This window comes from Trachinotus anak, unplaced genomic scaffold (genome assembly GCF_046630095.1).
Source record: "Trachinotus anak isolate AG129_WGS33_773 ecotype Australia unplaced genomic scaffold, CSIRO_AGI_Tana_v1 ptg000021l, whole genome shotgun sequence".
NCBI classification, from domain to species: domain Eukaryota; kingdom Metazoa; phylum Chordata; class Actinopteri; order Carangiformes; family Carangidae; genus Trachinotus; species Trachinotus anak.
In genome coordinates this window covers 20270591-20341609 of record NW_027273872.1, presented here as the reverse complement: position 1 = coordinate 20341609, position 71019 = coordinate 20270591, and the positions used below count along the sequence as shown (strand labels likewise).

General features: G+C 41.3%; 4 protein-coding genes and 1 long non-coding RNA gene across 5 annotated transcripts; 2 read left to right on the top strand and 3 right to left on the bottom strand.

Moving 5' to 3' along the window:
- The first annotated feature begins 28729 nt into the window (after nucleotides 1–28729).
- On the top strand, nucleotides 28730–31294 carry insb (preproinsulin b). The gene is made up of 3 exons (XM_071458087.1): nucleotides 28730–28839; nucleotides 30099–30301; nucleotides 31016–31294. Exons 2-3 carry the CDS (start codon nucleotides 30112–30114, stop codon nucleotides 31159–31161), a joined length of 336 nt encoding a protein of 111 aa, XP_071314188.1. The 5' UTR covers nucleotides 28730–28839; nucleotides 30099–30111; the 3' UTR covers nucleotides 31162–31294.
- A 213-nt stretch (nucleotides 31295–31507) lies between these two features.
- On the bottom strand, nucleotides 31508–39852 carry hmmr (hyaluronan-mediated motility receptor (RHAMM)). Its single transcript, XM_071458086.1, has 20 exons — nucleotides 39709–39852; nucleotides 39355–39453; nucleotides 39163–39248; nucleotides 38962–39039; nucleotides 38607–38795; nucleotides 38213–38299; nucleotides 37950–38061; nucleotides 37795–37860; nucleotides 37463–37536; nucleotides 37283–37353; nucleotides 36832–37199; nucleotides 36586–36734; nucleotides 36260–36495; nucleotides 34837–34953; nucleotides 34525–34725; nucleotides 33724–34437; nucleotides 33531–33603; nucleotides 32694–32870; nucleotides 32142–32304; nucleotides 31508–32000 (listed from the first exon to the last, which is right to left on the bottom strand). The coding sequence occupies exons 1-20, from the start codon at nucleotides 39752–39754 to the stop codon at nucleotides 31984–31986; spliced, it is 3123 nt and encodes a 1040-aa protein (XP_071314187.1). The 5' UTR covers nucleotides 39755–39852; the 3' UTR covers nucleotides 31508–31983.
- A 636-nt stretch (nucleotides 39853–40488) lies between these two features.
- cyfip2 (cytoplasmic FMR1 interacting protein 2) lies at nucleotides 40489–63037 on the bottom strand. The gene is made up of 30 exons (XM_071457475.1): nucleotides 62864–63037; nucleotides 56957–57106; nucleotides 56778–56867; nucleotides 55983–56060; nucleotides 55426–55527; nucleotides 55146–55327; nucleotides 54947–55043; nucleotides 53994–54122; nucleotides 53745–53849; nucleotides 53564–53652; nucleotides 53185–53422; nucleotides 52899–53051; nucleotides 51309–51448; nucleotides 51065–51212; nucleotides 49988–50141; nucleotides 49742–49898; nucleotides 49555–49651; nucleotides 49392–49468; nucleotides 49186–49294; nucleotides 48928–49047; nucleotides 48633–48832; nucleotides 48442–48529; nucleotides 48161–48304; nucleotides 47915–48005; nucleotides 45925–46055; nucleotides 44141–44213; nucleotides 43913–44007; nucleotides 43540–43778; nucleotides 42624–42771; nucleotides 40489–42497 (listed from the first exon to the last, which is right to left on the bottom strand). Exons 2-30 carry the CDS (start codon nucleotides 57071–57073, stop codon nucleotides 42330–42332), a joined length of 3759 nt encoding a protein of 1252 aa, XP_071313576.1. The 5' UTR covers nucleotides 57074–57106; nucleotides 62864–63037; the 3' UTR covers nucleotides 40489–42329.
- On the top strand, nucleotides 42701–47301 carry LOC139605734 (uncharacterized). Its single transcript, XR_011684452.1, has 3 exons — nucleotides 42701–42822; nucleotides 42948–43029; nucleotides 47163–47301. It is a non-coding gene; the product is annotated as an uncharacterized lncRNA (long non-coding RNA).
- Nucleotides 63038–64480: 1443 nt separating the features above from the next.
- Nucleotides 64481–70789, bottom strand: itk (IL2 inducible T cell kinase). The gene is made up of 17 exons (XM_071457476.1): nucleotides 70566–70789; nucleotides 70310–70414; nucleotides 70136–70217; nucleotides 69877–70002; nucleotides 69560–69597; nucleotides 68871–69022; nucleotides 68687–68752; nucleotides 68523–68577; nucleotides 67973–68052; nucleotides 67539–67681; nucleotides 67293–67367; nucleotides 66860–67028; nucleotides 66569–66785; nucleotides 66412–66476; nucleotides 66140–66258; nucleotides 64946–65103; nucleotides 64481–64836 (listed from the first exon to the last, which is right to left on the bottom strand). Exons 1-17 carry the CDS (start codon nucleotides 70701–70703, stop codon nucleotides 64771–64773), a joined length of 1854 nt encoding a protein of 617 aa, XP_071313577.1. The 5' UTR covers nucleotides 70704–70789; the 3' UTR covers nucleotides 64481–64770.
- Nucleotides 70790–71019: the final 230 nt, after the last annotated feature.

Genomic DNA, 71019 nt, shown 5'->3' with positions numbered 1-71019 from the left:
TTGGTCCCATGGTTCAAGGTTACTCTCGCGATGTGTGTTCCCTTTAAAAAATCATAGGTACGTTGTGTCAGCAAAAAATAAAAAATAAAGGTCACAGCATTTTGGTATGGACCAACATGACTGACTCCAGTCTCTTGCCATCTGCGAGCAGCTCATCAGGTTCGGGTGCAGGTGTCTCGAGGACTTGGTGTTTGTTTCCTGCAGCATATGTCACTTTGCCAAGTTGAAAATGTAAAATCATGCAGCCGATGAGCTCATAAAATCCCGCTCCCACAGGTGTTCCATAAAGTTGTTGTTGCAGAGGCTGAGTGTTTTATTCTGGGAGGTAACCTTCCATCAAGACACTAACAGTCCCGCTGAGATTCACAAGGACGACGGGGTCACAAGAGGAGCCAATAAACACTGTCTTATCTGCAGGTGAATGCGCAAATAAAATCTACTTGGCTGCGTAGATTTTGTGATTTCATAAGGTCACGACCTGTGTGTTTATGCCTTTAAAAACTGGTTCATATCCCTGATTGGTTATATGGTCTTATTTTAAACTACCCAATTATCTGAGCAGATCATGAGGGGTTTTTGTAATATATCTGCCTTTCACTGTAACCTCTGGCTAGAGGATTTACTGAGTCAACTACTCAGTCACATTATGATTATCAAGCTCATTTAATGCACAGACCAGCAGGAGGTGTAACTAGCTGAATCTGTCTTTCCCTTCTAACACCCTCTAACCTTGCGGCTGACCTACTGTCGACATAATGAGACAAAGATGAGGTAAGAAGACAGTTTAACATCAGGAGCTGACCCTGCCATGTTTATGGTGACCACATGGTGACATCACCAGCTTCATTTAGATGAATTCACCCAAGGAGGAAAGAGTTAAATGTGACACTCACCTTAAATCCTGATTTTAATGAAGGGTGGGAGAATCAAGAGGATCAGGAAGAAAGTTTTAACATTTTAAAATTTGTGACGGTAATAGATACATTTCTGGGAATTGTAAATTACTGTAGATGAAGTTTTTGAATATATCTGCAAGCAATTCCTGCGACAAGTCAACAAATCCAATCAGAACACCAAAACCAGCAATACATAAACTGCATGCTTTCTGGATGCTTTCAGGGCCACAGTATATTGGTTTATTTTCATTTTTTCTCAGTCAGCTCCAGGTGCTATAGTGGAATGGAAGACACTGGAGCATTTAGAAGATAAACAGCTAGATAATAAAATGATTGTGAATATCATTGCTCAGTGTTTTTGCTAACATGTTAGCCATATCGACGATAAAATCACAACGTTGTCTTCACAGTTGTTATACTGCCCCCAGTGGTCACATAGTGGATTTGTTGAGTAAAACATTGCAGACCTTTCTACTCCCTTTTTGACCAGTGTCTTTGCAGTCAAGGTTTGGATTCAAATTCAAATATAAAATGTCCTTGATTCACTTTCAGAGTGCTGCCATTAAACCATTCAATTACAAATGCTAAAGTTTTTATGTTTCTCCTTCCAGTGATATGAAAATAGCCCCACCCCCACCCCCCACCTGCCATAAATGGATATATGCTTAGGCAGGAGGGATCCATCTCCTGCGGGAAAATGGCCTCATATTCTTTAATTCATCTGTCAGACTAATTGTCTACCAAGACAGCTAGAAGCACAATGCATCAAACAGTGTTGTTCTGGCACAACAATAGTTTGGCAAGTCCAACAGAGAAGGCAAAATAAAAGTCACAATTTACATTGATAGGAATATCAATTTTGTCCTTCCTACATTGTAAAGCTCATTAGCTAGAGATTGCACTTGCTGTTTTATCACTGGGTTGTTAAGATGAAAAGCGAGAAGGAAAAAACAGAATATTAGTTACCTGACAATCATCAGTTTTACAGTGAAAGCTCATTAATATCATCTGAAAACAAATGTGTCTGACCAAACTAACTATACACAATGATGAAAACTTTCCTTTTATTCTGAAACTGGCCATTATATCATGAAAACTTGCCAAAATAATATGTTTTGTTCCTCTCAGTTGATGAGTCCTCCATCCAAGGGCTACTTCAGCATCTGCATTGTCCCAACTTACACACAGCGCAGACAAACACATGCATGCACACACACAAATTGCACTCAGAAAATTACATCACTTCCCTGCCGTTGTCTGAAAATTACATCTGTCCCCCACCATTGCACCAATCACTCCCTAGGTAACCTTTTTTTTTCTCCTCTTCCCCTCTCTTTCACCTTACCTCACTATTTTAGGCTTCTCCCTCCACTTTAACTTGGCCCTAAATTGCCAGGCTTGAATTGCCCTATGAACAGCGTGGGGTGGACAGGCCGGCAGGAGGTGCGTGTGAATGCGTGAGTCTCTGTGTTATCACCATCTCTTTTCATTTTCCTCTCCAAGTGGTGCTGTCAGGAGCCAAACAAGATATCACTCTCCGCCTGCACCCCGCCTGGGAGTCACAACATAACATAGAGGAAATGGAATAAAAGAATAAAGACAAAAGGTAAACAAAATGGTTGCCTACCAAATTCCAGTCGCTATACCGGACTAATCCCATGATTCTCTTTGTTCCTTAATCTCATCAGCCACTGGGGCCCCTGCATGGCTTTCTGGGGGCAGATAATGGCGCCATGTCGTGTGTTATGATGAACTTCAGGACCTTATTAAAGAGAAGCTGCATGCATGTGTAAAGGCAGGTGTTTTCACATGAGGAAAAACTGCCACGCGATTGTAGGATGATAACTGAAAGGTTTCTAACCTTTCTCCACATGAGTCTCTAATCGGACATTTCCAATTTTGCCATTATCAACACCAAAAACTTTCCTTCTCAGACTGCTTCCCCTCCCTATCCCGGGATGTTCTGCTCAGCTCAAATAACCTGCCTGTTCTCTGAATCAAAATATGACAACCTCTGACTTTAAACAGTTGTGGTGTGGTTTTTATTGCTTAAATAAACCTGCGGTCAAGGAGAGCTGTGACCATCACGGTGCCAGCGCTGTGAATCAATGTGTTTATTCCTCCATGTCATGTTGTAATAGCAGCCTCACGCACAGCACACAGCCATACGCGTAAAAGGCACCGGTGGCTTGTGTTTTAATAACTCCATTAACTGTAAATCTAAACCCACCTACTGCGACAACATTATGCTGAGAGGTGGTTCAGATACAGCATTTCTCCAATTATAAAGCATGCCATCTTCCTCACTCTAGTGTGTCTGGGTGGGGAGCTGGGTCATAAAAGTGCATGATTTAAGCCAAGCAGCTATCAAGGTTGTGTGAATCTCAGCTTATAACAGCTTCCATTCAGCAACAGGGAAGGCTAAATGGGGGCACAATGATCCACAAGCTGATTCACACAGCAAGTCTTGTCTCACTTGGGAGCCAACACGGAGGGAGTATATTTTGAGCAAACACATGCATTGTCCAATATAAATATCTCACAAAGAATATGCCTGCATTCATTGTTTTGATTAAGAATCACATAAACTGGCAAGCTGGCTGTTTTTATGAACGCAGCCATAGACAGATACTGTTGTAAAGTATTCTCTGCTGCCCTTTTCCACAAAGTTTTAAAAGCCATAGCAAGTAAAGCATGATAGGTTTGTCAAAGAGGCAGAGATGTTGGCATGTGTATTTTAGGAATGATGGTTTTCAGGACCTCCAAGTGCCACCAGGAGGTTACAACATCAGAAGCATTCTAGTGCCACAAACAGCTTGAGTGGTGCAATTTCATGCTCAGAGTAAATAAAAACGTGCCTGAAATCAGCAACACCATCTACTAATGTTCCTGCCTTGGCATCTCGCTCACCATTTGCAGATAAGCAAACAGTCTCCATGCACCATCCCTAGAATAGTAAAAGCCATTGAGCGAGCTCTTCTGCTCTACTCTGTGTTTATAGGCGCACAAATAGTCTGGTTCTGGAGTGATCACATAAAAGTCTGGGACATGCATTCAAATATAAACCCCATTCCTCCTCCTGGGTCTCTTGCAAACTTTCAAAAAAAGACACATGCGCGTGCACGTAGACACGCACAACATGTGCTATCTTGTGCTCCTTTGCAGCCGTCCGAGGCGGCATCCATCTCTGTAACTCAGCCTGTGGAGGTTACTTTAGGGGCAAACTGCTCATTACTCCAAGTGTTGTTAGCCAAAGTACACACGCACCAATTCATCAGCACACACCAATTTGTCAGAGCCACTCACTTCTGCTTGTTAGCAGAGTACTTCAAGTCTATGAGTTTGATAACTCTAGTGTGCATGCCAGCCTGCTCCGTGTGTGTGTGTGTGTGTGTGTGTAAGCATGTGCACTTCATGTGCATGCCTGAGTATTTGAGGGGAATGAAATCAGCAATCTGTGTGTCTGTGTGGATGCATTTTACATCTGCAGCCTGATACCTGATGTGCCTTTGTCCATCTGTAATTCAGCCTGTCTCTGTCTGCCCATTTCCACAGGCCCCCGCAGCAGACAATGTGTGTGCATGCGTGCAGACTGTCTAATCTGTTGCTGCAGAGCTATTGCTGGGGGACTGCAGAGGATATCCTTTATCAGACTGATTAGAGAGGAGGAGTAGAGCGATGGACGGTAGGAGGGAGAAAAGAAGGATAGAAGGGGGATAGAGCTTTCTCAGGTAAACACACCCCAGGCACTGTTCAATCCCAACATTAAACACACGCGTGCTCAAAGCCGCAGTACAATTATTCACCACAAAATGCTGCTTTCAACAAGCGCTAACCCCATTTAAGAGGTCTCCTCACCCAAAGGATCCTTTTTAATAAACAGTAGCAAACAAGCGTTGACCAAAAGGCAGCAAACCATTGCTCTGTGCTTTCTCTTTTAACTACTTAATTAATCAAGCACTTTGGCTGTAATGACCTGAAGTTCATTCTTCAAAGTAACTATTTACAAGTGAAAGCCTAAAACAGAGGAGTAGCTTGGGAAGCTTAAAGCGAGACTGAGGGATATTGTAACAAATAAACACTACCGCTTGGTAGTCCTTTGTATAATGATGATATGGAGTATGAGGAAATGCGCTTAAGCCACCCAGGCGCTCGTGCTAATGCCGCAGCTTCAAAAATCACAATTCATGCAAGTATCTGATATGATGAAAAAACAATTCTTTCATAAACTCCTTCTTTTTCATGTGAATAAATAGCATCCATTGAGACCAGACCAGAGGGAGAGTTGCCAGCCAGCTCTCATTTACATAAACACTTACTGTTCAATACACAGAGAGTGTGCAGGCTAAAGTAGATTGACTCTCATGCACCCATCCTATTAAACATTTATTAAACACGGTTAAAGCAGAGATGGGGTCTCATTGTGGGAGAATACAGTTAAAAAGCCATACAGAGAAACTGGAATGTACATGAGGGGGGGGGGATAATAATAAAGATTGCAAGTCTATTTTCAAAAAGTGGAGGGAATTGAATTCCATCGACCTCTGCTTGCATCACACTTGCTGATATGTTGACAAGTAGTAAATAGCAGTAGTGCTTAGACCTCTCCATTTTCCTCTCTATTTTTTTCCTTTTATGCCCTTTGCTTGCCAACAGCTCTCCTGTAAACCATGAAGCCGGGGCCAGAGGCCAGTCATCATCTTGTCATTATCTGATGGGAGCACCAATAACTTCCTTACTGCTTCCTTGTTGAGGTGGGTTGTGGAGGGGGGGTCAAGATGTCGGCCTGTGTCAGAAATAGAGCTCAAGAGGTAGAGCTCGAGCTGTGGTATATTGATGGCATTGACATATGTAGCAGACTGTGATTTGAATTCGCAAATCCTCATTATAGCCTGAGACTGTCTGAAGACAGCATTATTAACATAGAGAGAGGTACACATGCCCCCATGAATACTAAAGTCCTGCTTGCCTTCAGTGGAGGATTTGCTCCCAAATCGATTAGGAAAATATGTACTCTGCATCACTATGAGTTTGAGAACTTGGCATTATTGAAGTTAAGTCAGTGTTTTTCACCTACTCAGCACATTAACAAAAATGTTAAACTCAAGGTTAACATATTCATATTTGCCATTCGTTTTGGTAGTCAATGATTTATCACCTTCATTTTTTTTTTATCAGTCTATTTTGTTGTCAGTCTTGTCAAAGTTTACAATATTTTACAGAAAGTGATGATCTGGAAGTGACTTCCAGAAATTGAGTCAACAGAGTTTTACTCATTACTGTCTAAATTAGAGAGACGTCATTATGCATGCACACATAGTCACATATTCACTCACACACACACACACTTGTGATCTCCTGCTTTAGTTTGCCCTTGGTTTTCTCACTGTTTGCAAACAGTGCTGCCCTGGAAGCCTCTGGCTGGCCTCTTCAATGCTAATCAGAGCTCCCACACAATGGCCTTTAATGCTGCCTGCCACAAACACAAGAGCTGCATCTAATATTAAACCAGACAATAACCTTTCTGAAGAGGTTTAAGGTTTAAAATGTGGTCAATAGTGCTCTTACTTTATACTGCATAGATTAGCCTTTTATCCAGGGCAAGTATGTGTGCCTAACGATTGAGTGCAGTGGTTTTTTAAGGACACACATTTCCTACCATAACACCCTCTCATTTTTAAAGTCAAGGATTCTGAAAATTACACTTACTCATTTTCTCATTGAGAGTTAGACTAAGTTTTGTAGCACTCTGTTGACTGTATTATATGCTAAATATGAATAGCTCAGGTTAGCTTTGCACAAAAACAGAAACAGGACAAAGGAGCTTGCTTTGCGCTGTCTGACAGTAATAACATCCACCTAACTATTAAATTCACTAATTAATACATTCACTTGTTTCTATCAGTTAGCTTTAGTGGTGCTGGTTGTCAGAGTGTGTTGCTGTTTTCCCTGTTTCGTCGTTATTAAACTTCTGAAAACAAATGTCACCACAGCTAGACGTCACACTAGACTACCTGCATCTCAGACCAAAACAAACACTTTTCCTCAGCCTCCGGTCAGCCTCCGGTCAGCCACAACCCCCCCCCCCCCCCCCCCCCCCACCCCCCCACTCCCCAATTTTGAGATTCTTTTTCAGCAGCAGTGACATTAGTTAACCTAAGTAAAAATATTCAAATGAAGAGAAATTAAGTTAGTTTTTGTGTCAGTGCCTCAAAACTGAGAAGAAATGTCTCTCTCTAGATTCACTATTTTGCCCAATGAAAATCATACTGGAAAAAACCCACATTGATTTCTGAATTGATTCTTGTCTATATAGCAACCAAGACTCCCATGGTTTCTCAGGCGCAAACCCTCACTGTCTTGCTGTTACACATGTATAAAACAGCTGGATGCAACAAGTCCAGGCAAGTGCTCTAGAGACTGTCAAAAGTAATTATCTGGAAATATAGGAAATTTCTAACTGAGGCAACAGACTGAGAGAAATTGGTAGAATACAAGGGTAGGTTACAATACCCCATCAAATAACTCGAAGACAGATATGTGTGCAGCAGTGTAAGACAATCCAAGGATATAATTTCCCTTTTTTGTGTGTGTGTTTCTGAGCGTGAGTGAGTCACTGTTTGCAAATGTGCAAGCTTGTAGGTCTCTGTATGATCTCTTGCCCTCTGGGCTGTAATTAATTAGAGTTGCAACAAGGCCTGATTAGGATTCCTCTGTGATTCACAACCTCAGCGACCTTTCTATCCAGCCTGCAGAACTGATCTCGACCTAATGCAATCGCTACTATTGCAATGTACTGAATGTGAGCGCTACTCATTTAGCTGCTTGTCAAACATGTGCTGCACAACCTATGGGGATGTGTATGGACCGGCGTAGGAATGCAAAATAATACACTGTATGCTATTAAAAAGAGAAGGTTGTTCAAAATAAATAAATAAATGAAAAAGTAAGCATGACTCATTCCTCATGTGAGTGTTGTTATGGTTTAATAGGTACATGGTTTATTAATGTGATTCAGCAAAAAAAAAAAAAAAAACAGTAAATCCCTCTTTGCATTCTGCTGTGAAGCTGCGACTGGGAATATCTCGAACACCACAGCCTCTTGTCCTTGGCCACTAAGGATTACTTCCACTAGCCAGCTATTGAAATTGTTTCTTTTGATCTCACATTTCCAAATTAGGATTCTAATTCACACTATGAAAAATTAATTACCATTTTCTTGGGTTTCAAAGAGAATGGGTATGATTAGATCCACACACGGTTGGTATTAAATATGTTAAACACAGGCTTTCTTTTCTTTCTCTGAGACATTTTTGTTGCTAGGTCAGGGTGCAGAGTGTTGAATTAGTGATGACCTTCATGCTGTGACTCTCTTAAAGACGCTGTCTAGAAGTCAGCGCTTAGGTTTAAGAGTGCACTCTCGACTGCTAATACAAATGGTGCTTCAGCAATTATTCAACAATCCAGTTGAAGAACCAGATTTGAACAGATTTGTGGAATATCCACATCTGCTGTTAAACTTGGAGAGGGTTTTTTTAATATATATAAAAGAAAGCATCACATGTTGTCAGGGAAGAAGGAAAACACAGTCATAGTATCTGTCATACCATTTTTTTTTCCGTAGAGGAAACTCAGCAGTCCATGTTGCTCACAGAACTGTAACATCTTCATATGACAAGGAGGGAAAGAAACACATTTATAAAACAGCTGCTAACATCGAATGAAATGACAAAACAATTATTCATGCAGCCTTTACAAGTCAACATGATTTAAACAACTTGAATGATAAGCTGATTGCCACCAACTAACACATAAACAAATGTGATGAACACAGCACACCTATCTGCGTGGTCACGTCTTCCTGCCAACTGCACGGCTGCCTGTGAAGGGGAGTGATTGTGCTATTTACCCATTGTTGATGGAGCTGTTAATTTAAGTGTTTTTGTTTGATCCTTAAAGACCAAAGTTTCATTCAGCCCAACAGCTTTGATCACTAGCATATGCCTTTACCCTTCACTGTATCCTTCAAACAACAAGTCAATTGTTCTTGCTAATTAATGATGTTTCATTCAGTGTTTCATTTATATGACTAACGAAGTGCCTTTCTATCTCGACTGATTGCCAAGTGCTTCACTTCTTTGTCTTTTTCAATAAGCGATATTTAGGTATGTAATTAATTTCTTTTGCTGGAAACACAATTGATTCATTAAAAGGAGAGGACTCTCCTTATCGTTTTCCCACAAGGTTTGCACCCACAATTTAACTGTTCTATTTCAAGCATATAAACTGTTCAGTCGAGGCCAATCCCAATCAGGACACATTTAATGATAATGGTGGACTAAGCTATTCAAAGTTAGTTGACCTTACAAAATTGAAATGAAAGGAAATTAATTTTCATTGAAATTAACAATATGCTTAACAACAAATGGCAATTTAGTAAAGCTTGAAAGGTTTTCATTACCTCTTGTGTGAATATTCAGAAGACACAATAGACTTTTTCAAACTAAAGTGTATATTCATTGATTATCATGGACAGTGAAAAAGCCTTGATTTGACTGTTTTAATACATAATAAAACTTTATTCTACATATTCAAGTGATTTCTTTTGCCCTAAAAATCCTCCATTTCTTGTTGCGTGAGAGTATAAAAATGGTGGGATGAAGGGGTGGAGGGTCTGGAATAAAGAAAAAAAGAGATTCGTATCTCTTTTCTGAAGCCATCACTGGACAATAGATATTGATTCCAGCTGCACCACACATTGGAATACTCTATGGTGATCCATTTATCTGTTAATCTGTCTGCAACGAGAGGTAGAGAGCCAAAGCGGACAAGAGCCAATACACCAAAGTCTACACAACATTTTATAAACTAATTAATAAATGTTGGGTCTTAGCAGAGGCCAAGAAACCTGCCAGAGAGCTGCAGAAGAGCAACACTGCCACCTACTGCTGCGCTAATCCAATTCACCAGAAAGTAAGAGGAGCTTTGGCACCCACAGCGGCATTAAGATGAGAAAACAGGCCCTGCCAAATGCTGTCATATTGTGTTTTCTGGTTAAAAGAGACGACCACTGATTCAGCTGTTGTGAAGCTGAGGGAGATGAGCATATGGCCACAGTAACTAATACAGAACATGCCGACAATGTTAATTATAATTCACAGATTTAATAGAGATGGAAAGTTTGGCCTGAGCAGCATTCAAGGTTAGTGTATGATTTATGCAGGATACAGGGATTAAATCCTGTTGATGCTAATACTGGAATCAATTGCGAGCAACCTTTACAACAATCTGTTAGTGGAATTAAGGATTAGGCTTATTCGTTTTCCCATGAAAAAATATAAAACCAATCTGATTCCAAACATACGGATATGTTTCAGGCTTAACATTGGAGAGTCCTCATTAGCTATGTATACAAAACAGGTCTTGTATTCTATTGGGACTGGTTACATTAATGTTTTCCTCATGTTCTATGTGGCGCCATGCTCATAGGCTAAAAATGCAACACAGAAAAAAAAGGTTGTTATGATGAAGTGTTAAATCATATTTTCCATATTTGCATATTGCATTTTATGGACACTGTGTGTAAATTTAACTCAATTAAGTTTGAAGCAAGTTGAATTCTTTTTCCCTTCCCTTTTGTGTTATTCTGGTTCAACTTTTGTAATGTTAAAAAAAAAAAGCAATCTTTTTAAAAAAAATTCTATTTTCTTCAAAATTTATTTATTTATTATGTCTTTTTTATTACAACCCACACTGTAGAAAAGTATTGAGTATTGCTACTTTAAATGTTAAAGAAGGACATAACATTAGAGTTAATCAAACTAAAGTGCACTTTTGCTAGTATGAATATACCAGTATTGCTAGTATGAGTATGCAAATACTCAGTATTCTCCTACATACATTCAGGAACTATACAGCAGGAAAACGCAATAAAGGAATCATTCAAAGAGATCCATTTTCAAAGGTAAATATGACAGACATTAAAAGGCTCTTTTGAAGTGAAATGAAACTGAATTTTAATGCAGCGCCACCCCCCCGCCACCTATTTCTGCAGCTTATTGCAGAATAAATTGATTAAAGATCAGTGGGAACTTTGTGTGTACTTTATGTACTTCTCAAGGCTTAAGGGAACTTAATGTCATGCATCTTTATCAACAATAGTGATATGATTACCTCCAAATCCTCAAAGCATTTGTTGATGTTTACAGCTGTGTGTCATCATAATGCTAACATTTAGTTTATCCTCAATCCTGGCATCCGTTCATGTATCACTATCGTAACACACAGGCCATTGGAAGGAGTTTATGTCCTACAGCATCTGTGGCAGTGACTAAATCGCAACTCACTTTCAGTTAATTAATCAAGGCCACTTCAGCTTATATACTTATAATTGGTGTATAATGTATACTAACTCATATTTGTTTATTCTGCTGGCACAACACAGTCCTTTCCCCTGCACCGCACTCTATTTTGCTCTTTCTTTTGAGCACGTACCACTCTTTCATTTTTCATCCAAGGTAATCAGCGAGCCTTAGCCATGTGACAACCTGTGGGTTTATATCTGCCCTTTGCAGGGGACAGCTTCAGATTTGGGATGGCATTACACGTTTTTAATTGACCGACGCCTATCTCCTTGGTGCATCAGGCAACAATAACTACCTCCGCTTAAGACACCTGACATCTCCAGAAAACACCTTCATCCAGCTCACAGGATTTCCATCACACACAAGGAATCAAATGGCACACAAACAATAACTGACCGTGGTGGAGAATTTCACACTAAGAGTGCCTGATATTTTCCTCATGAGATGACGGAAATGTTAATCTGTGTCTGCTGGAATTGTAAACAGGCAACTGTTTGCTGACATATTTGCAATATCAACTTGTGGTGATAATATGTCAATGTTGTGTTTATAGCTTGTGCTTGTTCTGCTACAAAGTGATCAAAAAAGCATTAAATGGAGGTGTTGCTCTGTTATGTTTCTGCGCTCTTTACAGTTTAAGACACTTATTGTCGTGTAAGCACTAAAAATTTTAATTTTCCTCCTAATTTTTTTTTTCCTACTAGGCGGGGCAAGGAGCAGAGGAAATCCAAGTCCTCATTCTACAGTGCAAAAACTGTAACATAATTAAAGATGTGTTCATTTGAGGACTACACTTGTATAATATGCCTCACACCCTGGCTTGGTGGACACGGTGGCCCCAGACTGATGATGCAGCATCAGAGTGGTGGGTGCGCCATTGCAACAGTCCCACAGCTGGTTGTACTGACTGTTCATTCATTTAAAGCTGTATGAATACTACTAACTCTTAAACATAAATATTTCTTCATGTTGTATCTGTAAATATATAAAGTCTCACCTACATTTATAAAATACATGGCAGTTGGCATTTTTATTCTATGTATTAGCTTGTGACAGTGACTTCCTTTTTATGTAGCTAATTGCTTTTGATTGGAAACTTGGAAAACCAACTTCCTGTAAACCAATTTACACATTTCTTAAGTCTTTACTACTTACAATCCTCCTCACATTATGATGTAGCAATTAAATTTATAAATCTTTAGTCTGAAACTAGCAAGTAGTTACTAAGAACGCACACAACCCTGAAAGCATAATGCCAACCAGATTTCCTGTGGCTAGTCCACCAGTCATTTTTTCTGTCACAGGGCACTGGTGTTTGAGAGGTTTGTACAGGTTTTGTCTTGTGTCTTTGCCCAACAGTCAGCTGAAGCCACAGTGTCCTGTCTCTGTCTGCTTTTCCACAAGCTGTGGCTTAGCAAATAGTATTACTCTGCTGACTTGTTTTGCATTACTTTGCTAACATCTGCGACAAGAGAAGTGTACTCTGTGTGTCTGTGTGTATGTGTGAACAGGGTTTAGGTGGTGAAAGTGTATGCTGTTCTGCTAGCTTTGCATGTGAGTGATTAGCACAAGTGAGTTTTTTTCTCATTTTACCATATATGTTATTTGTCAAGCCCAGCAGAGAGTGACATTGTGAGTAGGGAAGCAAGAAATTAACCACAGCTTTGCAGAGAATTACTGCTGTAACCGTTTGAATGTACAAAAGGTCACAGCAAACGAATATTCAGCATTCATAAAGAAGCTAATGCCACTGCCTTATGCGAATGAATTGAGGCCTTGAGGGACAGAAGAAGAGTCAGGATGTAGTTCATGTGGAACCTTTCCCACACATGCACATGCACCTGCATGCGGTTTTTAATTCTTCAACTCCAAATAGTGAGGCTGTAGTGAGGCACTATTTTTTATTAGTAGTAGACTTATCACCTCACAGTTGTGAGACTCTGCCACCCAGTCCAGTTGCAGCCAATTAGTATATGAATTCTTGAGTTATGGCCAAAAACAGCAACCTTAGACCACCGAAATCTAATCAGCTCATCCTTGGGCCCTTGTGAACATTCGTGCCAAGTTTGAAGAAAGTCCCTCAAGGCATCACTGAGATATCACATTCACGAGAGTGGGACGGATGGATGGACAACCTGAAAACATAATGCCTGTAGCCAAGGCTGTCGCCAGTGCAGAAGAAGTGTAAGGTTATGGACTCAAATGAAGAAACACTGCAGCCCAGGCTTTCCCCCAAAAACAAACAAAATTAAATATATGAGTGAACCTGTAGAGTGCACAGCAAAAACTATAAAATACAAAAAAAGAAAATTCAATGCAACTGAATGACCATAACAAATGACTTGCATTTAGGTCCAAATGTTGCTGACAATTTTATAGAATATAGTGGGATTCTAGTTGAGGTGGCAGAGCTCCAATAAACTTAGATTGAGGTAGGTGTCAGTCGTGATCATATTCTTTCTTCTTTTAGGGCTGCAGAGTGCCACTTAGCTCGGGATGGAGGGTCCGTGCTCTTACCTTTCCTGCTGCATTTTCAGGGGGTGGGTGGGACTGAACTTTTTATGTTTGTGTTCTTCCACTAGCCAGGCATTTTAACTGATTGTAATAAATTATAGTTATTTGCACCAATCTTATCCCTCCTTCGCAGATGAACTGTGCAGCTGCTCCTCAGTGGAAGGTATAAAAAAGTACCAGTAGTTCATCCTTTACTTGTACTTGTACTCTGTATGTGGAACTTTATTCTTGCGACCCAGATCAAAGAATGGGCCATGTCTAAGGATAGTCTGAAAAGCTCTCCGAGGCAAGTGTGTGGTTTGTTGACTTGGGGAGTTATATATAAAACCGACCTTGTGTCTCACCCAGTTTGAACTGGTGTAGACTTCAGCCACGTGGGCGTAGATGATGGACGGATGGATGTGAAATTGACTTGACTTTTCTGGTGTGCTCAGGTAACACAGCACCTGACAGAGTTAGTGTTCCTTATTAACTACAAGAGCACCTTTCACACCTGGGAATAGAACCTGCATGTATCTGTGTTTGAGGGGTACAGCAGGAGCCACAGGGCTGGACAGTGATCGTTCTGAGTGGGGAACCTAAAGGAGAATCACCACAATGTCCTAGAGTCAGTATTGTTAAACCTGCGACACATTTTTAAATGGCACATAGATGTAACTCATCATCCACTTGGCCACGGCCAAAAAATAGCAGCTTATGTAATTCGTCCATCATTGAAATTATGGCTGTAAAGTGATTATATACTAATTATTTTGTCGACACTCACACACCAGGCAGCAGCACTCCACTTTTCCACTTTTCTTCTTTTAAACAACTACCCACAATCGCCAAGGTCAAAATCTTTCAAATCTTACACACTGGGGCTTTGAGCAATTACACATTTGTTTATCAGTGTGAATGTATTTCGTGATGCCAGTGGGCAGAGGTTTAAAGGTGTGTCATAACAGCTATTGCTGTGTGATGGGGCTCGTGGCCGTTGACTTTGAGTTTATAACCAGGAGGAAAGGTGCATGAATGCTCTGGTTGTGTCGAAACTGTTCTCCGCTGTGTCAGCCATACTGTCCTCAGAGGGAGTTCACTAGCCGACTGTTGTTATTATGGCGGTTTACCTATGAGAGCAGCATCAGCGATCAGCTGACAGATTTTTCATCATTACTGACAACTTCAATTATGCAAATTTAAATGCTGTTTTGCCAAAATTCCCCAAACATGTCAAGTTTGCTACAAGAGGAGAAAACACAATGGACCTTGTTTACATACAAATTGTTGCTGCTAATATAAGAGTGCTCACTCTTACCCTTAAGACTGTGCTGGTGTTTGTACGTTTGGTCTATGTTGCACTGAGGTCCATGAGGACCAGCATTTCATTTTCCTGTATGTATGTCGAGCATATGTGTGGAAACGACAATAGCTAGACTCTAGAATATGTTGGGGTGTGGCAGACTGCACCACAAACCATAAAAAATATTATAATATGAAGAGCTTATTACAGAACGTACATGCATTTAATCGCTATTGCCAGCCATATATATGGATTTCATGACAAACCTAAGCATTATAAATGTGGGATCCAGGATTCATCTGGATGCTGTTACATGAGTGTGAAACAGAGGATGCAGTTCATAGGCTTATAGCCTCTTAAACCTAGACTCCTCACAACCATGCACGCCCTCTGTGAAACAGAGCAAATCTCACATTATGTAACACACTATGAGGGAGAGGCAGAGCAGGCAGGCCCTCACATAGGTTACCTTGCTAGGAGGCTCTTTCATTTTTCTGAGCATGTACTTCATCAGGGCTGTAGATCAAACAACAAGAGTTTTAACGTGTAACTAATTACTCTTGCCAGTCAGTACCAAGTACTAATACAAGGATCAAATTAACAATCTTAGGATAAGATGTTCACTTTCCACCAATAGGCTTACCAATGTTACAAACCTGCGCAGTGTAGTGTCAATGTCCACCAAACAGCACATGCTGAAGGCCTGGTAGGCAGCAGCAAAACAAAATGTTAGAAAGAGGGCCTGTTGTCAGAGAAATTAAGCTTCAGAGTTGGCAGTGTACCAGAAACGTCTGTGTGTGTTGGGTATTCTCCCCCTTCTTTGTGTGTGGCGTGGGGTGTAATGAATCGGATGCCATTTTGAGAGATGCTGTTTATGAGTGTCTGGACTGACGTTGGAGGCGACAAGGGAAAGTAGGGGAATTAAGGAAGGAGGGTGAGCTTCACTTAACAGAATGTGACAGGCGCAAAATGACAGGGTTTGGCCCAGGAATCAGGATGCATACAACGTGGCACGCACACACACACACAAACACACAGACATAGACATACTCAGGACACACATACACACTCAGCCAAGGAAAAGTGGGTGCAAGCATGAGGGGACAATTTGATGTGTTCGACCAAACACAAATCAGTGTCTATGTGGCTCTATTTTCAAGACACACACACGCATACAGTGAAGACACACAAACACACACACAATCCCAATCAGTTGGGCTTTCTCAGACGGGGACAAAACAAAGTCATCTGAGCCTGCAAGTGGCTGTCCCAGCCTGGTTGTGACAGCCAGGATAGTTGCTATTAGACAAACTAACCTGAGGGATTTTTGCCCAACCCCTACTGATGAGCAAGGACACAGCCTTTACATATTTTACTTTGAGAGTCAAAGATACATGGCTGCAATATGTGTGTATGTGGTCTGAGTTTCTTCATTAAAACCGACTCATTTACAAGTTCACGATCTTTGAATTTTGTCGACGTGCGACGTTATTAAAAAAGAACAAAGGAAACTTCAAAGTGAAGAGAAAAAGTTTTGTCAGGTGGCATGTCATATCTTAGATTTTTAATATCTTTAAACTGCACTACACCCACACACTGCAGTACACGTTCAAGCTCAAGAAAGAAAAATCTTCTGCTCTCTATCCTCTTTCTCACACGGTATCCGATCGTTGCTTCAAAGAAATGTGTAGGGATAAGGCAGCTTGACGCTCAAGCATCTACCTCACACAGTACCACTCAGCCAGTCACTGTTAATCTACTAATGCCAGAGGTCAAGGGTCAGAGGATAGATAGCTAAAGAACTTTATGCGCAGGACATCCCCACCTGGATATGCTAAATCTGCTTAACCCTCTCAACTCTGCATGTATCAGCATATACTATCACTGGTGCACTAAAACTTTAATCATGAAAATCATAACTCACCTCTATAGCTTATTTATAGTCAACACAGGCTTTGTATGTGCTGTAGATGTAGATCTCTCCACCACATTATGTCCGCCTGTAACCACTTGTCACAAACTTTAAAAAAAAAAAAAAAAAAAACAGATTTCTCTTCCACTGCAACTTGTTTCTCATATGAAGGCAAATCAGAAAACACATGTTGTATGCTTCCATCATGGAGGGAAATTCTTAATATTCAGTGTAAAGCCTCCGCCCCTGTCTGCTGCCCTCTCTGTCAAAATAAATAGCTGCAGCTGTGAGTCACTTCCCATGAGCTGAACATGCTTACTGTGAGACCTTTTCTGTAAAGCAATATATTTAAAGAACAGGAGCAAGGGTGAGTGAAGAAATCATCACAGGGGGATAAAAAACTGCGCGAAAGCATATGAACGGACAAAGGATATGGACGTACGTAGATGTGTGTAAGTACCGCAAAGAAGAAGCACACAGGAAAGAAAAGATGATGCAGAGGAGGTGAAGTAAAAGAAAAAAGAAGGGGGGGGGGGTGAAATGCAGCAGGATGACAGTGACAGATGGGAGCCGGAGCTGACAGAGCGCTCGGTGATGGCAGTTTATCAGCATCTGGTCCACAGGATCACTTCAGCGCCCGGACTCCCTTTCTCATCAGTCTCCATTTCTCTCCCTTCCATATCTTCTGACCTGACTTTCCCTCCCTCCCTCCTCTCTTTCACTCATAGGCTGACAGTTCTGACAGAGCACCAAAATGTGGAGGCAATGCTCCTCCTTTCCGTTCATGCTCTCCGATATGCACCCAGTGAGAGCAGTGTCCACAGAGACACGTCCACACACCAATTAAGACAAAGAAATATTTCTAACAGTCGTTGTCAATAACCTCAAAGAGAGATTAAGCAAAGACTTTATTGCTTTTGCATTAACATATTTAAAATGCCAGCCTCCTTGTGCGTGACCAGTGGATTTATGCTGACATCCTCCAGCTGATTAAATGTGATGTTTCAGGATAAAATACCGCCTTTGGTGCAAGGAAGAGGAAAAAGTCAGGGGAGGCCAGGCTCACACTGCATACGACACCTTAATTGCATCAATGATTATCCCTCCACATTACACTTTCCCTGCTCATATTTATAGTTGTGTCCAATTTTCATTATGCTCTTCATTATGGAGCATAAATAACCTGCGTAAATGTGCCGGCACACCACAGCACACCCCATAACATTGCCAAGTGATATCCATCTTGTCCCCCTAGTGATATGACATTACCTGGCTGAATTATGTCGATTAGCTGCACGTGGCCCCTCCCACTCCATCAGGACAGCAGTCCGCAGATGACAGCATTAACTTTTAAGGCTTTATAGCATCTTCTTTACCCAACACAAACCATTAATCAACTTAATGGCCACCATGACCCCTTTCATCGTGTTTCATAAAATAAAAATATGAATAAAGCCCATTACAGTCTCTATTGTGGAGAGTCTGTGATAAATCAGAGCGGTTCTATTAGAAGGATTGCCTCTTTGACAAGTCAGGTTGGCTGCACTAAATCATCTGCGCTGTTTGCTTTATTAAAGCTCTTTTTTGCTTGGTTTAATGCTTAAAGCTGGAATCTTTAACTTTACACACGTTCTTAGCCATATTTCAATCCCTCCCTGTCCTTTGGCCAGTTGTAAGTGTGAAGGCCAATGAACTAATATTTATCCTGGCCTCTGAGCAAGTTCTGTGTCTCTTACTTTTGGGATTCCTTGCTTGCCTCAGATAGATGTTTCTTCTTGTTTACATCTGCTGCAGCAGAATGTGTGGACTCCTGCAGCTGTTGAAACACACAGAATCCTCTTAGGTGTGTGATTTACTTACTCACTTTCTTGCTGTTGATTTCTATGTGTGTAATGCCCAGTGTGACAGTCTCAGTTTTGAACACACTTTATTAGTGTTGTCAGCCAAAAAAGTCATAACCCACAGGAATAAAACTCTTAGTCCAAACACGAGGAATGTGCCAGTGTAGCAAACACTAACATGTAGATGAAACTAGCATAAATGAACTAAAACCTTAAAGCTGCCCTACTCAGTATTTTATATTAACAGTGCATCAAATTACTACATGTAAAGTTAAACATGTCAGTCATAGAGACAAAATCACAAAGAATTATAGACTATCCCCAACTCTGCAGTTCTCCTCAGTTCTAATAAGTTTATTAGCAACTTGTTATGCCTCCTCGCTGGCATCAGCCAGAGCTGGTTGTCCATTCATCAGTCTGTTCGCCCCATTCTAGTGAATATGATATCTCAGTACTGCCTTGACGAACTTCTTCAAGTTTGGCACAAACATTCACTTTGACTTAAGGATGAACTGATTAGATTTTGGCGGTCAAAGGTCAAAGGTCAAGGTGACAGTGACCTTACAAAACATGTTTTTGGCCCTAAGTAACAAATTCATATAGTCAAACACAATTTAACTCAAATGTCTATCAGGACAAAATGAAGTGAAATGTCCAAATGGCAAAAGGTCAACTTCACTGTGACATCATAATGTTCTGTTCTGTTTTTTGCATAATAAGCTATTGTTCAGTGCTGTAACAGGACAGGGAGAGTTCATCCTTGTTCATCCTTGAGTCCAAAGTGGACATTTGTGTCAAATTTGAGGAAAATTCCTCAAGGCATTACTGAGATATCAGCTAAAACCATGTTTTGTGAGGTCACTGCGACCTTGACCTTTGACCTTTAACCACCAAAATCTAATCAGTTCATCCTTTAGTCCCAACTTGGCGGAGGTGTAAACCACAAGGTTTTTATTCTAGTTTTAACTTGTTTTAACTGACCACTCTCATTAGCATTAACAGTTATCAGCTGCAGCAGGCAGCATTTCATCTTCTTCTTTTCCAAGAAAAGGCTTTGATAAACCTGCTATACACTACCTGCTCAGCACCACAAAGTTGGCAATTAGCTTGTGAACATAGTGGAACATTTAAAAGCTAAAGAGCCAGGTATTTTTCTCAGAAGTTGATGGAGACTGTTTAGTTGGAAACTTTTGTCTCTACAAACCCAGCACTGACCTATTGTCTTAATCACCATCAAATATGATGTAGGGTTGAAAAGGAAGCCCTTTTAACCTCATCCAAAGGCATAGCTGTCAAGCTCTATTAGCCATGTCTACATTTTGTTATATTTGCAGATTAAATAAAGACCAAGATGCAGACTTTGCATTCAGGACGATTCACATCCCGAGGCAGCCATATACTGAGCCAGGGCAAAGGCCATCGCACAGTGTACAGGGTGACTGTGTGCATGCCAGTGTGTGTGTATATAGTGAAAATATTGTGTGGATGAGAAGCTCAGGTCCACATTCTGTTGAATTATGGAGCAAGGCCTAGCTGGAAAGAATTAAGTATTCTTGTGCGGTTTCAACAAAAAAAAAAAAAAAAAAGAGTCCTCTGATTTCACCTCTCTCCATTCCCACCCTGCCTTCTGTTCCTTGAAATCCTTCTTTGTGGTGACTCACAGGGAAGTCCTTTGCTTTCACTTCAAAGAATTATCGTCTCCTTTCTTTTTCTCTAACAGTGGCGAAAAAAATCTACTTCCATTAATGGGTAACAACCCTTGCGATTGAGCGTCACATATAGTTTGTTGTTTGGGCAATACAAACCAGTTTGTGCTAGGACACAGTAATGATAAATGGAATTATGCCTAACAAAAACACTATCACTGACGATGGTACAAAGGCCTTTCAGTAAATTCTCAATTTGGGGATCTAACACTGTCCTTGAATTGTTTAGGCACAACTGGGACGGGTGGAGGAATTAATTTCAGATATTACCAAACAGCGGGGTACACAGCTCCCCAGGCGCCACAGACAAAATCTTTCATCCCTGTTAAAAAAAAATTGAATGGGGATTTAAGGATAACACAGATAATTCAATCTTTATCTGCAGCAAGTCACAATGAAATGTTATGTTTCCATGGGATCCTCTTACCTCAAAGGAGGACTCTGGAATGAAAGGACAACACATCTGAAGCATCTCCATCCTGTTCCTGAGCCAACGAGTAAAACATGCGCAGACACACACACGTCCTCTCACAGACACGCACTCAAAACATAAAAGGTCCTCATCAACATATCAAAGCTGTACTACCTGCTGTTCAACATGCTATATGCGAACCCAGTAGAAGCCAACAGGGCAACATACAGCCCTCCTCTGCAACTACACGCCGCTATCACACTGACAGTTCCTGCAGATAGCAGACAGTTACAGATCGAGACATCTCTCAGGTGTCAGGTATGCATGAGCCTACACACAAACACCGACATGTTTGGCATTCTGCTCCACAACCACCAGCACCTCTCTCTCTCTCTCTCTCACTTGCATTTATGCCCGCACAATATATTAGAGAAAGTTTTAGAGGAAGAGATAGCGCAGGAAAGAGTGGGGACGGACAACCTGGGCTTAGTAACATCAAGTCAAACTCCCGCAGATACCCAGTAACGGCATATAGATACTTCTGCAAGAAAAGCTCCACTGTAGCATTAAAGTTGTCAACATGCATCTAATCCACTGGTTTGGAGAGCGTTACACTGGGTCAATATGCAATTTGAGGCAGGTAGGCAGAGAACATTGGATTGATTGATTCTGACCTTTACCCTGACAGTACCTCCTGTACACATTCTCAACAAAATAATGAAAAGTGTTGAAATCCCCCTATCTTTAGCTTTGGCCTCTTTTCTTCTCCAAAATAAGCGCCTGTTGTTAATCCCACTCATATGTCTGGCTGTGGGTCTGCTTTCTCTACTTTATCTCTAAGAGCAGGGGGAGACAGACTCAGGGGGGTGATACCAGCCATATCGATTTGTGCAAACATGCGCAGTCACACACACACACACACACACACACACACACACACACAAGCATTCGTTATAGCAGGTGGCTGTGCACAGCTTTGCTATAATCCTCAAGATTTAACTCCATCTATCCTACACCACAACTACAAGGTGATTCATGATAAAAATGAAATCTCTTTCTCATTATCAATATATAGACACACTGACATACAGTAAGATAACAGCCAATATAATATAACATATGATCCTCTTATTTAGAAAGATACTATTTCAGCCATGCTAGCAACATGGGGGATGCTTCATGGGGCAATTTTGGTGGCAGTCCCCCACTTTTGTCGAAACCGAAATATCTCAAAAACTAATCAATGGATTTCCATGAAATTTTGTAGACATTCATGGTCCTCAGAGGATGAACCCCAATGTCTTTGGTGATCCACTCACTTTTCCTCTCGGGCAACCATGAGTTTGACATTAGTTGTTTTGAGTAAAATGACACAGCATCTATGGGATGAATTGCCATGAAATTTGGTGCAGACATTCATGCTCCACACAGGATGAATTGGGACCACTTTTATGAAACCTTTAGTTTTCTTCTGGCGCCATCAGCAGGTCAGAATTTTACTTGGTCCATATTTTTTCTCTGCTGTCTAAAATCTTGTAAAGCATTCAGTCCTCTTTGTCTTGCTGTTATTACAGACATGTCTGTGTTGACCAGGATGCCTCAAGATGGTCATGGAGTCCACTCTTGTTGAGCTGGGAAATAGTGTCTGCTAAAGGCAGCTAAAAACAGAAATAATAAATAGCTCTCCGTCATGTAAGGTAAAAATAGCTCAAAATTTTACTTAAGAACAGTACTTAGAGTAAATATACTTTCCACCACTGCTAACACAATTACTTAGCCTTCAGCACAGATGGATTTTAATATTGTCCAATTACCCAGCCAGGGTAAGGGGGTGTCTCTTAAAAAGCTATCAAAAAGGTATAAGACTGACTAAACCACCACAGCCATAAAAATTACAATGAAATAATAAACTGTCAAAAAGTATCTCTCCAACAATTAATCCTCCATTGCCTCACTGCTCATGACTGAGCACCAGCGTTTGCTAAAATTATGTAATATATGACAATTTATATGGGTAATAAAACACCAAGCCAATATTGGAAATGAAAGGGCAAGCTAACAGCTATCTAACATTAGTTAGCTAAACTGTAACTAAAGGTAAAAGTTAGAAACTAGGTGACATTATTGTTTATCCATAGATACTTGACACAGTCTAGTTCAGGAAGTCTGAAGCCGAGGACATAAAGTATATTTAACAATAGTTAAATACAATAAATAGATAGTTAGATACTGCTACTTGCTTTTACCTACAGTGTCTCAATTTGCTTGTGTGATGCATGGGAGCATATACTTGAGGGCAGGAGCCACTGATGGTAGTCAAGATTAAAAATGGTATGGTCCACTTTAGGGGTGCCTGATATTATACAAGATTCTTCAAGGCATGAATATGGGAAATATATTCTAATATTTACAATTAGAGGTAAAAACGATATATAAATGTTTCAACCAAAGTGGTATCTTTACCTCTTTTAGGGCCTCTTAACTGGGTCAGACCTCCCCAAACCCCACGTAATTCGAACCCTGTTTAGATCCTCACACATCAACTGGCATGACTGTAGACTCATACTGAAGACGGATGCCACCATAAAACTGATTTCCAATGCTGTCAACATCAACAAGACAAAGACTGTGTCACATCAGTCCCAAGCTAAAGTGAATGAACACCCTCTTTCAGTGGGAAGTGTAAGAGATCAAGCACATTTTAAGCTGCTACCACTTATCATTGGTGCATTGAAGGGTTATAATGCCCAGTTGGGCGGGTCACAGTATGAAGTGACACAACATCCTGCTCCCTTCAGATGTAGTGTGAAAAAAATTCTCCCTTTAGGGAGGAAGCGAGGATCTTACATATCAATCCATCAAACTAAAGTCCTCACGCAAACTAGAAAAATGCCAATTCTAAATGAAATTGTCTTGCCTCGCTCGTCTCGTTCAGTGTGAGAGGGCCAGTCACATGAGGGTTTAAATAGGAATCTATTTTCTGGCCTGAAAATCAAACTGGCCATCATTCTGTCCTGCTTCACCTCTCTCTTGGGGACTTGTCACATTTATAACATGTAGTCATTTTCTCAGCTGTCAAACTATGCTCTTACCAAGCTGTTGCCCAACCCATCCTGTCAACCTCTAATTCCAATCTGCACAAATGTCTGCATGTGTGTGTGTGTGTGTGTGTGTGTGTGTGTGTGTGTGTGTGTGTGTGTGTGTGTGTGTGTGTGTGTGTGTGTGTGTGTGTGTGTGCGCGCATATGAGTGGGCAATAAGTCAAGTACAGTTTTTTAAAAAATGTCTTTGGAATTATAGGATCTTTTTCCTTTTATTCATTGTTAATGTGTGTGTGTGTGTGTGTGTGTGTGCATGTGTGTGTTCTGTAAGGGTCCAGACAGAAGTGGCATACCAAAGTAGGTCATGACAGAGGTTAGTACTGCATTAGCGACTGTCACTTGCAGGACAGGAGAGTGCAGACACCAGGGCAGCCCTCTCCCTCTCAATCAGTCTCCCACACACATACATACAGACCAGCGTTTCTGAAACTCCGTAGCACTCTGTCATGGATCTGAGCCAGCAGGCCGTGACACACACGGAGGGCAGTGTCTGGAACAGGCGGGCATGTCCAGTCTGTCTTCTGTGTGTATGCACACACAAGCATGAGACAATGTTTGCATATGACAGGGCCACTTGACCTGCCAGACTCCACAGTGTTTGCCCTTGCTAATAATTCAAATTCTTAAAAAAAGGAGCGCTCAACTTTTTTTGACACTTCTTTGATGCTTTCTCTTTTTAACCTGCAGTGATTTTTTTTTTTAATGGCAATTGCTCAATATTCCAAGATTTGCTCAGTCAAAGCACAGATGAATCTTTGCATCAGTATCCGGTTCTCAGAGCTGACTGGTGGAAATCTGTCTCATTACTTTTGCCTTCTTACAGTCACAACTCTCACATAAAAACATAATGATCCAAGCTGAGTCTGTTGTCTGCTGTGTCAGTCAACGTCCTTTCTTTTTTTTTTTTTAAATGTTCTAAGTCTCCTCAGTTTCCATCCTCAAAAAGTCGGGGATAATTATGGGAGTAAACGGGCTCACTATCAGAGGAGATTAACAACATCTCACCAGGCTGAACTCTTCACTCCCTTTTATCTCCTCAAACGCAGAAGAGAAAACGGGTTACGCAACACCCACCTTAGGGACCCAGCCGACTTTCCACCCAACTCCTGTCTGTCTCTGCATGTCTAGGGCGTCTGCTAGTCCTCTGCTATTTGATGTGCGTGTTTGAAGCAGCCATGCAACCGGGGTGAGAAGGATGTGCCTGTTGTTCACAGCTCCTGCCGCTTTGCTCTGTTCCCTCGAGGAGCGAGTTTCAAAGCGTGGCAAAGTTGGACCTTTCCTGGTTCTACATTTAACACCTTCTCAAATCGCAGTGCCAAGGTGCTGGATAGCTTTCTTCCCACCTTTCTCTTTTATCATTCCTCCAAAGACCAGCCTTTCATTAGCTGGGTTTTGAAAGACCTGCTCTCACTTCTCTGTCATTTAGCTAGACTGTGTCCTTTGAAGGAAATGAACATCTGCTTCAGATATTTTTTTTTTTGCAGAAGCCAAAAAAAAAAAAACACATATGGACCCTAATGTCATGTCCTTTGTCTTTAAATTAAAAGAATATTTGATTGAGTCAGCATGATCAAATATTCATTAAGTGAAATAGTGAGCCTCATATCTTACATCAAAAAATACTAGAAAGATTTTTACTCTCTACTCATTAGAATCAGCCTTTACTCCCCTCGTGGAAAATAAATGAACGAGTTGAACTTTGCGTTAATTAGTCTCTGACAGTTCTGGGTAAAATTTCCACATGAAGAATTCTGGCTCTGGATCACTGACTTGTTTCTGTCTCAAGTGACCACATATAGTGTATACTGTGAACCCACTAACTGAAGTAGTGGTTGGGAGAAACCAAAACTGAATCCTAATCCATCAGAATGAAAATGTAGGGGCGGCCCGGTAGTCGAGTGGTTAGGGCGCGTACCATGTGTGAGCGCGAGATGCTCTTAGCAGGCAGTCACCGGTTCAACTCTTTCCTGCATGTCATTCCCCTCTCTCTACCCCCTTTCCTGTCAGTCTCCACTGATCTATCATAAAGGCACAAAAAGCCCAAAAAAATTAAAAAAAGAATGAAAAAAGGCATTTATATCACAATAGTTCAAATATGTGCCATACCTCTGCTCAACAGAATATCAGTCAATAAGTTAGCATTTATGACAGCATTCATGTTTTTATCATTTCCATAAGGAGGCTTAGCTCCCTCTGAATCTGAAACTGAATAAAATCAGATTTGGACAGACAACTGACATTATCATATATACAATTACCGATGGGAGCTTTCTTTGCTGGGATGTAACATTTAAGATGCTTTCTTAGGTGTTGTTTGATATTTCAAAGCTACTCATATTGTATATTTATATCTGTACTGTTAAGATTGGATTACATATTAATCTCAGCGAGGGGTCAGAATGCCAATTTATTGCATTTTCCTCCTTCAAACGGTTTATATACATGCCACTGAACCAAACACACCAGAAATTAGATTTTTAAACACTTTTCTCAGAAAAGCATGTATACTCTCGCTGGCATTTCTTTCAAAGAGCATTTTTAGGGATAGTAGCATTTTTCATTAGTAAAGCATTTTTGTTGTTGGGTGACAGTTACTTATGAATAATATATAGAAAAGACAAAAAGAAGCAACACAAGGCAGACTGAGCTACCTATGAAGCCCAAATAAAGCATTCTTTTTTTAAGTGCTATACATATACACTTGCACAGCACTTGCAGTAAAATAAGAGGAAAGACACAGCAGGACACAAATACAAATCCACATACATCAAGAGCTTCATGAGATGATAATAGGACTATTAGAACTGACAGCTCTTTACACTTTTTAGTGTCAAAAGTTCTTCAACTTATAGCAAAATTCCAGAGATCTGTATTTAAGAAATATATATTCTTGCATTTATTGTCCACACGATCACTATAAAGGAGAGAATGCAGCTGATGGACATATTCAAAGGTTATATATGAGATTTTAAACAAACAGCTATTCTCTGTTTATGGTTTTGGTAGCCAGTGAGTTAGTTAGTGCGTGTGAGTCCCTCCCTGTCAAACCATGGGTCTTCCCCAACGTTTATAAAGACAAAGTGACCACCCATACATGAGATGGCACAGTGCAGTACGTAGTATGCAGGTGAAAGCGACCTTCCAGTATTTCCTACACTTACGAAACCATGTTTTTTGGGCTAAAAAAATCCTCCAATAAAGAAAAAGATAAGCTCAGCGCAAAGGCAGACTGGCCATGGGGATTACCTACTCAAATAGCAGTCAGCTGGTGGCCCGTCAAAACATCCATACAGGTTTTAGCGGCTCTGTCCATGTCTCTACTGGCCCTCTCTGTATGCTTGACAGGGTCAGCCCCAGTGGACAAGTCTAAGGCTAAACTTCTTTCCCAGTCTGACTGTAGAGCCAGGACTTATCTGGCTTTCCTGAAATGGAGAGCCCTGTGAGCTGCTAAAGGGCTCCAGTTTGACTCGGAACCAGATTTTCTTCTCTTCGATGTGTAAGTAACTTGACGGGTATGTACTGTTTGTTTTCACTAGTGATCGCCTGTAGAAGTCAAGACGTTAACTAACTTCCTGTTACTGATAATAAGCATTTGTACGGCAAATGTTGCTATTGCTAGTTGACTTAATGTCAGCATTACTGTAAAGGATATCATGGCAACGCCAGTGTGGGATATTGGTTGTGGATTCTTTTCTTTTTTTTTTTTTTTTAATTTTTAATATTTTTATTGGCTTTCATGTACACAGAGTAACTTTATTCCGTTATGCATCTTGTTGTGTGTCTACTGTGATATCTAGTGGTAGTGAATATCACATATATAACCTTTAAATTCAATAGTGCAATGACAGCTAAAAGGAGGATGTGAAACATTTAGAAATCCTAGGACAGTTCAGCTGATACTCATGTAGATGTAACTCTTTCTTTGAAGTTAAAAAAAACGGTAAACTTAACCTAGAGTCACTGAACTTAAAAACATATCATCTGCCTCTGCTCCATACACAATAAATGACCACTTTTTTCTTTCTTTTTTTTAAATTTTGGAATTCTTGCAACCAACATTGCAAGTTTTGGTCGTGTATGTAAAATTACATTTTAGTACAACAATTCAAATTGGAAATCAGTAGAAAAAAATATGCCTCAGGATTCCTGGTTCCAGTAAAAGTTAAATTAAACCCCAGAGACAAAGAGGTGATAATACAGAGCTGTACTGCATCCAAAGAGCCAGACAACTGAGTCACCATTTAATATAAAATTATAGTGTCACCTCTCTCCCACCCTCAGACAGGCACAGTAAAATTACAAAAGAGCAGCTGCTGTAAGACAAAGGTAGACTGATTAATTCTCATCAGTCATTACGTGTGCACACAGCTCCATCTTAGAAACACCACTAGTGGTCACTAGTAAGCCTCAAAGCCCTCTAATCTACACGGTGCGATCAGAGTGTGGCATATGGTATTTTGTCTGTCAGCCTGTTAACGGTGCCAGTCAGGCCACTACACAGCAGGGGTTGAAATGGGTATCACTCTGGATGACTGCCTTCTCAAGTTTATCCCAACTTTGCCTTTGGTCCACACTCAGTTAAATGACTTAGTGCCACTCAAGAGCAGATCAACATGCTTACAGGTCAGGGTGTTAATGAGAGGACCTTAGCGTTTTCCGCTGAGGCTGACAAAGACCAGGTGGAGGTGGGGAGTTATAAAGGGGAAAGGTAGCCAAGTGGAGATGTTCTCTGTACCTGTATAGTCCTATAGGCCTAGGCCCTTTTCATCCGTAACTACAAGCTGCTCTGCTGCACCGAGGCCTCTAACACAGGTAAGCAAGTTTCTCCATTCCCTCAAGATTTCAACTTTTAAAATTTATGTGTATAATAACCAGGATGAAAGTAAAGAGTAGCACAAGCAGGGATCTATAATTCAACCAATCTACTGCGCCAAGGAGCCTGGCATACAGCCAAGAGGGATAGAGGAGTGGCGGGCCAGATAGAGCGCTCTGCCAATGTTGTAATGCCTGGCACAGGTGCATTGTTAAAGACACTGTTAAAATGATTCATTTTCAATCCAATAATCTGCAGCACACTATAAGATGTCCACAAAAGGTCAATATAGCATCTAAATGACTGCTAAATATGTTTTTCACCTTGAAACAGGAGCTGAACTTCAAACCCAGGAGAATATCCATCACAAATGGGATTTCACTAATAACACTAATAGCAATTCTGTAATCTTGGACAGATCATTTGCACTTGAGTACTATAGCTGGTAAGCTGGACAGCTAGGTGGGGACTGACCTTGGTTGACTGACCGACAGTATCCACACTGGTGATTTTGAGACATAGGCAGTCTTTCTAGTTTGTAACAGATGGCGCTAAGATAAAATAAGGGTCACCTGAGGATAAAAGTAAATAAAAGTAAATCAAAATAAAATCAATTTTTAGTTTACTTCAATATGAGCCGTGTCGCAATAACAAACATAACCTTGGATGGCTGATCTCTTAACTGCTTTTTGCAGTAACGAACCACAAAGAGATAACATACAGTTTTGGAATTGATTGATGACCACCTTGGTTTTCTTAATCTATGATTTTGCCTGGGCAAATTTGTAAGACTTTGAGTCAGATATCACCCAGTGACTTTTCTGCACACCTTGTTCCACTGCAGCTTTTCATCCTGCTCTTTTATTTCCAATGAAAGAATGAATTATTCAGCTTTCTGCTCACTTCAAAGCCCTTATTTTGAGTTTGTGTATTGCTGCATGCCTTCTATGTTGTCTCTGTGCTATTAAACTCTCAAAGCCTGAAGCTATCTGGTGGAATTTCACAGGAACACCACAAACCATATATAGATAGACATGTTAAAACAAAATGGCCCTGTAATGCTTGGGTGTCATCAAGAAAGGGCTGATGAAATCTGAACATCATTTAATCCTTTAGCTTTCAACCACTGGGCTCCGAGGTATTAAGAATCGAAAGATCTAGTCAGTCTAAGTCGTTGTCTTTGAAACCTAACATGATAAAAATTTGATCAGATGTGTACTGTTTTGTGTGTGAACTTTTCTTTTTTTCTCTGCCCAAGAGGTCTCCCTCCTATGGCCAAGGTTCCATGGGCGGTGTCCATGATGCTACTGCTGGTGCTCTACTCCCACGGGGTGTCCTCGGCTCCAGCCCAGCATCTCTGTGGCTCCCACTTGGTGGATGCCCTCTACTTCGTATGTGGAGAACGGGGCTTTTTTTACAGTCCAAACCGACCCCACAAGCGGGATCTGGAACATCTGCTCGGTAAGGCTGCATAAACTCTGGGAACTGTTGTGAATTTTTTTTTTGGTTTGACTCATGTAGAATAAGTTCTAATTGTCCCCTTGATGGTCAGAGTTCAGAAAGGAACAGCATGATATTGCCCCAAGACCCAAGGCTGGCTTTGTGTCTCTGCAAGTCTCTGCCCACCATGTTCAAAGTTCAGACTCAGTCTAATGAGAATGCCAATTTGGATGCTGGCTGAAGGAAAAATGTGTAGGGGCAACATACTGGAAACTTCACTGAACTAAATCTATGTATTTGTCCGAACCATCATTAGTGTGCGAGGCCTCTCTCTGGCCTCTTTTGAATTCAGTGCTGTAATACGGCTCTTGGTCTCTTATTGGTGCTTTTCAACTATGATGTGACAAATCCAATAAACACAAATCTTGTGAAATCCCCAAATTCCTCATTAAATTATTCCCAAAATGCATTTTTTGGATCTTCCACCACAAATATTCATTTGATGTTTTGAAGTTAACTTTAGAGGTCTAAGCTACGATATGCCTCTGTTGGAGCTCCGTCATATCTGCTCTCGAAGTGGATACTAACAGGACTAAATGGATTGGGGAGATCAGATTACGTAGTCATTAAGTCTCCATTAAAGTGTGAACAGTCTAAATGGTAGTTTGAGGAACTGTGGGTTTGCGCAAAAGCAGGATTTAACACACAGATATGGAAACTTTCTCTGCTTCAAAGGGTTCCTGTCTAAAAAGGCAAGACAGGAGCAGCAGCTGTGGAGGGCTCTGTCTGGCCATGATGAGCCCAAGGTGAAGAGAGGCATCGTGGAGCAGTGCTGCCATAAGCCATGCAGCATTTACCACCTGGAGGGCTACTGCAACTGACCTGCCACTCCACAACTAGCACCACTCATAGCTTGTAAAAAGGTCCCGAAGTCAATTTCTTGCCTGATACTTGCTGGCTATGTCTTATCAACTGAAGGAAATAAAGCTTCATGACCCATAACCCAAGGCTGCTCTCTGCAAAAATGTGAATTTGTGTTCTTTGTAGTTGGTATATAGTGTGGAGGAAACATGGGTTGTCAAAGCCTTTTGCTGTGCTCCAACCTGTGGCTGCAGTCCTACAGTGCACTCTACTGGCTGAGGACAGACATAGCCAAGAAGACCCAAGCAACAAAGGCTTCGTACACATCATTTTTACATTTGGGAAGTCAATAAATTTCAGTAACACTTTTGTTTAAGAAGAGTATTAAAATCTGTCTTTATTTACAAAGAAGAAAGGTTTATAAAGAGCTATCCCACATGAAATAGTTATTGGTTCTGCTGCACTAAGATTTCTATAAAAGTTACAAAGTAAAAATTAGAAAATACAATGAACAGTAAAAATGTATTTTATATTTTTATGCCAACTATGCGTTTGTACTCTGAATTGTGAGCACTTAAGATTTCATCTATCTCCTCATTATTTTCACATTGCTCATGTACATACACACATACACACACAGACACACTTCTTTTAAAAATCAAAACAGATAAATCTTCAGGCTCTTCATGTAACAATTAGACAGAGCAGGCTGTAAAGCTGCAGCATGTGGGAAGACAGTTAACACTTGCCAAAAGATTGCTAAGTATTCAAAAGACCAAAACTTAGAATATTAAATTTGTCAGCCAATTAGTTGTCAGTTCTTGTTTGGTAGAAGGGCTCCATTACGCATAACGATTCCCTGACAAAACAAACAAAGAAATTAGGCCTCCACACAAATAAGGTGAAAATCAACAAAAACTTAGGATTTATATCTTATCACAGCCTTTTCTAACTCTAAAGGTTTCGGTGTGTTGCAGTGTGTGGTCAATGTACTGCTTACCTTCTTTAAGAGGTTCAGTTTCTTCAGTTTGCCTGTTTTCTTTGTCATGTTGGAAAGCTTTGCTGGGATCAAACCTTCGGCGAGGAGCACCAGGGAGCTTTGACCTCAGCTGCTCCAGATCACTCTTCTGCCGGCTCACCTGGGAGCGAAGCTTAGTAACCTCCTACATGCACACACGTACACACAGCCAGGAAAAGGGGGGATGAAGTACAAGCACCTGAGCTTGAGACAAAGAGTGTGAGTGTGAGTGTGAGTGTGTGTGTGTGAGTGTGAGTGTGTTTGTCATAGGCTACTTTTGGAGACACACTAAAGACCAGATAATTGGGAAGGGCTTGTCCACCTGGGGACAAAGGCTGTGTTCCCAATCGAGACAAATCAGATTTTTGGGTCAGTGGTTAAGATTAGGGTTAGGCTATGGTTAAGGAAGGAGTTAGAAATACACAAGTAGCAGTCAGGGTAAGTCTCCAGGTAATGAATGAATGCATTGTATCCAAAAATGACCTATGACAACACACGTGTGTCTGTTGAAAAACAGTTACTGTCATGTTTTACCTGCTTCAGGGAGATGTTCTCGTCTTTCAGCTTCATCACGTGTTTGATCTTCTGCTTCTGGTTCTGGTGGCCCAGCAGGCGAGCATAAGCATCAGCCAACTTGTTTAACTCCTCCTGGTTTGCCCCATTCTCATTGAGCAGTGCATTTCGCTCTGCTGCAAATGCATTGAGCTGTTCCTGTGGGCACACACCAACACAAACATCGAGAGGGTTTTAACTCATCGATTCATTTCACTTAAACTGACGTGAAATCATTGTCTTGGCCACTTGGGGGCAGCGCAAAAAGCTGTAAACACAACACTGATACAGTATTATCATCTATATACGGCAAAACATGTTTGGAACCAATTACCTACATCAAGCAGATATGGAGCAACAGCATTTATATGGAATTGTAGTTCTGGTCACCTGGCAAATGGCTACAAATACAACTCTCCGACTGCTGAGGGAAAAATGCAGCTCTTCACTATGTTCACCAAATAGTTGCTACGTTTGTCTGACTGCTGTTTGGTGCTGAACATATAATGTACAGTGGCTTTATTGGACTGTTTTTTTTCTGAGACCAGCTGTGTTGACTGGAGAGTGTTGAGGCAGAATCAAAACAGTAAAATTGTGTCACCAAAACCATGAGCTGAAAGACACCAAATTCTACCAAATTACACCAAAGAGATGAGTGATAATTATCTAGGGTTTCATCATTTAGAGTGACACGTTTACCTTGACACATTTTCTCCATTATTTATACATAAAATTATTAGTGCAGCTTTAATTAAAGGTGTTCTTGGCTACCCTCAGATTTCACATTTTAAAATAAATTGGAAATTGGACATGACTGACCTGGAAGGGCCTGACTTTAGCAAACAGCTCTTCATATTGTTTCCTCCAATGTTCTGTCTCTGAACTTGGGGAGCTTAGAAAAAAGGATTGATGAGTTAATTTGCAAATTGTAAAAAAAATAAAATAAAAAAATAATAATAGAAAAAAAACAAAAAAACAAATTCCTAATCACACACGCAAAAATCTTGCTCACCTCTTCTCTTGCACTTCAGTTATTTGTCTCTGGAACTCTTGTCGCTGCTCCTCTATCTCCCACTGCAGTGTAACCTTCTCCTGAGTCAGTATGTCTACCTGCCCCTGCAGGACCTGTCTGTCTTGTCGTTGCTCTTCCAGCTCGCACTGCAGGGCCTCTACAAGTTCTAACTGGGTCTGGAAGCCTGCACACTCTTGTTCAACATCATCTAGGCGAGACTGAAGCTGATTTCTCTCCTGCTCTGCCATGTTGAGTTCATTTTCAAGATCGACCTTGGACTGGTCTTTGAGTTCTACTTGTGCCAGAAGACTCTTCTTCTCTTCGTCTACTCTCTCAAGCTCGGCCTTTAGTCTGAGCACTTCTGACCTGACCTGCTGGTTGTCTTTCCTTTCAACCTCCAATGCTGCCCTTTCCTCTTGAAGGGCTGTCTGAATTTTAAGCATCTCCTCTGATTCTTGTTGGAGCTGTTCCATTATTTCCTCTTTTTCCAGGCTGACCTCCTCTAGTAGTTTCTGTGCCATTTCCTTCTCATTTTGGAGCTTAGTAACACTCTGACCTCTCTGCTCCTCCAGTTCCCCCAGAGCATCTTCTTTCTCCCTTGTCTGCAACTGTAGCTCCTGCTGTAGCTGACTGATCAGGCTTGCATAGTTAGCCTCCATAGCCTTCATCTTCTCATCTTTCTGTGCAAGGTGAGTTTGCACTTCCAGCAAAAGTCTGTCAAGTCAAAGAAAAAAAGGAACATAAAAAGATGGAAAAGTGACATTTATTTAAAGACAGCCTGAAAGTGAATTTTAAGCGTACCTTGCATTTTCTTCCCTGGCTTTTGCTTCAGCAAACTGTCTCTCCTGATGCTCCTCTAACCCCTCCTGCACTCTCTTAATTTCCTCTTCTTTCTGTTTAATCACTTTGTCCATCTCCTGCTTCATCTGCTGGGTCACTCTCTCCAACTCCTCTTCCAGTTCTTTCTGTCTCTCCTCTGCTCCCTTCAGAGCCTCTTTGGCACTGAAAAGCAAGACAAACAGTCTGTGAAGCTTACATATTGACAGAAACTTAAGCTAAATGCCAACGTGAATCACACTGATGTTCCAAAAATGCTGACACCTGAGTGCTCACCTTTCCAGCTCTGTGACAATGTCTCCCATATTGCTCAGTGAGTTTGTGTGTGCCTCTTGGAGTTCTCTCATGGCTGCTAAATGCTCCTCCTTCAAAGCTGCCACATCATTGCTCTTACTGAAAATGACAAGGTGTTAAAAGTAGGTATCTTGACTTTACTGCCCTAAAATGCATAGTTCAGTGTCATTGAAATGATACAAGCATCATTATAAGATTGCTGTTTTACAGCTTTCTATTTTGTTCTTTTCTAGTAGGTGCTTGAGAGAAAATGAATCTGGAGCCAATTTGGTAATCAATAAATCATTTAAATCATTTTACAAATATAAAATACTAAACGGGGTTTTGAACTGCTGATTTGGACCAAACAAGACATTTGAAGGCATCATCATGTCAGCTGAGAAATGATGTTATAATTTTGCATTTAATTTTCACTGAAAAAATAAAACAATGATGATGTTATTTTTGTTGGGTCTTGTACCAAACAAACTTTCTTTACGTCTGGAGAATATGATTTGTAGGCCGCAGCATCTCTGTAGCACCACAATGCTTCATTTATTATATGTTGTGTTTGGTGGCCCTGAGAGCTCAAAGCACTGCAACTTAAGAAAACACATTGAAATAGACAAAACACAAACAAATTCAGAAAACATCTTCATCAGTTTGACAACAAATGTGCAAATATTCACAACACAATGGAAGTGTTTCCAGGGGACAATAAAAAGTGATGACCCTGGCTAGGATGCAGTTGTTCACTGATTTGTGACGTTTTAAGTTGAACAACAAAGCCTGAACAACTAATCTGAATATTGAAGTCACAATATGGCAAAGTGCAATCCCCAAATTGCAGGAGCTGCATTTTTTTGATCAAGGTAAAATGTGTCACAACATACCATTATAAATGATGCAATGAACCAATGTGGTGCTACAAAGATCATGTTCTCAAAACTATTTTTTCTCACCAATATTTTCAGTCTGTCTCTAGTCAGTTGTCTAATAAAAGCAAATAACATGTTCACCTCCAAGTACCCTAGTTCCCCTCTTATTCCATAAGCAAGGTAGTGAAGTGACTTGCAAACTTGGAATTGCTCATGAACAGAAATAGACAGTGACCCACACTGTCTTTGTCAAACCAGTGATGGACTGGCAACCTGTCAATTAGTTTTCTCAATTTTAAACTTGGTGTATGCTGGGACATGTTCCCAGCTGCCTTGGACTCTAAATAGTAATACAGGCAGTGAAAAAAATCAAAAAAAAAAAAAGGTGTTCTTCCGCAAGTGTAGTGAACAGTAAAACTTTAATGTAAGTTCTTTCAATCTCAAACTCTTGACTCTTGTGCTGAAAATGTTTGGACATGCAAGTTTCACCTTAACTGCATCTTTTCTGTAACACTTCTTTTCAGTATATTTGGCCTTTGGATGCTCACCTCTCCAGCAGTGCCCTGGTATCACTCAGTTGTCTCTCCAGCTCACTGTTTTCCTCCTGCAGCCTCTGGACGGCCTCCTGACTCTTCTCTGCCTCCTCCTGCCTCCTCTGCTCCTGTTCCTCCAGGACAGCAAGCTCTCCCAGCACCTCCTCCATCTCCTCCTTTAACTGTCTCAACCGCTCCTCTGAGTCCTCCCTCTCCTGCTCCACCAGCACAGACAGGGAGTCTACAAGTGCCTGTAGAATAAAGGAAAAATTAAGTTATGGCATTAAGTGTCATTGCCCTAATCTACTCTAAACAAATGCAGGAGAAAACGTTTGTGTGACCTTTTCTTTCATCAGTTCCTCAGTAAGAGCAGCATGTTCTTGCTGGAGCTGAATATGTTTCTTTTTCTCATCTCTTTTAACCTCCTTTAGTGAGTTGAGCTCTGTCTTTAACTCCTGCACTCTCCTCAGCCCCTCCTCCTGAGTCTTGCCTAAAACCAAACAATAAAATACACGCAATACATGCATCACATAACTGTCAATTCATTTTTGTTATTTAACGTAGTAACAGGATCTTGGTGAACATACTTCTCTCCTCCTCTGAGAAAAGACAACGCTGTTCAAGATGCGCCACTCTCTCATCCAGCTCCTTCTCCGTCCGTCTCAGCACATCCCTTAGCCTAGCAAGTTCTGCCTCCTGCTGCCGAACTGTTGCATGAGAGTTGTGAACTTCTTGGTTGGCCAACTTCATTTGCTCCTCCATGTCACTGACTGACCTCTTTGCAGATTTAAGCTCCAGCTCTTGGTTCTCCAACCTCTTCTCCACTTCCCATAAAGCATCCTTTGACGCCTGCAGCTCTTGCTGGAATTTCTGTGCCTCCTCCTCTTTATGTCTCAACATATCTTGAGTGGTTTCCAGCTCAGTTGTGCGCTGCTCTAGTTCAGTTTCAAATTGCCTGTGGAAAAGTGACAAATGAGCTTCATAGTGTACAGTTGACATTTAAGTTGTCATTTAAGGAGCCTATAGGCTTGTGCTTACTTTATTTTCTCCAGTTGCAAACCTGCAACAGTGTTCTCCTGTGTCTTTTCTTGGAGCTTCAAGCGGAGATCCTATAAACACACAAATAGATCAAGCATATCTTTCACAAAATATGAAAGAAAGATGGAGATCAGATGTCCACTTTTGGATGATTTGCTCTTAAAGACTTGTTTTTGTAACCTGGATCTGGTCATTGGCTGTGTCCAGGTATCCCTGCAAGACTCTGATCTCCTCCTTCAGCTCTCGTATCATGGCTGGAAAACAACATAGAATTGTGGGTAGTAGTAAGCAAGCAAACCCAAAAATACAAGCAGGGATTGTATTACCTGTACCCCTTATGTTATTTGTACATCAAGTGCAGCACTTGGGACATACATACATGTTTATGTGCAGGAAACAGGATGAGAAGTTTGGTAACTCGGTCATAGATGTTGAAAATATGCATTTTTCTTACAGTTACGGGACAACATGAACAAAGGGGTGTGAAGGAAAAAGCTTGTCAAAGATCTCACCATGTAACTTAGCATTCTCATTCTCCAGCTCTTTGTTCTGGGTTTTTGTCACTTGATGGAGGTCCTCTATAAATGATAAAAGCCCTGATTAGTTAATCTACACATGCCAGCAAACATATTTCTCCCTGGTAGCCCTATATGTTCATAAATCTTACCCAAGTCTTTGTTCCTGTCCTTTAGAGCTGTAACAGTAGCTCTGGCAGCCTGGAGGTCAGTTTCTAGCACCTTTAGATGGCCTTCAGTGTTAATCTGCAGGACACTTAACTCCTGGACACACACGTATAAAAATACAGACAAACACACACACTACATCAATACAAACTAATGCACTAACACTGTTACTCCATATGTAGGTGTGAATAAACCATGAATGAATGATTTTAGAGTAATGAAGGGAGTATGTGTACACAAGTCATACCTTGTTTTTAACATCCAAAGTGTTCCTGGCCTCCATCAGCTCCATTGTTAGTGAATTGATTCTCTTTTTTGTAGTGTCAGCAGAAACCTAAACAAACATGTGCTCAGTTGCAGGAAATATTGTCACAATCTCCCCTTCCTGAGTTACAGCACTGAATAAGGGCAAAACATTATGACGTCACAGAGAAGTTTGATGATTTGGTTATAAAATATCATCACATCATCACTTTATCATATTAGACATTTGTGTTAAATTGTGTTGCCCAACTAGAAAATATAATGCCTCTGGTCCTGGCTGTCACTAGTGCAGAGGCATAAAATTAGTTTAGCACCTAAGACAAGACAGGAATTTCACTACACTAAATACTACACTTAAGCATCAAAACCAAACATACCTTGTTTTTAAGGAACTCATTGATTTTCTTGAGCTCAGTCTGCTGTCTTTCAAGTGTGGTAACACTGGCAGCGAAGGCTGTCTTCTCCCTGACTGCAGCCAGCAGCTTGGCCTCCACCTTCTTCAGCTCCTCTTCCAAGGTCAGCAACTGACGGTCCTGCTCCCCTCGCTGCTGAACCAGGGACCTTATCTATTTGGATGCGAAGCTAAGTGTTTGACTTCCACATAACAAAAACAATGACAATGTAAAAGCTTGTTGGTTTACGAGTTTTTAAGAGTAACAGTAACCAATTGTCATCGGAAAAGACATATCAGTAACATTTTGTGATTAACTAATGACACAGGATGAAGTGTACCTCCTTCTCCAAGAGTTTCTGCTGTTTCCTTTCCATGGTCATGCCATTCTTCTCTTTCTTTACACTTGACCCTTCAACCTAAGTTGTGAAAGAAATAAAAAAGGATAGTTTCTCGACAGCAGTAGTTGTAGAACTAGTAGATCTGTTCATTGAAGAGCCATTGAGGGGCGTTATAACATATTTGAGTAGCAGAAAACTTACAAGACCATCAACTGACAAAGTCCTACGGACCGGGGACACCAGGACATTTCTAGAAGGCGATGGTGGAGGCATAGGAGCCCCAGCGGCTGGAGACACAGGCAATGACAATAAGTGGCACAAAACATTATGTTTTAGATAACGTTATTTCTTCGTTTTCCTTCCTTGTTGTATTGTGCTTATATATTTACCCACCTGCCTTAGGAGGTCTAAATCGATCAGATTTGTCGAAGGACGCAGCTCCTTTCAGGTCCCCAGGTTTAATCTCATAGGACCCGGGTGGAGGGGCGCAACCTTCGGCCAAGAGCACAACGTTAGCGTCAAGCAAATATTGATGCTACTTCTTTGTTACTTTAAGAACCTAGCCTGCGTAGATTGATTTGTTTTTACTTGTTTACATTATCTTAAATGAAACGAACACGTTGCCACGCAGACAAAGTGTATGTGCTGTCTTCGTAACGTATGACAGCTAGCATAAGCTACTTATCGTCGAACAAGGTGGACAATTTACAAACAAGCTAATAGCTAGCAGGTTTCGACTTTACTTACCTACGTGCTCATTGAACCTCTTCAAGGGTGCTCTCGAAAAAGACATTTCTCGACCAGTGTACGTAACTAATTTTGAATTTCTAGCTGTGTTGATAAGGCTGCAGCGCAGCGCTCGGTCACTCACAACAACAAACGCTTCACCGCTGAAATTTCAAAATAACGTCACACGTACGTCAACGTACGTGCGGCCAATAGGCATCCAGTCTGGGATGACGCATTCCCTCCCACTCTTCTGCTATTGGTTCAATACCCTCCCTTCCCATGTCCCATCCTTGCCATCATGTTTTCACCCTGTACGGTGAAATGTGTGAGTAAACGGATGTATGGAAATATTGTAAACTAAGGGGCATTTTCATTATAGCCGATTCATTAAGAATCATTTCAAATGCATCGCATCTGTGTTGGGATGCGCAACACTGACATAAGAAGCTATAACAATTTATATTTATAGAATTGTATGATATTTTTTAAATGGTTTTGTGCTGGACTCTGTGTACCAATTGAAATTAACAATAGCCTTTACTTCACAGACATCAGAATTTTAAGAAAAAAGATATTGATTTATTGAACACTATTATATATTTATTATTTTTTTTAATGATACCTAATTTTTCAAAAGATCTAAATCTGTCTTTAAAAGACATGCAAAATCACAGTTAAATTTTCCTCATGCTACTGAACCCCCACAGAACTCTCAAACCTATCCAGCTAATTAAATTATCCATATGAAAGAGGAGAGGCCCAGACACACAGAAAACCAATAACGTAAATACAACTTCATTTTTTCAGTTAAACATTTTTTTATTTCATGGAAATACAACATAATTTCAAATCCTTTGCAGGACCATTGTTGTACATTTTATACTCTTTTCTCCATTTTTTGTACTTGAAAACATGGTCACTTGTACAACAATATCATAAACAAAGCCTCATGTCACAAATGGAGCCATTGATGACAATAAATTACACTTGCCATGCTAAGGTTTCAAGATGATACATTGGTACCTTCATTTTTACTAGATTAACCTTTAAATGAACAAGAAGTCAGAGTTGAATAAATATGATAAAAAGACACTGGAGTTACAAAAGAAACTTTCTTCATTCAAAACGGAGCAGAAAAAGATCACAGGGCTATTTGAGGAAGGTTACTTATTAATAATGAATTTGTTTTCCTTCATTTGAAAAAAAAAATAGGGACAATTTTTGCATATTTTGATAACACTGCTAAATCTAAAGCAAAATTCCATCAATAGTAAATACTGACTATACTTAGGAAACTCCCCTTTAATTATAACTGACATTTTAGTTATGATTTTTTTTTTTGTTCCTTTATGTGCAGTTTATTTTTCATAGGTCTGCTAGACCAGCATCATCCATTCACACTCAAAACAGGTTAATCTAGTACAGCACTGTCTGTATACAACCTAGAGGTATTTTCTAGTCTTTTTCATTTTTTTTTACTCTTGAAAAAGCATACACATTTACCCAGATGAAGATGTGTCTTTTCCAAATTGTAAATAATATCACTGTATTCATGTACAGAATATAAAAATCTTTCCAACAGACAAAAAGAGAGAGAGAAAAAAAAAACAGTGGATGAGGTTTCCAGTCAGTAGTAGAGAGGCAACTGTACCAAGGATGTGTAAATTAAAATATTAATAATTAAAAACAAGAACAATTACAACACTCAACACTGCACTTTGTTCAACAGTGAAATTTACAGTGGAACTTGGTACCGAATAAAAACGTGTCAGGAGGAGGCAAGAAAACCAGACTTGAGGGTAAGATAAATAAAAGCAAATCAAAAAATGCAATGTATCTTAGTTCCTTTGAAAGCAAGCAGGTGTCGAAGAAGTCGTGAAGAAGTACTCAAATGCATCATGATAGACATTACGCATCATGAACACGGGCAGATCAGATTATTATACAAATGAGCAAGGAAGAGTTTGAAATGTATCACGCTAAACAGGACTGAGTCATATAGAGGGCACACATAATGATAGCACAGGTGTTCTGGTGCCTGTGCTAGTACTGTTAGTAGCTGTAGTAGCACTGAAAGAGCACCATGTTGCACTTAAAATAACTTTATAATAACTTAGAAAATTAGTTATTTGTTGCATTATTTCATACTTTATTTAAACCTTATTAGATTTGCTTTTGTCTCAGCTCTTGATTGCAAATTCTGAAAGGCGTTTATGACTCTGAATGGCTGCTAGTTCAAACAAGTGGAGCCAAAGAGGGCTTCAGATCATTGGGTAGACATACTCGTTTGGCATTTGTGTCAGTGGTCCATTCCACAGGTGTGCAGCTGCAGGAGTAAGAGAAGGCATGCATGAGTCTGAGTGAGAGCCACACAGGTAATAAAATAAAAAGAAAAGGTGTGAATATACACTTCAACCTCTGGTCTGGACCACTTCCATGGGTTTAAAGAATCCAAAGACAGTCATAGTTTAAACAGAGGAACAGTTTGAGAGGATTTGTCTTTGGATTCTTAAACCCCCGTGGGGAGTCATCGTGGTAATCTATACCTCTATAAGACCAGCAAGAGGCAGAAATTAGTATCACAGCTATGGGGAATGTGTGTGTGAGGGTGTTTGTGCACTATGTGTGAGGGGTCTTTTTCAACAAGTGGTAGCCAGGGATTGGTGTATAGGTGGCTGGAAACAGCGAACATGCTCCACAGTGGAACTGTCTGTCTCCACCGCCTTCATGTACTTGTTGAGGATGGCAAAGATCTCATTGTTGAGGATCTGGTACTTCCTAATGCGGTCTGCCATCTTCTTCAGGGGCTGTCAAGGACAAAAAAACAGACACAATGGGTGTATTTAAATCATGCAGTTGCAGAAAAAAGTCAAAGTCAACTGTCAGATGGTATGTTTATGTGTGAGGTAATGTATAGGATATTATATACCCACCACATTTTTGATGATCTCATCCTTGCCGTCCTGTCTTTGGACTTTGAGCAGGTGGTAGCAGAAATCAAAGAGGTCAAAGCGGCGCTGCTGTCCCAACAGCACAATGATGGCACAGCCGGCCCAGTTCAGCCCATCCCCGAAGCACTGCCTGGAAGGCAAAGCACATACAACACCGGAGTTATGTTTCCATCAAAGTGAGGTACAGGTCTTAAAAAATGTAAAAACATTTATGCAAAAGAAAATCAACTACTATTATGGAAATATATTCCAGAGGATGTGACAAGATTTTATAATTAATTGCGCAACACATCTCTCCTGATCCAGGTGTACCCTGCAGCTTTTCTCTCAGCTGCTACGGTGATAGAGAAAGGAGCGACATGCAAAAATGTCCTGTTTGAAATCCAAGGTATGGCCATGTGTATGTGACACAATATCTTGGCTTTTTTCCACCGAGGTTTTCATGTTTCTAAATAATCCCCCCAGGACAAATTCAGGGTAAAATCCATAAACTACTTTTTGGAGAGTATTTGCATTCAAAACCAGCAAACAAACCTTACCACTTGCATTATTATAAAATGTATTCTACAGTCATGTTTGGCTACATGTGTGTTTGATAGAGACAAAAACCAGAATCACCGTCTAATGGTTGTACGCCTCCGCCAACCAGCCCAGTTGCAGGAAATACTGTCACAATCTCCCCCTCCCGAGTCACAGCACTGAATCATAGCCAGAGGTGTTTTTGCAGAACATTATGATGTCACAGTGAAGTTGACCTTTAACCATTTGGATATAAAATGTCATCATTTCGTTTTATCCTTATAGACATTTGAAAACATGTGCCTCTGGCTGTGGCTGTCACCGACGAGAAGGCATAAAAATACTGCAAGCGCATTCGTACTCTACAGGTGTTACTTACTCTGCTGTGAACTCGTGTGTGCCCACAGGGATGCAGTAAACAAACTGCATGGCACTCCACAGGCGGTGGAACTCCATACACTCATCAACATGCATCACACCATTGGTGGGCGGAGGCCCACGCCACACCCCATCCTGCAGGAAGCTGCGGATGCGCGTCAGGATGACTTCGAACATGGAAAGGCCACAGCACAGACGTTCTTTGGTCAGCAGGTCTCCCTCACGGGCAATGGCAATTTGCTGGTGGACAGAGAAGCCAGAATATTAATAAGCATCAAAGATGCAACAATAATGAAAAAAATACATAATTTCATGGGTCATGTTTTCCTCATCTGTCTGCCTTTATGTCTGCCAGAGAAAGGCCTTAAACTCACTTGTGGGGTTCCCAACCTCTCAATTAGAGGCACAAGGTGGAGAGGGGCATACTTCGCTTCCAGCCTTTTCATCCTCACCTCCAGACGCTCTCCCTCTGTGTAGCACACAAACACAAGGAAGGATGTGTGCACGTTGTACAAAAATGACACATAAATCAATGGGAACTGGATTTCTTTTTTTTTTTACCCATCTGTCTTGAATTCATTGTTTCTAGCTCTGTTGTGTACCTTTGATGTAGACTCTGGGCAGAATGTTCTGGAACGGGGCGGCATGAAGCAGATCACACACTTCCTCCTGGGACTAAGATTCAAGCACAACACAGAAACGGATCATTTACATCAAGGACATCACCACCCATTGCTTTATGGACACCCTATTAGAGCATGCAGGTAGCCCTGAGGTGATGTTGAATTCCTTAAGTTAGTCTCAAAAAAATCAGTTTTTGAGGAGTGGTGCTACAGCTAAGAAGTAAAGCTTTTGAAACATACTTTGAAAAGACTAAAGCGTTGAGGAAACTGCCATGAGCTCCATGCTGTAGGAGTATGTTAATAGATTAGTCAACACTATCCCCAGATTATGCAGAGAATGAGATAACTGAGTAAGTGTGTGCCTGTGTGAACTGTGGGGGCTAAGATTATCAAGCCATGATGACAGGCCAACATTAGCAGGATTATAATTTGTCACACTCTAAGTACAACATCCCATCTAATCTGGTTTGGCAACGAGAGGTCAAGTTTACCAGCATCTTAATGAACCCTCGTCCCCCTGGATAAAATGTCTGGTGTGTGTTTTAGCTGTGTGAAGTTGTGGGATAACTCCTACTTGTCCAGCTTGCTTATCTTGGTGGTTGTCAAGGCGATTGTTAGTGAAAAGACAACAAAGCTACGAATCAAACTAAACGCAGAGAAGCAGCAACCTCAGCTAAAAGGTGATGAATGAGAGAATTGATCCATGCAATGATGACAGCAAGACACACACACACACACACACACCCAGACACACACACCTACACGCACGCAGGCAGTCCAAACCAACACACACACACAAACACCCTGTACATACGGAGGTCAGTGCAGTCAGACAGAAATGGCAGAGAGGGTGACGGCTGAGGTAGTGTTATGTAGACAGGCAGTACGAGCGCCCTGAAGCAGAAGAGAGTATGGAGGCAGGTGCAGAGTTAAGCACAAGACTGTACCAACAACCAACCAGAAATGTATTATCACCTCTTCCATGGAAGACAAGGACACAGTGATTCTGTGATGCATCAGCCAAACGTGTGTGGTTTGTTTTTGTTTGTTTATGACTTATTAAGTTTTCTTGACCAAATGTCTGCCTGCACTTGTTAATTGTGGAGGCCTTTGTGTCAAAAATGAAAAGTCTCACTTATGCCTTAGTGTCTCAGTCCTTTTTGCTTCCATGGCTGATTGGAGGTGAAACCGTGTGTGCCAAACCAACATGGTGAAGAAGAGAAAAAACAGACACACAGCAGCCCAAACCAACAAGAGAAAAGAGAGAGAAAGATATATTCGGTCTCTGTGTTATTTAGATGCTAACGACAAGACCTAAATCCTTACCACCTGAGGTAGTTGCCAGCGTGTAATGAAAAATAGAGTTGTATTTCAGCAAAAAAACATCAACGATCAAACACACTTGGGGGCACTGGGACTGGGGGCCTGACAGTTTCCATCCAGGAATTTTGAATTAGGAGGTGAATCAACATCATAAATTAGCCAGAAACCTTCAGGCACCCAGGTTATTGCTCACCCACAATAAAAAACATGGCAGTCAAGACAGCGACACATTAGAGGCCCCGCTCTCTGATCATGCTCAGGGACCACAGAGGGGATTGATAGTGGAAAAGTTGGGAGGGGAGTAGAATAAGAGGGTGACAAATAATTTGGCATAAAGGTACAGAAATAAACACAACAAAGAAAGGAGAAGGGATCAGGAGTATAATAATGACATAACTGTAAGATGGGAAACGGACAGCTTGCAAAGGAAAACATCTTACCAGAGCTTGCTCGATGAGCAGGCAGAAGAGGATGGCGTTTCCCACCTCCCTTAAGCTCTGGAAGACATCTGTCTTCAGCTCAGCATACTCAATGATATCCTTGAGCTGATGGTGGAAGAACTCCAGGATACCTGGAATGGCAGAAATGGTAAAAATGCAACCATGACACCCACATATAAACTCTATCATTAAAACACCTTTTTATTCCAACAGTCAAACAAACAGCCAAGCAGAAAGCATCTACTACTACCTCATTATGCCATTGATAATCTATTGCTAGCGGGCTGAATCAGGATAATGTCAGCGGGTCGGCCCGGCTGCTCTGACCCACATTTGGTCGGAGCGTCAGGCCCTCACAGCAGAGGACAGAAGGATCATTAACTGCTGACAGTAAGATCACAGGCAGTAAGCCAGGTACAGAACTCAGGGTACAGAACATCAGTAATCTACAGATTACTAAGCCCTCCTCATAGGGATATCCCATCTGACAGGCCTCTAATCTGCACACACAGCTCAGGCCAAAATGCACAGAGGCAGGTCAGGGAATTCACACAGATGCAACGTAAGCAGTGAGAGAAGTAAGGCGTCTTTTATGCTTTTGTGCGCCTGATACTGTTTTTTTAAGCATCTTGTTTTCTGTAGCACACATTGAGAAATAAATAATTTATAAACACTATATGTTTTTAAATTTTAATTACAATATATAAACCTATCGCAAACTGAATTTCCATTTCGCCCCACTGTGCATGCAACTGGCTCATTAACACTCCTCCTCTTATGTTACTCATCTGTTATGACAATACTGGCTGTTTCACTGTAGATGTAGTGCGTTCTGTGCTGTAAGCATTTTCTTCTTCTGCTCCATATAATAGCTGAATCTTCCTCCAGTAATGTGTTAATGCCAAGCCTAAGTGAGCAAGGAGGAGGACTCAGCTTGTACTGAAGTGGATTGTATGAAGTGAAGTGTATCAAATGTATCAAAACATAAAAACAGACCTAACTCCCGGCATACCTGAAAACCAAACCTGTGGTTCATGTCTGTGTATGTTTGTTCATGTGCTTGTGTGAGAGTACATTAAAATATCTCACTTTAGATACATTTAGCCTTACATGTGATGTGACACTGCCCAGAAGAATCCAACTGGATGTAAATATATAACAAACTGTACCTTGGCATAATAATACATATAAAACTAATTTAGTTTTCTTTTTTTTACCCTTTGCTGTTTTCTCTTTAGTTTAAAACCAGAGTGCACAACCATTCTGGACCACAGAGGTAAACTGACCGACTAACAGACCAACACTGCCATCCCTGGAGCCATGGCACCAGCACGGCTAGAAATCAGTTCCCGGCACGGCAATTTGACAACACCCTGTTCTCTTAATTTGCCAAATTTGTCATTGAAAAAGAGTCGAAAATAAAGTGAACATCAGTTACGGAGGGAAAGGCAGCTTTATGCCTTGGGCTGCACTAAAATATTGTTTCACTGCTGCAGTTTTAGTGAGACTTTTGAGCCACAAGTTTGATTGTCTTCTTCTGGAAACCTGCTTTGCCTGACTAACCTACAGCAAAAGGCCTGTCCCAGTATTTTACACACATTTTGTTAACACAACCAAGTGAAGAAAACATTTTATTAAAATACTTGATATTGATTTTGTTGGTGGTTTTGTTTAATGCATGAATTAGAAACTTCCTGTTATGTCCCCCCACTGTTCCGTGGATGCAGGAAAAAATATCCTCAATCAACCAGGTAATGTGAACATGAACATAATATTTACATGACAGGTGCAACCAGACAAATCCACTCAGCAAGTATCAGATGTAAAGGTAACATTTTCAGTATCTACCCCTCTTTTCTATGCAACAATCTCGTGATGATAACTTGATTTAAATATTACAGCTGTAATGGGATTTAAATTGGTGTTGTAAATGCTGCAGATATAATCCCACATGCACTCTATGCACTGTAACAGTGGGGACTGATCTCACCTGGGGAGCCATACTCATGGCGTGGTAGGCGGCAGATCTTGGGCATCACTTCTATCAGTGTTTTTACATACTGCAGGATGGTGCCCTGTAACTGCAAAGTGAGAGGGAAGACAGATAGCACACAGCAGGTGGAGGGAAGAAAGGGCACACAGAGGGAACAAAAAGATGACTAAGAATCCGGCGCACAGAGGGGGAGAGAAACATGTTTTTTTTTTTTTGGATGTGGTGGAAAATGAAGATAAATACCAGGCTCTTGACAATCTTAAGGAGCTCCTCCATCACTACAGCAATGCCTTGGTAACCAAGGAGACGGCAGATGGTCTTGAAGTGAGGCGGGCCAACAAAGTTTCTGTAGGAGCTGTATATGTGGGAGTAGGCAATGTTCAGAGGCTGAGAAGAGAGGAAGACACAGAGAAACAGCGTTAATCTGGAGCAGTAGGAAGACTGGTTTCCTTTACACATACAGGTACAACCTTTAAGAAAATCTATGATGTTGTATGAAATATAAATCATCTGTGACACCATACCTTGGACCCGTACAGGTAGTAAGGCTGTACATTGGCTGGCTTGTCTCTTTGAGGCTCCTGGGTGAAGGGAATGGCTGTACGAACAAAGCTGAAGAGAGAGAGAGGACAAGATTGTTAAAAAACCAAAAAGCTGACACACGTTTAAAAAAAAAAAAAAAAGTCTCTCCACAAATATCCAGCATCAAACTAACCGGTTTGTGGATCCGTTGTAGCAGTAGTTAGGGAGGAAGTCGAAGTTGAGCTCCCAGAAGACGTGGAGCGTGATTCGTCCGTAGGGAGCGGAGACGTTGTGGTTGGCCTCGCGGAACATGGCATCAAAGCTGTCCAGGGTCATGTGCTTGGACAGCAGCCGGTGGGTTAGTCTGTTGATCTCCAGCAGCCACTCCAATTCCTGTCCAGGACACATATAGAGGCATTATGAAGAAGAGGATATGAGAGGGGAGAGTTCAGTGTTAATAGGTGTGCATCCCTGCTGTGTGATCTTACCACTATGGAAGTGAGGTCCTCACTCTCAAAGCGGCTGATGGCGTGGTCCAGAGACTTGTACATTGCTGCAGAGATCCTCTGGGTGATCAGACGGTTCAGGTCAATGGAGCGACCTAGCAGCTGCGAGATACAGGAGGAACAGGTCAGAAATGCAAGGTACCAGACAAATAAAGAGCAAAAATTCTACACAGGCCAAAATGATGGCTGTCGGTCTGTATCTTTACATATGAGAGCCAGAAGATTTTATTGCTCCTGTACCTGTACATGTCTCTGTTTGAGCAGCGTCTCGTAGCGGTTCGATGGAGGGTACGGGATGATCACGCCATAGTTTTTACACTCTGCCCTGAACCGCTTGTCTAGGAGGACACTGTGGAACACAGATGATATCATTCACACATTTTAAGTAGCGCAAGTGCTACAGGTTGTGTCAAAAAAGTGCTAACTAATGAAGTCACTTCTCCTACCTCCCAGCCATTGCTTTGTAGTAGGCAAATATCTGATCTGCTAACTTGTAGACAAACTGATCGAAGCAGAGGTTTACCTAAAAACAGACCCGGCACGTGATGAAGGTATCATTTTAAAAGAGCAACAAAGAGGTAAAGGCAAAACACATTCAAGTGACATTACCTCAGCTTCGATTTCATCATAAAGGAACTGCTTCTTGAACTTAGTGAGAGCGTAGTATCCGCTATCATTATACAAGTCGAGAGGATACAGCACATATCTGGGGGAGGGAGAATGGCAGTTACAATACAGTCTGTTCTTTCAAGGTACAAAGCACATTCTGAGTTGCACAGTGGAGGTTTTGTCTTACTCCATCATGGAGGGCTCTTTGGTCTCCAGGATGTGGTCGGTGAGGATCCAGGGCATGGACATCTCAATGGGGAACTGGATTCTGCGGCCCATGGTCAGCTCCAGGAAGAACTCTCTGAACCACAGCTGGGACAGATCGCAGCACTGCTGCAGGGCCTCTGGACAGCGGAGGGGAGCAGGAAAGGAAGGATGAGGATTTCAGTTCATTTGAAAACACATCGGGTCATTTTAGCTTCGATATACTCACCGCTGAAGTTGAGCAGGTGTGTGAAGAAGAAGGACTGTTTGTGGAAGTCTTCTATGGCCACCACTATGGGTCCATCCAGACTGCTGCGGAGAGTCTTCTTAGACCCGCTCTTATCTGCTATCAATGACTCCAGCATGGTGCGCACCATGTACAGCTGCAGAGGGTGGACAGAGGGAAATAGCAAACTTATGTAATGATGCAATATTAATAATTTTTCACCCGACTGTAATTTTCTCAATATGCTCCGTGTGCTGTACTGAGTTAGTTCAAGGAAAAAAACTACACTATTTCTAACCTTCAAAATAAAACTTGTTCCCAGAGGCCCAAGATATACAGAATAATTTTGATTTAGTGCAGAGAGTTGAGAGAAAGAAATTATGGGCCACAAACTGTGTTACATGTTACAGTTTGATTTATTCTCATGTCTCTTAATCTGCTCCTTCTCTAATCTATCCTGGAGTCTGTGATCTCATTGAGGGAGTGTTGCTATCATTTGACTACTACATGATAAATTATTTGCAATTTTTGCATTTGCTTACTAATGTGTGTTGTAACAGATGGCATTACTGGGACGACTAGAATTAGTTTTAAACTGTTGAGAAAATCCCTGTGCAGATGGGAATGTGTTCTTTGAGGCACTTTGTGTACCGATGGCTGTTTAGAGCAGCTCAGGTTGGAGTTGTGTGCTAAGCTGTGTGTATGCAGGGTCACTAAACACCATTTACTAACATAAATGATGAATTTGGAATAAAACTCACAGGAAAGTTCATTCTTTAATAATTACTTTTTAATAAAAACTGTGACCTTTCACGGTGACCGTTCACATTTTGCACAAGGAGTACTTCTAGTTTGTATACTTCACTATACTATACTTTACATTTTGCTGGTAACACAAACAGATTTTTTTTTCACACTGGACTTGTTGTGTTGCTAGTGGTATTGGTATTTCATTTAATAAAAGATCTCAGTACTTCTTCCACAAGTGTTACCAGTCAGAACCAACAGCATTTTGGTTTGACTGCGCCCTGTCTCCCTAAACCATCTTAAGACTAAGATGATCTTAGTCCATAGACTTACCTGTGTGCTGGACGGTCCTACAGCCCTGCGGGGCACTTTGATGTCAAATCCGCCTTTCGGGTCCTTCTCCCCCCTTAGACAGGGGTCGTTTGGAGGCTCCCTTGCCCCTTCCCAGTCACAAACAGTCTTTCGAATGGCCTGGAGAACACTACAAAGAAAGTAGGATTATAGAAGAAAAAAATCACTGAAGCCATAAGATGAAGTTTGATGTACATTTAATAAGATCATCTTTATTTGTCTATACCTAATGAGGACGTTCTTCTTCTTGCGTACAGCCTGGCGCAGAGGCTCTCGAAGGGTCATCTGGGCAAAGTCCTGCAGCGCTGCGTAGATAGTATTCCTGATGGCCTGGTTAAACACTGACTCCATTCGGCCCATCAGAACCTATACAGTACATTACATAGCACCATCATCATCTTCATCTTCATCTTCATCATCATCATCATCATCATCATCATCATGTCGGTTTTGAGGACTGGACCCTAAACTCAGTATTAAAGGAATAGTTTGACATTTTGGGAAATATTCTGATTCACTTTCTTAAGTTAAATGAAACCACTGATAACACTCTCATATACTGTATATTATGTTATCCATTAAAGATTGAGGAAATTATGAAAAGAAATGTTTGAAAATGCTCAGATTAATGATTTATGTAAATACAGAATCTATGAATATCATGTTGTTCCTTTCAAAAGTTTAACAGCTGGACACAAGACATCTCCTACTTCAATGAAAGGTCTATTCTCAATACATGGGCACTGGAGGTTTACTTTTATGAAAAACGCTAATACAACAATAGTTTAAACATTTATATTTTTATGCATGTTGCTACGCAGCTTTGCACGAGCTTTAAACTGGCTGCCAGCGAGCAGACAAATGACAATGACAAAAATAACAAAAGAATTGGCCAAGATACACTGGTCGTGAGTCACAGCCACAGTGAGAAGCGTAGTCACTGTTTGGGTGGTGGAGCACGATGACATTTAGGCTGAGGGAGAACAGGTTCCTTCTATCTCATACAACCCACCCTTTTGTAATAGTCTAACCTGTAATAATTGTCTCCCACCATAGTTTATTACAGTACAACAGTAACCATGATTAAAACACAGGAAACCAGGACTGCCCCCCTTTTCTGCTGAACTGGAAGTGTTCCTGGATCTCATTTCAGAAGTCTGGTCACCTGAGTGTAAGTTGGATACTGGACCATGACTGGCTTCCAAAATCATGCTTGTGCATATGTCTTAAACTGAAATTAAAGATAGAACAGAGAAACTGCCCCCCCTCAGCAGACAGATGTGAAAATACATTATTATTCTGCACAGCAAAGGTCAAACATTAAACTGAAGTAAAAATAAACACATTTTTTAGTGGAGGGGGGCTTTCTATATAAGGCTACAGCCAGCAGCCACTTAGCTTAGTTTAGCACAAAGACAGGTGACAAGGGGAAACAGCTACCCTGGCTCTGTCTGAAGGTAATAAAATTAACCTACTAGCACCCCTTAAAAAACATTCATATAGAGCCAGGCTTGCCTGATCCCCCCTGCTTCCAGTCTTTATGCTAAGCTAACTGGCTGCAGCTTCATAATTACCTAACCCACCCTCGATCTTCTCATTGAACTCGCAGCAAATAAGAGTATCTCTGAAATGCTGAAGTATTCCTTTAAGGTTAAAAATATGCAACATCAAAGCTTTTTGACGACTACTTTCTCATTTTTTGACCAAATAAGCCACTTATGTGCTCATGTGCCAGCTGTTGAGCACATCAGTCAGAAAGCTTCTCCTATTTTCAGAACTAACACTTCAACACCTGTCAGGGTCACCAGTGTTTTACCTGCAGCCCTTTGATCATGGCAATGACCTCCACCAGGGCAAACTTCTCCTCACTGGTGTAATTGTAACGTGTGGCCCGTTCATACTCCTCCGCTGTGCCCGGACAGTCCTTGTTACAGAATTTATCTGTGGGATGGACCAGCTTCCACGAATACTGAAGAGACAACAGAGAGATATAAATAGATCAAAGCCGCAGCGATCAATGGCAAAACCACAAACTTTTCATACCTAAACGCACGCCTACTGACTGCCACACAAACGTTTTCCCCGCCCACACACGAACTCACAACTTCCATGACGTGTGTGCTCCACTTGGACAGCAGCTGCAGTCCTCTCAGAGCCAGGTCGAACAGCTCCCTGTACTCCTCGTCAGACTTCTGGCTGTCCAGGCCCGAGCCCGTCACCACTTCGCTGTTGCTGTAGCGCGCCAGCTCCGAGATGAAACGGATGTGGTCCTCCCTGATCTGCACCATCTGCTCACACAGGTTGTACTGCGGTGAGATGCTGCTCTGGGTGCACGTCCACCTGGGCACAGAATGGAGAAGATGGATGGTTAGGGGGGTGGGCGGGAGCAGATGGCCTGGTGGTCAAGGATTTCTGATTTTATTTGTAGTTGAGAGCAGTTCTGATAATAAGGTGTACATGCAGCCAAGTGGATTCTCTTACTTGGACTTGTTTTCTTCGTAGTGAGCGCTTGTCTCAATGTAGCGTGACAGCTCTATCTGCATGTCCCCGAACAGTGGCACCACTTGAAGCTGAAAAACACAGGGACAAATGTCTCACCTGCCGATCGTACACACAAATATATTCCTGGATGAAAGAGATGCTGAAAAAGCAAAAGCCTCACTTTAAAGAACTTGTCAATCTTGCTCAGGTTGATCCTCTTTTTGGCATCTAGTTTGTAGATATTACTCACATTCCCATCCATCAAGTACAGACCAAAGCCCATCACCTGACACACACACACACAGAGAGAGAGAGAGAGAGAGAGAGAGAAAAGATTTGTTTTACAATGATAAATGACACTGATCCAGCTAGAGATCAGACTATTGACTGTTATTGGTTGGCAGCATGTGAAGATGTCAAATGTGTGTACCTTGAGCAGCATGTGTTTCTCACTTGGTGTCAAATACATCTTGTTCTCATAATAGTCTACACAGATGTTAACAATGTCGGCCAAAAGTTCCTCATAGCCAGGAATCACCTCCAACTGTTGGTGCAGGCACTACACAGAGACAGAGATGGGAGAACAGGTCACCTTCAGCTAGACAGTGATGTGTTTACACACAAATGCCAGAGAGGGCTCATGCTTTCCTGACTATACAATAATCTTGAACAGAAACATCACAACTCAAAACCACGGTTTTCTTTTAACACTGCTCCATTTTCAAATGGGCTTCTGTCGACCTTTCGATCATTAAAATGATTGATCCTGAAGAGACCTTGCAATTATTTGGTGAACTATGAACTGATATATCTACACACACAAAGAGAATTGCTTGTCTTGAGCATCAAGTCAGTGGTTCATGGTTTAATAAACCAAAGCTGTGACAATCTCATAATCTGACCCCAACATTTCAGTGTGCGAGTTGAACACTGTCCATGTCATTCAGATTGTTCAGCAGGTCAAACATTAGTTAGGTTAGGTGGGTTAACCTCTTAATTACTCTTTTATTCAGACTGCATAGCCCGTTCGTGCAACTAGATCTGTCACAATGCACCTCGAGCACGGCACAGAATACAAATTTGAGGCTTCTATTTGTGTAGCGAGTCATTTCCTGAGGTGTTAAATTAGAAGCTCAGTTGCTGTATTATCATTATAGATTAAAGAGAACATTTAGGTGCAGCAGCCTTTTGATCAAAAAGGTATTAGGGGGCCATTTTTTTTTTTTTTTTTACAAAGATGCACTTGAAAAACAGCCTTGAATCAACGTACAATTTTAAGGACATTAATTCAAAAAGTCAATCTTCCATCCTCTGTATCCTCCCATAGTTGCACATTTTTACACCACACACTGTATGAAGACAGTCTTAAGTCTGCACACCAACCTGAGTGATCCTGTTGTGGTTGGCTAAAAACATGGAGAGATTCTGGGACTCCTGGATGGACTGAGGGTCGGCCATCTTCCTCAGGAACTGAGCTGCCCTGGAGACAATAGGAGTAGAGAAATGTCCACCTGGTTCTTCAGAGGAAAAAAAAAAAAAAAAAAACACACAGATTTCGATTTCTTTATTCATGGTAAACTACCTTTTGTAGGCAGAGTGATCATTCTTGACGCTACACTTCATGTTCTTCAGTTCGTCCAGCACTGCAAACATGTTGATGAATTTGCCCAGAGTGAGCAGGTAGGCCTCAGACACAAAGTCCTTCCTCCTCTCGGCGTGGCACAGACGCTTCACCTCGCTACAGAATCGTTCTATGGCTTTCCGCTGTAAAGATGAAGAAACCAGGATATGTGGAATTGATTACTGATCAACAAAGCTCTTATTTAATTAATTATAAAATAGAAGAGGCAACTGAGTCTGACCTGGAAGTACATGAACTTCATGAGCTTGGTCACTTCGGGCTCCAACACCTCCACTGTTTTCTCATAGATTTCAACTCTGTTGGGTTGCTCGTTGCATTTCACCTAGTGAACACAAGAGGGCGCCGTCATATAGCTTGATATTGCAGTAGCTGTGCAGTATATTTACTTCAGTTTATGCAATTACAATTTTTTTTGCAGGTAAATATGATTTCTTTTAAAATAAAAACACAAAGATGAGGTTCACTTTTCTATAAGGCGTATTTGTCCAATTTAGGAAAATTATATTATGTGCAATCATAAGTCAACACAGGCCACACTACAGAATCGTTGAGGGACTTTTTTCCAATCAAATCTGGTAAGATTAAACATATTTTCACAATTGGCTGATCTCTGATTTATTTCAAATGAAGCTAATGCAAACAAGAAAATGTAGACTAGATGCAGATTACTGGTTTTCTGCTTAGTTGAGTTTGAGGCTGGTGAACAATAATCAGATTGCAAAGGAAAAGGATGCATGGTTATTATTTGTTGCATGTGCGTATGTGTTTTTGTGTCACCTGGGGGATGGCTCTGGAGCAGCTTCTCCAGGTGTAAAGCATCACAGCGTACTCATGTCCTTCCTCCAGCATCTCATTCTGCACAAATGAACAACACACAAAAAACACATAACTCAGTCTTATAGCAAAGTTCCAAGTGACAAAAGCCTTGAGTGGATCTTCCTTGTTTAATATGTGTGCTTGCTACTGATGGAAATTTTGCAGAGGCACTTCACAACACCAAATGTACCAAGCATTTCAGAGGAGTCACATAACCAGTCCGATATGAATGGGGCTTGGTAAAGCAGGGGAACATTTCTTCCATTCAGAAGTAGGTGATACAGATTTCCCTATCACTCTGTCTAAACAAGGAGCATCCTCAAATAGACCGGCTTCAACCTCAGTGGGACTTCCTGATTAAATAGGGTTAAATAAGGCTCTACTTCCCCTCTTTACCAGTCAAATCACACTCTCCATTCATTCACCATCAGGGGAAAGAGGTTTAGTGGTCCACTGTCTGCCTGATTCACCAGTGTGTGAGAGGAATGTGTGTCTATATGAGTGGGTGTGTGTATGTGTGTGTCCCGCCACAGGCCTAGCCAAATCCTAACAAAGGAGCCAAATGATAATCAATTCAAAAAAAAACAAGGCTCTCTTTAAGGGCGTGAGGCTGCTTCCCACAGTCGCTTTTGTGTTGACTGAAAGAGGAGCAGCAGCTATTGAAGACAGACAACAATAAATTGATTTAACCGATCAGATGTAAAAGCCAATATGATGTCAAGCCACGATATGTGGTTTTGGGAACTGGAGCCTCACCATGCTGGAGTGGACTGTGGCTTGCTCTATATAACGGGCGATGCCGGTCACGAATGCATTCCTGTCTTCAAAGTTGGTGTCAAAATTAGCCTGGAGAGAAAGGGGAGAGAAAAGAGTGAAATACGCTGAAAATGTCTGAACAACGGGGGGACGATGGAGAGTGTTGGTGAGTATTGTACCTGGTACATGATAGAGGAAGGAGGGGGTTCGATGCATGGCTGCTGGTCCGGGAGGGGCAGCTCCTCCAGCAGGTCCACGTTGGACAGAGCATCCTCCAGGGTCACGTGGGTCGTCATGGTAACAAGGCGTCACTCACACAACACCCCAGTCTGACATTAAAAAAAGAGGAAGAGACAGTGATATGAGAGGCAGAAGAAGCTCCACCGCAGAAAGTCACAAGACGTGAGACGGGACTGGATGTGCTTCAGGAGAGGGACTCTCACCCGGGGCTTCTTGTTCCCCAGAGTACATGGACAGATTGTGGAGTAGAGTTGAATCAAATCGTAACTGATAAATTACGATTTGATTCATAAAATGTATTGACATTTTGAGCTAGTACCACACGTGCAAACCTAAAGAGTGTGTGAAAAATCATCAAGTGAGAGCAGTGAGCAAAAAACAATGAATGACGGGTTTAAATAGTAAAAAGTAATGGATAAATTATTGAAATAGCTATTAGTTATAGATATATGGTTGAAATAGTTGCTAAAAGTGATGGATAAAGGGTTGAAAGGGTTAATTATTTACAATTAATGGATAACTGGTTGAAATGGTAAGCTACAGCTAATGAATATACGGCTGAAATAGGCAGCTAAAGGTTTTGGATAAATTACTGAAATAGCTAATAGTCATGAATCAACAGTTAAAACCTCCAGCTGCAGCCATTCCAAGTGGTAGTGGTACAAAATGCAAACTTCATGTTATCATCAATAGCTCAGTAATATGCAGACTAAAGACATTTCAAATGAACACATTTGGGACATGAAGGTTAGTGTTGCTGAAGGGGTACTTGAGTTAATCTTACAGAGCTCGGGGAGACAAGAAAGGTTGGGAACCAGTGCTTTGGAGGATACAAGTCAGATAATGCGATGATATTGCTTTTCAGTCACAAAGAAATAGAACAGATATTGTCATTTCCTCTTGCGAAACCCTTTTTGGTCTATGTGGTGCAGCGTGTCTGTGCGTTCACCCTGCACCTGTATCCTCTCCCATTTCACTTTATGTCAATACCAGACAATGCTCGGGGGAAGTAAGGGGTAGAGGCCCCTCACTGTTTCCTTTTTAGCTTCTTATTTGACTAGAGGAATATTTGAAGCATCAAATTCTTGAAATGCCAAGACCTGAAAATCTCATTGATCTGAGAGAGGCGGAGAGCAGTGTGGCAATGACTGACATTTTGACAAACAAACGAAATGTGCTATCTTGCAAAGACAGTGGATCAGATTTGCAGCTGATGGAAGAAATTTACATTAAAATCAGTATAGGTACATAAGAACATACAGGTCTGTTCAACTCATGCACAAGGCCATGACTCTGACACGACCTGATTGGTCCTTGGAATGAATGGCCAGTTCCTCTTGGACCTGTGCAGTCCCAGAAGTGTCCTCTCCTCATTAGAAAATACCAGCCCAGCCAGAGCAGCGCCCACCCGTATATCATGTGCCTCTCAGAAATGTGTGTTTTACGTCTGACCTGGCAGACGGGGCTGACAGCACCGATAATCAGCTTAATTTTCACAGCCAGAGAGAGCACAACCAGAGCTGAGAGGGCCAGGGGCCAAACAGCAAAGAGAAAAGAGGCGAACGTGGCTGTCTCTCTTCTCTTCGTCAAAAGTAGACCAAGAGCCCTGAGCCACGGAGGGTAAAGTGTTGCATCGGGTTGTAAAAGTGTAATGAATAAAGTTATTTCATATTAAATATAAATAAAGTTGGTTTATGGCCCCTTATATAGTCAAAAAGCTGTTTTATTTGTCCTGGCACAGACTGAGGATCAGATAAACAGAAATGTTAACCTACCCACTTCCAAACACAGTGATACTTCCACACACAAGCGGCAGTCAACATTTCCAAATGTCAAAACAGCAGCGTGCTGAAAACTGATAGGCAACATTAAACAGAGGAAACCATACAAAATTGTAAAGTGTGATCACTGATCACAATGAGTCTTACTGTAACCAGCAGAGAGATACATGAATTACAGGCCACACTGACAGAGGCCTACATAATAAATACAGTTTGACACAGTGTTGCTGGCAACACCTACATGCTTTATGTAGGTTTTCTAAAATTATCACAAATTAAGGGAACGGAGGTGGGTGCAGTTTCCTGTGATAATGAACTGACAAAGTTGACATATGCCAGAGTTATAGTTGCACAAGGTGAACCACAAGTCGTGGGGCCAAAGTCAGACAAATGAATGAGTCATCAAACTTCTGATGATACAGAAGAAAGAGAAGCCCTTCAACCAAATACACATGGTGGCAACAGGGTAAGTTAATGTGGACTGAGGTTTGCTGGGTTCTTCTGTTAAATATATATTGTTTTATCTCTTTTTATTCTATTATCTTCATTATCTTCCATTATCTTCCTACCTTCAAATCCCACCTCTTCAGACCTGCCTTTTCTGTTTAACTCCAGAGCTACTGTCTAACACTATCATATTTATTTTGTGCAATTATATTTATTCTAATTGATGTTGTATTTTATGCCGTGTTGGATTACTGTCTGTTGCTATTTTACTTCTTTTACTGTGTGTTGCAAGATGTAAAGGGCCCTGGAAATAAAATATATTACTATTATCATTATTTTAACTGATACTGTCAAACTCTCTCTTTTTTTTTTTTTTTTTTTTTTTTTTTATTATAATGGCATGGTTGATGATGACTGACATTATTTTCCATTGTAGCATATGGTACCACAGACGAGATGAGAACTGTAGTCCCTTGCAGAAACCTTTCACTTCTGCTCAACAACATGAGCAACAATGAAGAGATGACTAATTTTTCAGTATGACAGTGCAATAAACAAAGGCCTGTAGATGTTCAGTGATGCCTGTGAACACCAGGGTGAAGTGTCAGCTCCGACTTTACTCCTGTGTGCTGCCTGGATCCTTGTAGTGTTTGAGTAAAGAACATATAAAAAGATGATTTTTTTGTGTGTTTCCTGTGCTCTTTGCACTTGCTGTGACTTTACAACCTGTTGTAACCGGTTGGTTATTTATAACGGTTCAGTTTATAGAAAATGAAACATGCAGCTTGCTGGGGTGGGGTGGTGGTGGGGGGGGCAAACATGCTCAGTGCTGCTAAACTCCTGTCTGTGCTTGGGAATACAGGCACAGACTGAAGCCTGGTTTGGCTGAATAAACTTTCCCACCCTACAACAGACTCTGTTCAACAGTTGGTGTGTGTGTGTGTGTGTGTGTGTGTGTGTGTGTGTGTGTGTGTGTGTGTGCATCTTTACAGAGCAAAGGGCCCCTTCATTCTCTTCTGCACACTTGGTAACGTAGCTGCAGGCCTGTATTACACCGGAACAACTAAGACAACAACGCTCCTCAGTAATCCCATACAGTAGTTGGACTCTTCACCAAATAACCAATGATATGCATAGCAACCACCCCCCCCCCCGCCCCGGGTCAGATCTCCTCATGACAGCACTAAGCTGTGACGATCCAAGGGTGGTGTGAAAGTGCTCTAAATATTACAACTAAAAGGAAGAGTGTAAGAAAAGCACAAATAGCAGCCTGAACCCAATAACACATCATTTTTAGAAGACCATCATGAGGAGCATGTGCAGCTGGGGGGAGGGGGGGGGGGGGGGTTCTGTGTAATACATCTTCCCTGAGAGAAAGACACAGAATGAGAGAAAGTGTGTCAACGCCAGGGTCACACCACTCAACGGGATCTCCCCCCAAGGCCAGCTTTGTAATATATATTCCTCCACACAATAAGATGAGACGCGATCAGCGTGGAAGGAGAGGGAATCTCGAGCCTTTAGACACACACGGGACAATTTGCGACACATTCACTAACACACGCACACCGACACTAGTTCACCGTGTGTTCCAGCAGCATCTGTGCAGTGAACAGTGTGTCATCATGTGCGGGACGCTCGCTGGCTGACCGGCTGGCTGAGGTATTTGACGGGATGAATGTCGTTTCACAGACCAGCAGCGCAAAACTGCTGTCGTCTCATGATCCCCATGATGTCATGCTCACCTTTGTAGACCAACGACAATGACACCAGCGCGGCTCACATGACCACGACTGACAGGTAGAGGAGGGTACGCGAAAACCTACACTGACATCACCTGCAATGTTATCTGCAACATTTATTTTCAAGGGTTTTTGCGAAAATTCAATCACAGATTTATGGTGGCAAGTAGGGTCAAATTTATCCCCCGCTCAGGAAAGAGTCATGATTTGTCAAAACACAAATGGCTTTTGTTCACCATAGCTTGTCAGCATTGTTTTTCTCTACTTCCCTTTTCTTTAACTGGTTGGTTATTTATGTCTACGGGCCTTTGTCTATGAATTTACTCAACAACAGCACTGTCAGCCGCTAATGGCTGCTCATGATCAAGTTGTCTGAAGGGAACAGCTATGATACTGCGTTTAATATAATACGACATATGACAACAAGGCCGTGATACAGATGTCACAACAACAGTGGCCATGTCATGTGGATATGACTGGGGCTGAAGCTACAGCTACATTGTCAATTAAATAAATATTATTTTCAATTTTTCTATTACACATTTAGCATATAAAATGTCACAGAATGTGCAAAATTTCCCAGAGCCTTGGATGTAGCCTTCTAATTTGTCTTGATTTGTCCGACCAACAGTCCAAAAAGCAAAAGATTTTCAAGTGACAATGGGTTCAAACAGAGAAATCCTCACGTTTTTTGACCCTTTTTGCTTGATTTATGACTTAAAACAGTCTTGTGGTTATCAAAATATTACACACAAGATATTATAGTCATGTCACTGAGGGGAAATAACAACAAACTGTCCGGAGATTTTTTTAGTTATTTCTTCTGTCATTAAAGGTATTTCTTGATTTATTTATTTATTTTTATATTTTTTTGTCTTATAAAGCGTGAAATACAGTGTGGAGACTTAGGAAACGATGGATTTACTAAAGTAAAAATATAACTGGAATATTTCCATTCAGCATAGATCAGTATGAGCAGGAGCAGAGCATGTACAGCCTCATCATTACATCACTGCTTGTTGGTGAGGGGCCGGCGTACGGATTTACAACTCAGTGAGTCTGCAACAGTCAAAGATAACACATTTGTACTCTGGGGGACAGGGTGGATAGACGACACACCAGCACAGCATGAAAGACACCAGGGTTTAGACATTTTCGTGAAACGGAAGTGGGTGAACCTGTCATCTGTGCATCAGTAACAGTTACAGGCCTGCCTCAATCTGTGGGAGCGTCTCCAGCGCTGCTCGCAGTTACATGCTGAGCCCTGTTGGCCGGCTGGATCAAGGGCTGGGGGGGGGGGGCAGGAGAGAGGGGATGAAAAGGAAATTTTAAAAAATGATGAAAGGGAGTGAAAGCGGTGAAAGCTTCATATGCGCTCCTGCCCTTATCACAGCGCACATCTGTTTCACTCCGTGCGGCCAAAAGCCGTTCAGCTTTTTCCGTGATCCATCATTCATCGGTGCACTTGCCTCACAGACGAGCCCTCTCCTCACCCCACCCATCTCAGTGTGGAGCTACGATGCCGATGTAAGCTAACGAGGGGTGGTTGGGATGGGGATGGGGATGGGATGGGGGGGGGGGGGGGATCCCATTCATGTGTCAGAATAATCCGCGAAAACCGGGACAGCTCCATCCGCCGGTTCACGGAGGGCGTATTTCCTCAGTGACCAGCATCGTGTCTAATATGTTGTTAGTGCACGGAGCGATAAGTAACGGGGAGGATGCACGGTGCGAGGGGGAAGAGAGAGAGAGAGAGAGAGGGAGGGAGAGAAAAACAGCTCTGTGGTCTCCAGCCATCATCACTACCCAGCGCGCATCACCAGCCCCGATCCTCTACAGCGCTGCGGCTCCATCCGCCGCTACTTTCGCCACATACCTGTCAATTGCATGTCCGTCCGGCGATACACGGAGACGGGCGGACGGTGTCGCGGTCTGCGACGGCGGTCCAATGTGTCCTGGGTGTTTTTTCTCCTCGTCTTCTGTGCCGATTGATGCTCTAGTTTCGCCCAGTGCCTACCCAGTGCTAATCCACCCCACACAAAGAGCAGAAAATGGCTGCAAGTGCATTTTCTTAAAGGGACAGGCACAGCGGAGTGAGGGAGGAGGGGGTGATGGGTGACGAGGGGGCCCCAGCGTGTGGATTCTGCACATTTCAGCTTTTATCATCGGGGGAACCTTACGCTCTATCTGTGGCGAACACACACTGCTTATTAGACTTTTAATTACTCACATTAAAAGTGGTGCAGTGTTTGTGAGTGGAAGCTGTGATCAGGTGAACTTTGATTCTTGGCACAAAATAGGTCAGAGAGTATCGTCCTCTAAAGGGGGGGGGGGGGGGGGGTCCAAATAGGTTGGTTGTTTATATGTTACTATCGTTGGGATATACAGTGTATCTGTGATTTTATTTGATTGCTTATTTGATTTGTTGTTGTTGTTGTTGTTGTTTTAAGTAATGGGGACAAATGAAGACAGTTTTAATTTCAAAATAAAACTGTGTAAATGATACAGAAAAAAATTTAAGAGAGGCCCGTCGGCCCATCTTACCTCACTTGTTTTATTATGATTTAAACATACATTTAAAGTTGCATTTACAATAAGTGTTGTCATTTCAAATGTATAGAACAAATCTATGATTAATGACACAATAAATACATTGTATAGGTCTATAAGCTACCAAGTATTATCAGCTTGTTGGTAAATGGGTAGCTATTGACTGGCTAACTGTTTACTAAGTGACTGGCTGCACAGATGTATTGTAGGTGGGCCCCTGAAATAGAGGCCTGTTCATAACACAGTAGTCCTACTACTCCAGCTTCCTACAACAGCTGGCCTGCACTAAACTGTTTTTGTGAGGCTCTTTTCAGCTTTTACTGGGCCTCATTTAGATACATGAAAGAGTCATTTAGATGTGTGTGATACTCAGGAAATATTTTTTTTTTACTTCAGTGGAGGATGCAGATTCTCAGTCAGCTCTTGACTTGATTCTTGAAAACATTATGTGACAGTATGCATGTGAAAAAGTCCCTCTGGTCCCCAGCATCACCTGCAGCTCCAACTGTAAGCCACTACACCTGCAGAGCAGAGCGCCTGGCTTACCGGACTGATTGACTGCCTGATATACACAAGCTGATTAGTCACACGTTGTGTTGTGACCTCATTGGTCCCAGTGATGAGAGTTTCTCTTTTTACATTTCTTTTTTATGTTTCGGTTTTAACATTTGCAGTTATTCATAATCGTATCTAAAACATATTTAGTCTGTTTGGGCGCACACTGAGCATTTTGAACAGTTTGGTAATGTTTTTGTCATGAAGACATGTCAGCAAAAGAAAAAACAAAACAAAAAAACATCAAACTTACAGAAAATGATAGATTTGGTGTCAAGTTGTATTTTAAATCTAATTTATGAAATCCTACAAGTTGTGGCAACTGCAGGAGCCTTTTTTTTGCTGAAATTGCTGAAAACTTTGAAGAAAAAAAACATCAAACAACACAAACGTGTCACATATTTAATATACAGAGAATAGTTACATAAATCAGCAGTAAGCAGCTGTAGCTGTGAATGGGCATTCTCAGGAATTGTCTACAGAACTATGAATCAGATAAAGTGCAATATCCAGGGATTGAAAATGGTCTTGGGTTTTGTAATCACCTTAAGGATGATAATCGGATGAAACAACTTCAAACACATTTGAAAAACATTTGAGAATCAACAAGTCATTGAATCCATAAATTAAATAAATATAGCTATTTTTGAAATCAACATCCTCAACTTTTATCTTGGTTCACAGGTCTGAGATGGAGGCCAGCTCATGCAGAAGGAGAGCGAAGGATGGACGATCGTCTGGTTTCTGGGAACAAGGACAGTAAAAAATGTATTGTTACCAAACACTTTGCTATCTGCTTATTTTGACATTCAGCGGGTCTTCTCCTAGAAATGTGTTAAATTCCTGTGCCCACCTCCTTCCAGCACCACTCCATCAGCAGGTAGACAGCATCTGGGGCTAAGCGGGGCTTCAGCAGCCTCAGGCCTGTGTTCAGGGACTCCACCACCTCAGCATTAGAGCGGTTCTCATAGGGAAGACGGCCCTCGTTGTACACCTCCCACATGAGCACACCTTGAGGGGGGGTGACCAGGGAGACTCCAATTTTTGTAGATGCAAAGCTAGATTGGCTTTTCATCAGTTAACTTTTAACTTGAAAATCACTTCCTGTGTCTCTGTTTAATCATGTGCATCTCTGTGGTTGTTTCATGGTACAGTAACTTTTTGCACACACAATTTCGAAAGCAAAAGGAGTAATTTTTTTTATAAAATGTTTTTAGATCTGTATATTTCCAATTAGCAATACATATTTAACCATATTAACTTACTATATATGGAAAACAGGAGAAATCATCCATTATTTTTTAATGCAAACTTTATACGTCCTGTACAAGCTACTGAACTGTCACATCCAGCTGCACATCACTCACAATTTAACATTAAAGTTTTGAACATAACATCTGTGTGTCTTATGATTCATCATAACCTATGCTACAAGAGCAGCTAAAGCTGACATGATTCCCATTAATCCAGTACATGAACAAACAAAAGTAGGTGTTTTTCTTAACCGGATTTTGGTGGAAATTGTGATTAAACATACTTACATTTAACATCTGTTGGATACAAGAAAGTCACAGTTCTGACTACAGAATCCTGTCCCTGTTCATGTTCATGCCAGTCTTTGGAGACACTCCTGACATTATTTACTTATTGGAGATTACTGTAAATCCACTAGTGGGCATTGCACCATGAAAATAGCTACCAATAGTTTGGCACACATGCTTATAGAGATAAATTAATCCATTAATATCCATTAAATTAAAGGAGCCTTTGTGTTGAAATTGCTTCTGTAACCAACCCAAGATGGTTTTCAACACAATCTTTTGCTTTGTGTGTTTGTCATAAAATGTGTCCCATGATCCTCAGTGCCTATGGAAAGTTGCACCAAACCACTGTGATTTCACAAAGCTCCCAGTTTAGTTTACTATGGCATAGAACACCAGAGTCAGTGTGCTATCAAAAACGTTTGAATGATTCAAAAAAAGGGCAAAAGGTAGATATGTTGTATGAATAGAAAGACCGCAAATCAGAGACAGACAGATCAACGCACCGAATGACCAGACATCGGACTTGCTGCTGAACTTGCAGAATTTGATGACCTCTGGAGCCGACCACTTGACAGGGAACTTGGAGCACTGGGAGCTTGTGTACTGATCATCAAGTACATATCTACAGTCCAGAGAGTGGACACATGACATTATACAGTACAGCACATGTAAGCTGACTTGTAACCATAATAAAGACATAGCAAATACTGTAATTAAAAATGTGACGGTCAGTACAAAGATGCAGTAAAGAATATGTCAGCTGTGAAAATCATACCTGGTCATGCCAAAATCAGACACCTTCACCTCATTGTTCTTTGAAACTAGACAGTTCCTGGCAGCCTGCAGAAGAAAGAGGAACAGAGGAAGGATTAACTGCTCTAACAGCTGTGATATAAAAGTGGATTATAAAAAGGTCTCATCTGCCGCTTTACCAGATCTCTGTGGATGAAGTTGGAGCTCTCCAGGTAAGCCATCCCCTCGCTGACATCCAGACACATCCCCAACATTATGTCCTGAGACAAACGCCCCTTCCGGTCCCTCAGGTAGTCTGACAGACAGCCAAATTCCATGAACTCAAACACAAGGCACATGGGGGAACGCTGGGTGCACACACCATAGAGCTGAACCAGCTTACAGTGCGACAATCTCCTGTTAAGACACACACGGGCATAAGTCGACTGGTTTTCAGTTCATTTAGCAACTGCATCATGCGTCGCACTTACATCATGACTCTTGCCTCTTCTTTAAAATCCTCATCTGACATGCACTCTTCTCTTATCATCTTCACTGCAACCTTCCTGTCCCTCCATGTCCCTTCCAGCACCAGCCCAAACTGACCGCTGCCCAACTCCTGACCCAGGGTCAGCTCTTCAGGGTCCACTTCCCACTGATCTGTTGTGCGGCAAAGGAGTAGAAAACATCATCAACAACATCCATAATCTTAAATTAGGCTGAGATAACCACAGAGGCAAATCATTAGGGAACATCAGCAAATGTGAAAGTTCAGATGATGACACACCCTGAGTACGTTTCTGTAAAAATAAAAAAATAAACCACTAGAGGTCAGCAAAAACAAGACACTCAGCATTAAGTTCTAACTGTTTTGAACTCCACTTCAATCAGCTGAACCGTTTATACAACTGTACATCCTCTAACCTTCAGAGGGATCGGCAGTGTCCTGGGAGCAGCCTCCATCTATTGAGACGGGATGTCTCAGACGTGTTGTCATGCCTGCCAAGTAAACAGAAACGCACACACACACAGGTAGCACAGACACACATTAATTTGTAAAATATTGCAGAGCAGCATATATTTGCCCTTTCTGACAGTGTTTGTGGACCAAGGTCAACTTCCTTTTGGCACATGTTATTAATACTGTTGTTTGCGGGAAGCCACTCATACCTGCAGCATTGTGTTGGTGGTAATGGATGAGCTCAGGAATGGTGCTGAACAGGTACTTCTCTGCCAAGTAAAACGCGCCCTCTCCTGTGTCTGACTGTCTGATTAGGTAATGTTTGACTCTCGGATTCTTCTCCCCATTAGACCTAAAGGTGATACACAAAGAGATGCTCTTATGCTGCAAAACGCACCAAAGTGCTTCCAAAGGGAGCATCTTAAATGTGAAATGTACAAAGTAAATTATGCCACTGATTTCAATTCAAGTTCAACTGTCATCAGATGTGTCAGGATATTACTCATTATCTGCTGGCATCTAATGATTTAAACAAGAGTCAGTGTAAATCAGGTGTACAGATACTTATCACCATATAATTACATATCATTATTTGTATCAATTAATGACATAAGAATGGTATAAAAGAGGAAAATAAAATTACCCTGGAGCTTTGGTGAAGACTGACACTGTGTAGACTCCTGCTTGCCTCGAGTCACGCACCATGAATGCACCTTCTTTTCCCTAAAAGTGTTGAAACCAAATAAAATAATCCATTGTAATGATACATTTGTAATACACCTGTTAGACATATTTTTACTGATTGTTTCTTTAATCTGTAGTTAACACCAGCACGGGCCCAGTAGTCACTTTGACTAAGAGATTATGATGGACAGCTGCTCTACCTCCCGCTTGCAAAAAATAGCAAAGCATTTCACAGCAGGAAATTCAACATTGGAGGAAACATTGTGGTTGTTCAAGTCCCATGTCATGTCAGATTCTCATTTTGCAGGTGCATTTGCATTAATTTTGCAACTGCAACACCGCTGTAGGTGGCACAGTCACAGCCAAAGTGCGCTGCATCATACAAGAGGAACATCCTGTTAATCCTCATCAGAACCGTTATTATTTGAAGCATCTTTTCTCCAGCTGGAAGCATAAACATGTGGAAATTGAGTAGTCATTGGATCCTCAAAGAATTACATAGTTTTTACCTCTTTCATTAACAACTCCTCTGCTTCCCCCCTGGTTATATTTTTGTTGTACCATCTGTGAGAAAACAAATGAACCTCAATTAAACCAATTTTATACAGGGCCGAATGGATTTCCAGGTGTTAACAATTTGCAACAAAGAGGAAAGAAACGAAATAAAACTCACTCAAATCTCTCAAAGTTGTTGCCAGATTTTTCAACTACGTAAGTACTGGGCACAAAGCCTGTGTTCCTGATGGGGGATCAGAAAAAAATGTACATCAACTAATCATCCTTATTTGAAAGCAAGTGATATTATTTTTCAGCGTAAGCAAGAACTGAGAATGGATGGCCATTTCGATATGCCTTACCCCTGGTGGTCCTGTACAGCCCACCACTCAGGGTGGGAGCCGTTGATCAGGACGTACTCCTGATCTTTCTGAAGAGGTAAGTCGTCGTCTCCCTGTGGTGAGTAGTCTTGCAGAGCGATGACCGTCCTCTGTTGTGTATCATTCAATTCCATCTGTCAGGGATAAAAAAAAAAAAAAAGAAAAGCTTCACCTAAAATCACAATTACGATTTTACTGGGCAATAAGAGCTCTGGAGAAAGAATGAATTTTAGCAACACATTTCTTGAGGAGAGCAACAGATCATACAAAATAATGTAAGGACCCCACAGAAAACGACGTAAACTTCAACACAAAGATATTTGGGTTCTTTTAGTGTATTAGTGTGGGAAAATGTGGCAGGTGGCAAATATCAGTCACAGAAAGGGTCTAGAAACCATCTGATATCAGCAATACAAGATAATAAACCAAGATGTAAAATCATCTGTGCCTCAACCACATTACCACTGGTTGAAAAAAAGACATTGAAGATTGTCACATAGAGCCATCTTTAAACATGCCATCCAAAAACTGAAAACAATGACAACTTATAGCCAAACAAGCAAAAGAATAATTATCAGAAGAGCTATTTTGTCTAATTGAAACAGTGTTGATTTGCATATCAATAATATTTCAACAGCAGCACATATTATTTATGCTTCAGAAAGTGCTACCTCTGGATCCGGGAGTTGAGGGAGTGGCTTTTTGGAACCTGTGGAGAAATCAGAAATATGAACCCGGAGAATGTTTCTGAGAAAATCCAGCTGTATAAATTGTGTTTTTTTTTATACTTGAATAAAGTTATGCAACACTACTAAATGTAGATCAGTGTCAAGATTTGTCTCAACCACATGTTTACAGTGCATGAAAAAAATCATTACAGCTCATGAACATTTGGCATTTCACAATGTCATGCTGTTTCAAATACACAAATCAGGGGTTTGAATGAAAATATGAATGAAACAGGAAAAAGTGAAGAAATAATACAAACCGTAACCCACTGGATCATACACATGACAACCTGCCGCCAGTTTCTCTGTTTGTTGGCAGCATTTCCATTTTCCATCCATCCAGAAGTTTGGGTGGTACTTTGTAACCAAATTGTTATGTTTTGTCTCTATATCAGACAAAATAAAATAAATACTTTGAAATATCAAGCTTATGAATTTGCATCATGTAAAATCCACAGTTCACCAGCATTTATTGGACTGCTATTTTTACTTAAACTGTGATGTTCTGAAATTTCTTACCCTCTTTCAGAGCTCTAACCCATCTCTGACGGCAATCATTGTCTGGGGCGAAAATGTAGAGGTAATGGTTGTCATGAAAAATCTGTGGAGACATTTGTATTTCAGAGAATGTAAATACGTCATATTTACTGTATATAACACTGTGTGTATTCTTTAAGCAATCATGAACCTCACCTGAAAAGGGTACTTATAGTTGCATGGTATGGGGACATCAGTACACACAATCTCCACACACTTAATTCTGGAAAGCTCGATGCAACCTTTCATCATGGGCTTTTTCTGAAAGAACATCATCTTTACTTTATGTCTCTGCTACACGATTTGGATACAAGTCAAATTACACTTAGTTCCAAGGAGGTCAGATTCCGAAACCATACCTCCTGACTGAAATGACAAAGTAGTGCAGTGATGAAATTATGCGAGTACTTACCCCCGGACGACGTTCAGAATACTTCAGGTCTTGGGTGTCCAATACAAAGAATCTCTCCTTGTAGTTACAAGGTGATGTTCTTTTCTTTTGTTGAGATTTTTTGATCATAGTTCCCCTCAAAATCACCCTGGGGAACATGGTAACAGCTATGAACAACACACTGAGAAACACTGGAGGGTTTGGGCTTGTGGGAAGAGAGTGAGTACCTTGCAGTGACAGAAAAGAAAAAAAAAAAAAAAGCAGGGGATTGCTTGACTTGATAGAAGCAGTAGAGCTTCCGGCACAGAGTTGGTGCATTCAGTAAACCACATCCTTACGGCAAAAAATGGGTTGTGCAAGCAAACAAACACTGATGCATGCACACATTCATATGCACACACACTATACATGTGCTCACATGTACTTTCACTGACAATGTTGCAATAAGTCAGGGTATGGAGTGAGCAGTAGTAGG

Excerpts from the sequence above, each read along its gene's own strand:
- insb (XM_071458087.1), top strand. The coding sequence starts at position 30,112 with ATGGCCAAGGTTCCATGGGCGGTGTCCATGATGCTACTGCTGGTGCTC. Across the intron at positions 30,302-31,015 it reads GGATCTGGAACATCTGCTCG|GGTTCCTGTCTAAAAAGGCA; the intron begins GTAAGGCTGCAT and ends TCTGCTTCAAAG.
- hmmr (XM_071458086.1), bottom strand. The coding sequence starts at position 39,754 with ATGTCTTTTTCGAGAGCACCCTTGAAGAGGTTCAATGAGCACGTAG. Across the intron at positions 39,249-39,354 it reads ATTTAGACCTCCTAAGGCAG|CCGCTGGGGCTCCTATGCCT; the intron begins GTGGGTAAATAT and ends CTGTGTCTCCAG. Across the intron at positions 34,726-34,836 it reads ATTGTCACAGAGCTGGAAAG|TGCCAAAGAGGCTCTGAAGG; the intron begins GTGAGCACTCAG and ends CTTGCTTTTCAG.
- cyfip2 (XM_071457475.1), bottom strand. The coding sequence starts at position 57,073 with ATGACGACCCACGTGACCCTGGAGGATGCTCTGTCCAACGTGGACCTG. Across the intron at positions 55,328-55,425 it reads TGAAGTTCATGTACTTCCAG|CGGAAAGCCATAGAACGATT; the intron begins GTCAGACTCAGT and ends TCATCTTTACAG. Across the intron at positions 49,899-49,987 it reads ACACCTGCTCAACTTCAGCG|AGGCCCTGCAGCAGTGCTGC; the intron begins GTGAGTATATCG and ends TCCGCTGTCCAG.
- itk (XM_071457476.1), bottom strand. The coding sequence starts at position 70,703 with ATGTTCCCCAGGGTGATTTTGAGGGGAACTATGATCAAAAAATCTCAA. Across the intron at positions 66,477-66,568 it reads ACTTCATCCACAGAGATCTG|GCTGCCAGGAACTGTCTAGT; the intron begins GTAAAGCGGCAG and ends TTTCTTCTGCAG. Across the intron at positions 65,104-66,139 it reads GTCCGATGTCTGGTCATTCG|GTGTGCTCATGTGGGAGGTG; the intron begins GTGCGTTGATCT and ends CCCCCCCTCAAG.